At 41.5% G+C, this 72,089-nt stretch overlaps 1 long non-coding RNA gene across 1 annotated transcript; it reads left to right on the top strand.

The window, feature by feature from the left end:
- Window positions 1-20,855: 20,855 nt before the first annotated feature.
- Window positions 20,856-30,159, top strand: LOC109242557. The gene is made up of 2 exons (XR_002070416.1): window positions 20,856-21,608; window positions 29,892-30,159. It is a non-coding gene; the product is annotated as an uncharacterized LOC109242557 (long non-coding RNA).
- Window positions 30,160-72,089: the final 41,930 nt, after the last annotated feature.

Here is a 72,089-nt window from a genome sequence, read left to right as displayed (position 1 = left end):
GGAGCACTTCCGTTCTTGATTCCTCATCGTGCGGTTTGATTCCTTTGAGGCTTATGTCTTTGTTTTTCCTACTCAATCTTATGCGACGTGAAGTGCTTGCTATATCGATCGAGAATTGAGAAATTGTAATGGTACTACAGATATGGTGCGGGATGTTCCTCCCTACGTATTTTATTAGGCTATTGTCGTCGATTTGCGGAAGGCCATTCTGTTGTTTCTGCTCAGTATCCGTATTACCTAAGGTTTTGAGATTTGGCATTAATTGTTATGATGATTCGTGCGTTGCTATCGCACAGTATTGGTGTAATGGTAGGATGCTTGTCTATGCGTTGAAGTAGTGAATGACTTGGAAGGATGTTTACTCAATGCAAGATTCGGAGATTCAGAATTGTATTTCCGGCGGAAGAGAGGCAATCGGGCTATGAATGTTCAAGTTTGGTTTGATGGAGTAACAAGACTTGGTATTTTTGAGCGTGGTGGAATTTTCATATGTGATATGGTGTCATTTTCCTTGTTGAATACGTTAAGTTCGTTGGTGTTATGGTTTTCTTCAATTCGCCTTTGGGGCAGAGTAGCATATGTGTTCTGTGGTAGGATGACTACACTCCTTGAGAAAAGTTTAGAGTGATTTGGGATTCATGGTGGGCAGTGACTAGGTCTACGAGCTTAATTTGAAATATTGGCTAGCATAATGGTGGGAGATTTGATATGACGAAAAGGAGCTGCTTGATATGAAGAAGGATACAACATAACTTTGAATTGGAAGATATTGGCGCACATTTAGTTGATGTCCACGAGGAGTGAATGGACTGATGCTGCTGGTGAATGTGCATGGGCTCAGGTGGGTTATCTCCTACGGGTAGGTCAGCGGTCGCGTGGTTGGTGAAGCTACTGCAGAGGATTTTACTAGCTATCTAAGAGGTCTAATATGTTAATGTTGCTAGAGATTCAGAGTGTTCATGAAATGCTAAAGGAAGGATTTTGAGGAATCTGGCGGTTTAATTGCGCAAGGTCATGTCAATAAGAGATAAAGAATCTTGGTGGGTTCCAAAGTTGTGTAATAGTGGCTTCAAGCTAAGTGGGAGAGTCCCACCGCCTACGGTTGGACTGCCTGGTCGCCTATTTATGAGATTTCTAGTTATCGGCATATTGATGGGTTACTGCGACTAAGGAAAGAGAACATCAGTGATAATATGAGCAAAGGAATTGAAGAATGTGTTCTATAATTGGCATCATCGATTCATGTTCAGGCTTTGGGAAGACTCAGGAATTATGCTTCGCGTAGAAGTGAGTTGCAAGGAAGGTGATTTGGCCAGGCGCTTCTTTGAGAGGGTGGTCATGTTCTAGCGGAGCCTTGCAGTTGATTATATTCGGGACCAAGTCAGAGTGGGTGACTCTAAATAACGATCCTAGTGGGTTCAAAGGTTAAGGTGTGGTGCCTAAGGGTTTCGAGTCCATAGAATGGTTGAGTATCGAGCTTTTATGACAGATTATGGTAAGGAGCTTGGAGTGTTCTGTGTTATCTTCGGTCTGCAGTAAAAATTAAGAGGAATTATCATAATGGATGTACCGGTTGAGGATGTGAATATACGCATAAGGAGGGTATGAGATGGTTCGTGAGAATTGTGACAGCGTGGTCTCGTGAAGTAAGGTCACTCAGGATGAGTACAGATTTGGGTTCGTGATGTTTTGAATGGGGCTACTATTATTCCTAAGTCAAGCCCAGAGTAAATTGGAAGAAGTAAAGTCAGTCAGCAATGGTTGAATTGGTATAATGGTGGCAACGATTAGTTCCTTCAGCGTGTTAAGTTATACACATGATTATAGTAATGCGTGCGAGGTTTGACGGTCACCGTAATTGATTTTATTTGGAGGCTTTCGAGTATTATGGCCTATTATGTGCAGATGAATCCCGGAAGAGTTATGGTGGTTTAGACCACTTCTTGAGGTTGGTATTTTCTACGGTTATGAGAATTTAGTCACGGGTTGTAATGGTTCTCTTGAAATGAGTTAAGTAAAAGGCTTCTACATGATCAAGTGTTTACCCTATTAGTGGTTCAGGAGTTATGATGAAATTTTTGTACTCTTGCGCATTGTCATGATTAAGTTCCGTGAGTAGCGTGGGATTTGGAAGTTGAGAATCAAGGTTGCGGTTCGGTGTCGACAAGGAGGTCACGGGCTCGGATGAGCCGGAAAAGAATTTCGATGTTTAGAGTAAGCTAGTATTATCTTCAGCGTCACCTGAGATCAGTGTCATGAATAAGGGTTTTTGTGTATTGACTTGCGGATCCTTGATTCGCTTTGCAACATTTGTATGGCTGGTGGTATGGATGTGCAGACTTGTTACCTAGTGCAGAAGGCCATGGGAGCATATCCCACGGAAAGATTGTATAAGTGTGACGTGTAGTCACTTAATTGATTGAGGATTTAAACCAAGCATGGAGATTGTGGTACTATCGGTAATTGAGAATTTATGCCTGAAGGGCGCTCGGTTCATTTGGTTGTGGAATGTGGAAGGTTGTTCCGGATTGGATGACTGTTCTTGTGTGTTATGGGAAAAGGGGGTTATTATGGATCCAGGAAAGATTATTGGCCTAGTTCGGTACGATCATAATCGGCTTGAGGTATGTGAATGGATTTAAATATGAATATGGGCTCTATATCAGGCCGGATGTGTTCATTTCAGCATAGCGCTCCTTATGGAGGAGTATTCGGACGTTGGATGTTATTTCGTCGTCGGCTATTTTATGTAATGCTATATTGTGCCGTGTGAGTTGCGAAATGGCTTGATAAATTTCTTGTGTGTTGAGGTTCCGCGTAGCGATGGTGTTATGTGAGCAGGATGGCTCTTGAGATCATATATCGCACTTCAATTGTGCCTGAGTTTTGTAGCTTATGGCACTATCTGTCTCCCTAGGGATGGTATTATGCACTTAGCGTGCCTATGGCCGATATTCGGTATTTTGTAGTAATGAGCGATTTTGCTCGGTGTGTATCTTCTTATGTGAATTTTATGTGTGGATCGGGTGGCACGCCGCCACGGGTATGCTGTTTTGATCGGGTTGCATGCTGCGACAGTGTGATGTTGAGTACAGTTCCTTATATCTATTTTTGTGTGTTTTGTTTCCCATTTTCTGAGGAAAGTTCATATTAGTTGCGTGAGTTGAGTAGTCCCTTCCAGAGTTCGTTTTCCTTATGTATCACGTTCGAGCTTGTGGCCTATTGGCACGTTGTGGCATCATATAGGACTTTTGATCATGACCGGGGTGGCTTATTGCTTGAGCAGTTCGTACTGGGTGAGACGAGATTATTGGATCTAGGATCAGTGCAGTCGGATGATATGAAGTATATTAAAGAGCAAAGATCATTATTTGGTTCAAAATGAGGTAATGGTTCTTGTCAGAAGTATAGATCAATGATTTGTTGACTCGGCAGTTAGTTATGAATTTCTACACATCTCTTCCGTCATGGCAGTATTGCGAGAGTTGGAATAAGACTTATATTTATCATGACGTGCATTGTGAGCATCAGATTCGGGGAATGTCGGTTATTATGATCAGATAATGTTATTATGGTCCTGTGAATGATGTGGTGCATGGTGAGAATTCGGCAAAGGCATGCAGTCATGTTCTGGTACCTCCTGCAGTGATTGATACGGTGTTCATATATTGGAAGCAGGCCTGGCAGAGAATTCCGGATGTTAGAATTGGGCTCTAAGCTTATTTCCTTGAATAAAAGGGAGTATCTTCAGAATTGATCAAGCTAATGCGCTCAACTGGGTTGTAGTAGCACGGGTAGGTGCACGAGGTGTTAAACAGTGATTTCGGACAACTCCAGCGCAGTAGCACGTTCGAGGACGAACGTATGTTTAAGTGGGAGATAATGTAACGACCCACCGATCATTTTGAGCTCTAGCGCGTTGTTCAATAGCTTGAGGCCATGAGCAGTTTCACTTCAAGTATTATGACTTGTATGCGTGGTTGGAATTGAATTCCGGGAAGTTCGGAGTTGATTTGGAAAGAGAATTCCCTTTTCGAAAGCTTTAAGTTGGAAGAATTGACTAAGATTGGATTTTTCAGTAAACAACCTCAGAATCAGGATTCGAAGGTTCCAACAGGTTCGTATGATGATTTCGGACTTGGTCGTACGTCCGGATCGGGTTTTGGAAGACCCGGGAACGTTTCGGCATCTATTGTGGAAGTTATTATTTTTGAAAGAATTTCATAATTTTGGGTTGAAGTGCATATCAGTGTTATCGATGTCCGTTTGGGATTCCGAGTCTGGGAATAGCTCCGTATGGTGATTCTGGTGTTGGGACCGCAATCGGAAGTGAATTCGGAGGTCTGTGGGTCATTTTGGTGTCATTTGGCTAAAGATAGAAATTTAAAGGCTTTGAGGAGTTTGATCGGAAGTGGAATTTTTGATATCGGGGTCGGATTTTGATTCCGTTAGTTGGAGTAGGTTCGTAATGTCGAATATGACTTGTGTGCAAAATTTGAGGTCAATCGGACCTGATTTGATAGGTTTCGTCATCGAATATAGAAGTTTGAAATTCTAAAGTTCATTAAGCTTGGATTGGAGTGCAATTCATGGTTTTAGCGACGTTTGACGTGATTTAAGGCTTCGAGCAGGTCCGTGTTATGTTAGGGGACTGAGTTGTGTGATTGGACGGGGTCCGGGGGCCTCGGGTGTGTTTCAGGGTGGTTTCGGAGCATTTCGGGCTGTGTTGAAACTGCCGATGCTGGTGTCTAGTGTTGTTCTTCGCGTCCGCGAGGGTCCTCTCACGTTCGCGAAGAAGGATTTGGCTTCTGGAATTTTGTTCTCCGCGTTCGCGAAGGAAGTCCCCCGTTCGCGAAGAAGAAGAATTTCTGTTGTGCAGGTCTTACTTCGGAAGCTCATATCTCACAATTTACGAGGAATTTGGAGATGATCCAAAAACAAACATTGTAGCTCTTTGTGTCTAGTTTACAGAAAGGTAAACCATTTAGCATTTGGATTTGTGTACAAAAAGTTATGGCTGGTACACTACAGGCTATTCGGGAAGATGAAGAAGAAATTTGTGTTGCACAGGGCTGACTTTGGCAGCTTATATCTCAAAATTTTTAAGGAATTGGGAAATTTCCAAACATGAAAGTTGTAGATCTTGGTGTCTGATTTTCAGAAAATTAAACCATTTGTCATTTAGAGTTTTGTACTATAAGTTATGGCCATTGTACTAGAGGCTATCTGAGAAGAGTTTGAAAAATGGTTTTTGGGAATTTTCTTCTTCGTGAATGCGAAGGGTGTCTCGCGAACGCGAAGAAGAGTTGTTTGGGCAGTGTATAACTGTAAAGAAATGGGTTTGGCTCATTTCGTCTCATTTCCTCCATGGGAGCCGACCTAGGAGCGATTTTGGAGCTCCATTTTCATCATCCATGTCAAGGTAAGTGATTCCCACCTATTGCAAGTTAATTACTTGGATTATATCTAGATATTAACATGGAAAATCATGGGAAATTAATAAAAATTGGGGTTTTGAGGAAAAACCTAGAAATTTGGTATTCTTGGATTTTGACCACGATTTGGGCACGAAATTGGGAGTAAATTATGTATTTGAGTTCGTGAGGTTATGGGTAGACTTTATCTTCGAACAATTTCGGAATCCGGGCACGTGGGCCCGAGGAAAATTTAGTTAACTTTTCGATCGGGGTTAAGAATTATTATAAATTGGATTATAATGAGTAATTGATCATATATTAATGAGTTTACATAATTATTGGCTAGTTTTGGAGCAATGTGCATCGATTTGAGTTTTCGGAAGGGCATGGAATAACGGTTATGGAACTTCGGAATGAGGTGAGTCTCCTTTCTAACCTTGTAAGAGGAAATTGTCCCCATAGGTTAATTGGATATGTGCTTCTATTTGTGGGGGCTACGTACGCACGAGGTGACGAGAGTCCGTGCGTAGCTACTATTATGCTTAAGTCCGGGTAGTGTAGGACCCAAAAGCATGCTTTACTTGTAATATTTGCAAATCTTGTTGTCAATTTGAAATGCTTAAAACATATTGAACGTGTAAATGAATTCCCCAAAAACTAGACATCGTTTCTTGACCTTTAAAAGAGAAACTTGTTTTTTTTCTGAATAATTGCTCCTTGATGAATTCTTGATTTCACTGTTTGAATGTGTTTATTTATTGTGGAACGGGGCCGAACGCCTCGGTATATTAAATAGATGCATCCATGGTTCGCGTCATTCGACCCTCTGGCAGTGCACAGTTTAAATATTGTTGGATCGCACCGTACGAACTCGACATGATTTGCGCATGCTTGTATTGCTTGGCTTGAAATTTATTAAAGCTGATATGGTTTCTCCCTGGCTTGAGAATAAATGTATAAATGGTGAAAAGGAATTTGGGAATTTCCTACAAAAGAAAGAATTGTTTACTTGCTTCATTCTATTGAATTACAAATCCTGTATATAAAATCCTTGATTTATTACATTATTGGTGTATCATTATTGGACCACTAGTAAGTGGCGAAGTTGACCTCTCGTCTCTACTTCTTCGAGATTAGACGGGATACTTACTGAGTACACGTTGTTTTCGTACTCATGCTACACTTCCTGTGCATTTTTTTTGCACAGGCACATGTACGTCTAGTGACCCAATGGGCGTAGGAGAATGGATAATATGGAGACTTAGGTGAGCTGCATCTCTCGAGGCGACCCGCAGCCGACATAGTCTCTTTCAGTGTATAGTATTACCTTCTGTCCAAGTTGTATTCCGGACAGTTATTGTACTTCATTTGATTTTCCTAGAATTAGCACATGCACTTGTGACACCGGGTTCTGGGATGTCTAGGGTATTATTCGGTATTTTGAAATTGTTAAAGATATCATTGTTTATTAAGTGGAATTTATTCATTATTGTTTAAATGTATAAAAGAAGTGAATTCAGAAATATCAAAAGCAGAATTTACTAGTTATTTAGTGTTGGCTTACCTGACAATGGTGTCCAGCGCCATCATGACCATTAGTGGATTTTGGGCCGTGACATTAATTTTAGGAACCTTGCATTTAGGGTTGGAAAAGTACTTTGATAGTTAGAATATGAACTCTTGAGCATGTATTGACTAGTTCTGACCCCATTTGACTAGTTTTGGATCGTTCGGCTCCGATTTGAGGGTTTGAGCGCATTCTTGAATTTGGAAGTAAGCTTTGGAGCAAGATGAGTCTCCTTTTTAACCTCGTAAGGGGGAACTAACCCTATAGGTGAACTAAATAAATGTATGTGACTATTTATGGGGGATACGTACGTACGTGGTGACGAGAGTTCGTACGTAGCTACTATTATGCTAATTGTCCGGGTAGTTTAGGATCTGTATCATGTTATACTTGCAATCTTTGCATCCTTGCTTGCTACTAAGATCATTTAGGACATGCTAGAAACTTGTAAATAAATATAGATGGTTATACTCACTTACTTGAGAACTTGTATGAATTATTTGACTATAATTGAGCAATGTGTGCTTACTTGATAATGAATTGCTATCTCTGGATCGGGCCGATCGCCTTGGTAGAAAATAGATGCATCTATGGTTCGCGCTATTCGATCCTCTAGCAGTGCATAGTTTATTATTCTATTGGACAGGGCCGTACGACCTCGGCACAATATGCGCATGTCATTTATGTGGAATTTTTCCGTGTTTTATTCTGCTTAAATGCTTTGAAATGTGACTTATTACATGACATGACTGAAATTGATATATTGTTGAGAAATAACATCTTATTTCTCCTTGTTCTGGGACTGTCATTATATTCATGTTATCCATGCTTAGCGTAACCCTTAAATATTATTATTATTGACCTTAGTAGGAGTCAAGTCGAACCCTCGTCACTACTTCTTCAAGGTTAGACTAGATACTTGCTGGGTACATGTTGTCTATGTACTCATACTACGCTTCTGTACTTAACTGTACATGATCTGAGGCAGGTGCATCTAGTTACCCATCCGGCGCGCATTCCTGATACCTGATCGACATCCCACGGTGAGCTGCCCCTTCTGAGCCGTTCAGCAACATACTGGAGTTCACTTCTTTTGTTGTTGTTATGTACTGTCTATTCTGTTTCAGGCAGTGGGATAGTGGTATTTTTTGTACATTCTACTAGTTGCCTTAGTACTTGTAACACTAGTTCCTGGCACACACATTTGTAGATTATTATTTTGGGATGTATTTCTATTATCATGAACTTGCTATTTATCGATGGTTAAAAAGTTCAAGATTAAGAAAATGTTGGGATTGTTTTTGGTAAAGTAATGAGAATTCACTAGTTGACTAGGGTTGGCTTGTCTAACAACGGTGTTGGGCGCCATCACGACCTATAATGGAATTTGGGTCGTGACAACATGGTATCAGAGCACTAGGTTCTCGTAGGTCTCACAAGTCATTGGCAGACCAAATAGAGTCTTACGGATTAGTACGGAGACGTCTGTACTTAAATTCAAGAGGCTATAGGTTGTGATGAAACTACTCTTTATTCATCTTCTATCGTTCAGTTGATGGTATACTAAATTTCCTTCTTCTAATCTCTCACAGATGGTGAGGACGCACACGACAGACGTTCCAGAACTGGGAGGAGCTGCTCCCGCCGTTGCTAGAGGCCGAGGCAGAGGCCGGGGGAGGGCACCGGCCCGAGGTAGGGGACGGGGACATCCCATAGCTGCCCTAGTTGCACCACCGGTGGCTCCTATAGGGGATACTATTATTGAGGAGCAGGGCGAGGTGCCCGCAACAGAGCCTGCCCCGGTAACTTTATGACAACATCGGGTTTCTAGGAGGTCATGGGTCGTATGCTACGGTTCATGGATTCTATGACTTAGGCTGGTTTATTTCCAGCAGACCCAGCCACATCTCAGGCGGGATGGGGACCACAGACCCTTATTGCTCAGACTCATGGTCATGCAGCTGCAGTTTATCAGACTCCGGGTCCACTACCGGTGAATGGGGACCAGCCAGTTGCGGTATTAGTTTGAGCAGCTCGAGCAGGGTCAGATGTCAGTGACCGACTATGAGGTGAGGTTTTTTGAGTTGTCCCGCCATGCATTGATGATACTTCCTACTGACGCAGAGAGGGTGCGGAGGTTTGTTCTAGGGTTGCATTCTGGTATTAGGGCCAATATGGCCTGAGAGGTTGAGATGGGGATTGCTCATCAGCTAGTAGTGGAGATTGCCTGGAGGATTGAGGGCTACCGCCTGAGAGGTAGAGAGCAGATGCAGCAGGACAAGAGGGCTCGATTCTGTGGAGAGTTTAGAGGTGCCCCGGCCAAAGGCAGAGGTCAGTTTGGGAGGGGTCAGCCCAACAGGCCCCCATATTCAGCACCGCCACCTCCTCGAGGTGCTCCAGCGCGCCCCTATTTCAGCGCCATACCAGGGAGTTCTTACCGCTCGCCAGCTATCCAGGGTTCTTTCAGTGGGTATTCAGGTCCCCAGGATTCTTCTGGCTCCTACTTCAGTACTATACCGGGGAGTTCATATCGCCCACCGGCCATTCAGGCTTCTTCTAGTGGGTCTGCAGGCCATCAGGGTCATACATTAGGGCAGAAGGTCACCACACCGAGGGGTTGTTTCGAGTGCGGAGACCTTAGTCATAGAAGGAGATACTGCCCCAGACTTCGGGGCAAGGCAGTGCATCAGGGTCAGCAGCCCATGATTACAGCACCAGCTGTCCAGCCGCCCTGAGGTGGAGGGTAGACTGGTACGGGCTGTCCTAGAGGTAGAGACCAGGCAGGGAGAGGTCAGCCAGCTGCTGCTCAGACAGGTGGAGGCCAGCCAGCCGGCGCTCCATCCAGATTCTATGTTTTTCCGGCCAGAACAGATGCATTGGCCTCAGATGCCGTTATCACAGGTATTATTTCCGTCTGCGGTAGGGATGCTTCAGTGCTATTTTATCCAGGGTCTACCTATTCATATGTATCATCTCCATTTGCTCATTTTTTGGATATTCCTCGCGAGTCCTTGGGTACTCCTGTTCATGTGTCCACTCCTGTTCATGTGTCCACTCCTCGCGATTCTGTGGTTGTGGATCGGATCTATCGGTCCTGTGTGGTCACATTCTGTGGTTTTGAGACTTGAGAAGACCTCTTGTTGCTTGATATGACCGACTTTGAGGTCATCCTGGGCATGGATTGGTTATCCCCATACCACGCCATCCTAGATTGCCATGCCAAGACAGTTACTTTAGCGATGCCAAAGTTGCCATGGTTGGAGTGGAAGGGTTCCTTAGTTAGTACATCTAGTCGGGTTATTTCTTTTCTGAAGGCTCGACATATGGTCGAGAAGGGTTGTTTGGCTTATCTAGCTTATGTTCGGGATACCACTACAGAGTCTCCGACGATTGATTCAGTTCCAGTAGTCCGGGAGTTCGCCGATGTGTTCCCTTCTGACCTTCCAGGCATGCCACCGGATCGTGATATTGATTTCTGTATTGATTTGGCTCCAGGTACCTAGCCTATATCTATCCCACCGTACCGTATGGCTCCGAAATAGTTGAAGGAGCAGCTTGATGAGTTGTTAGCAAAGAGGTTTGTGACACCAAGTGTGTCACCTTGTGGTGCACCAATGCTGTTTGTGAAGAAGAAGGATGGGACTATGCGGATGTGCATTGATTACCGCCAGTTGAACAAGGCTACCATCAAGAACAAGTACCCGTTGCTGCGCATTGATGATTTATTCGACCAGTTGCAGGGTGCTAGGGTTTTCTCTAAGATCGACTTGAGGTCAACGTATCATCAACTGAAGATCCGGGACTCAGATGTCCCAAAGACTGCTTTCCGTACTAGATACAGCCATTATGAATTTCTAGTGATGTCCTTCGGCTTGACTAATGACCCAGTGGCACTTATGGACTTCATGAACAGGGTGTTCAGGCCTTATATTGATTCCTTTGTTATTGTCTTCGTTGATGACATCTTGATATACTCACGTAGCGTGGGGGAGCACGAGCAGCATTTGAGAGTAGTGTTTCAGACATTGCGAGAGCAGAAGCTATATGCTAAGTTCTCCAAGTGTGAGTTTTGGCTAGAGTCGGTGGCATTCTTGGGGCACATTGTATCAGGAGAGGGTATTAAGGTGGATCCCAAGAAGATTGAGGCAGTTCAGAGTTGGCCACGTCCTACTTCAGTGATTGAGATCAGGAATTTCCTGGGTTAGCAGGTTATTACCGCCGATTTGTGCAGGGCTTTTCATCCATTGCATCACCTTTGACTAGATTGACCTAGAAGGGTACTCCTTTCTGTTGGTCCGATGATTGTGAGGCGAGCTTTTGAGAAGCTCAAGACAGCCTTGACTACAACACCGGTTCTAGTGTTGCCTTCCGGTTTGGGGATGTATACGGTATATTGCAATGCTTCACGCATTTGCTTGGGATGTGTATTGATGCAGGAGGGGCGAGTTATTGCATATGCTTCATGTCAGCTGAAGATTCATGAGAAGAATTACCCTATGCACGACCTAGAGTTTGCAGCGATTGTTCATGCTCTTAAGATATGGAGGCTTTATTTGTATGGGGTGTTATGTGAGGTTTATACTGATCATCGCAACTTACATAATTTGTTCAAGCAAAGGGATCTCAATTTGAGGCAGCGTGGATGGCTTTAGTTACTGAAGGATTATGATATCATCATTCCTTATCATCCAGACAAGGCAAATGTGGTCGCGGATGCCTTAAGCAGGAAAGCAGAGAGTATGGGTAGCTTGGCATACATTTCAGCGAAGGAGAGGCCACTAGATTTGGACATTTAGTCCTTGGCTATCAAACTTGTGAGGTTGGACATTTCAGAGCCCAGCCAAGTCATTGCGTGTGTTATTGCTCAGTATTCATTATTGGGATAGATCAAGGCTCGGCAATTTGATGATTTGCATTTGGCAGTTCTTAGAGAGACGGTGCTACAGGGTAGTGCCAAGGAGGTTTCTATTGGCGAGGATAGCGTTCTGCAACTCCAGGGTCGCCTATGTGCTCCTAATTTGATGGCTCGAGGGAGAGGATTCTAGAGGAGGCACACAGTTCACGGTATTCTATTCATCCAGGTGGTACGACGATGTATCGTGACTTGAGTCAACATTATTGGTGGCGGCGGATGAAGAAAGACGTAGTTGAGTATGTGTCTAGGTGCTTGAATTGCTAGGAGGTTAAGTATGAGCACCAGAGGCCAGGTGGCCTACTTCAGCAGATGCATGTACCTGAGTGGAAGTGGGAGAGCATTACTATGGACTTCGTAGTTGGGTTTCCGCGGACATTGTTGAAGTTTGATGCAGTTTAGGTCATTATCGACAGGTTGACCAGATATCCACACTTATTTCGCACTTCAGGTATGAATCTAAACCCGTTCAAGGAGGAACGTTTATTTAAGAGGTGGAGAATATAACGAGCCGACTGGTCATTTTTTTTAGAACCCCGTTCCCCTAAATAAGACTTCCCGTACTTGCTTTTACTAATTTATGACTTGCGGGGATGGTTGGTTCGGGATTCGGAAGAGTTTGGGTTGAAATCGGGACACTTGGTTCCTTAAGGTTGGCTTAAAAGGCCAAGTTTGACTTCGGTCAATGTTTTGAGTAAACGACCTCGGAATCAGGATTTGAAGGTTCCAACAGGTTCGTATGATAATTTTGGACTTGGGCGTATATCCGGATCGGGTTTTGGATGATCCGGGAGCGTTTTGGCGCCTGATAGTGAAGGTTGATTGACTAAGGATTTTAAAGTTCTTTATATTTTTTTTGGAGTGGGTTTTTGTGTTATCGAGGTCCGAACGGAATTCCGAGACCGGGAATAGTTCCGTAATGTCATTTAAAACTTGCACGCAAAATTGGTGTCAATCCGAGTAGTATAAGTACGATTCGACACATTGGAGGTAGATTGAAGAACTTGAAGTTCATAAGTTTGACTCAATTGGTTTTAGGAGGTGATTCATAGATTTAGCGTTGTTTCTGGTGCTCTGAGGGTTCGAGCGAGTCCGTTTTATGATTTTAAACTTATCGGTATGTTTGGGCGGGGCCTCGGGGGCCACGAGCGTCAATCGGACGAGGCTCGAGCTAAGTTGGAAATTTGGGAAGCAGCTGAAGCTCCAGTTCTGTCATAACCGCACCTGCGGTTGGCCAGCCGCAGGTGCGAGACTGTAAAAGCGGCTTACCAATCGCAGATGCGGCCAAAGGGAGGAGCCCAGGTTTCGCAGATGCGGCTCCTCTTCCGCAGAAACGGAACCGCAGATATATATATATNTATATATATATATATATATATATATATATATATATATATATATATATATATATATAATGCACAAGGTTTTTATAATTTTTTTCCATTATTATTAAGGATTTAAATTGATTTATCTCCTTCCCTTTTATTCATTAAGTCCTCAATAATTATCCCTCAAATTATTGTTGTGATGATTTAGTCATTTAATTTCTATATTTATGACAAAATATGGTTAAAATATTCCACGCGCATTTTTATAATTGCATTTTTGTATTTTTAAAGCTAAATTGCAAATAATTGCAATATTAGCCCCATTAATGTATAATTATATTTATATGCATAAAATCAGTCTCCTATATTTATAAGAAGTTAAATATCTATTTTAAATCATTTTAGTACACAAAATTATTTTCCAGAAATTATTTATTATTTATTATAAATTATATGGGAAAAAATTGGCTATTTAAAATATAGCCAGATCTACATTTCAATCTTAGCCCAATTTAAGCCCAACCCCAGCCCAATTTCTAACCAAACTACCCAACCCAGACCTTAAACCCGCCTACCCGACCCAAGACCCGTCAAATCTTGGCCTTAGATCAACGGCCCTCGTCCGTTCATTCCTTTTTTATCCCAAACGACCTCTAACCCTACCTCATTCCTCAGAGACCGCCGCCTCTGTATTCTCTCATCTCCTCTCCTCTCTCAACCACTCAACCTAACCCTAGCCCTTCAACCGCCAACCTTCTTCTCCGATCTTCTCCGGTGATCTCCTGTCAACTGCTAAGCCTCCAATTGCCCCTCTAATGCTATGCTTGCCTTCTCTAAGTTCTTCAAGGGCCCCTGGGCCACGCCGACTTGCATCTAGGGTTTGCTATTTGGTTGTTCTTGGCTACTCCGTTGTGATTTCGAGCAAAATCACACTGTATTTGGCACGATCTTTGGGACTCTAGACAGGTTCTTTCACCTCTCCTTGGGTTTCTTTTGAAACCCTAATTTCTGCCTACATCTCTTAGATCTGTACATTTTTAAAACAATTTTAGTCTGTTTCTTTGATGTTTTACACTGCTCTTGAATCCCTTTTACAAGAATCATCGATTTCAAGGTGTTTTCCCCTTCTTCTAAAATTAGGGTTTTCGGAGCTTCTTCTAAAACTTTGTTTAAACTGATTCTTTATGTTTAAACTTCTATCTCTTTCATATTTTGACAGATTCTATGATCTTACTGCTTTTTCAACTCGCCTATGTTAAAAGCCCTAATTTTTCTAGATTTTCTTTGTTTGGTTCTGTGTGTTAGCATGACTACTCGATTATTGTTTAAGTTTCTGTGATTATCTTGCCTCGAATGTGTTCTTACTGAGCTTTTAGCCTAACTTATACTGCCTCTATGTGATTATGGTCATCTTGATTTTTCAGACTTGCCTCTTTCTATCAATATTGTTTAACCTGCATGTTTGGTGTGTCTGATTGCTCTTACTCTATTTATATGCTGAATACTGAATCGTGACTCCCTCTTGATTGATTCCGGATTTCCTATTTTTGGGTTTGATTGAAAGACCTTCCTTTAAACCCTCAATTTCGACGCCTTCTATTCAAATTAACTGATTCACCTACCTTGTCTGCTATGGTACTTTATTCTTACTGACTATTTCCTTAATTAGAGTGTTCTAAACTTAGCCTAATTGTTTACCCTATGCTTACTGAATTTGAATCTTTCCTTATTAGTCATACACTGATTTCTTTCCTTAATTATTACTTGTTCTTATCGATTGAATTAATTCCCTTAACTTAAGGGAGTACTGTTCCTGATTTTGATCTAATTGATTCTGAGTTCCTAAATTACTATGCTACTATGATTTTTACCTTATTTTTTTTTATCTAATTTCGAACTTTTTGGTTCAAAAGCTCTCTCTCTCACACTTAAACTTTCTGCTCTTTCTTTGTGCTACTTGCTCTTATTCTGAGTTAGCCGACTGCAAGCCAAGGCTAACTATTATGCTCTCCTGCTCCTTCACTTTTGCTTACTGTCTTCTTTACTGGTATGTTCTAATTTCAGTTTAATTTCCAAAAACAATATGGTTCTTTATTGCTTCGATTCATCCTGTTTCTAGTTTGCTTCTACTTATGGTTTTGCTGTAAAACTTGCAGTTAATATGATTACATGATTAGTATATTATGAACCCGCCTTCCTTAGGATCAATATTAGCATGTTACCCCCCTTTATGTAGTCTGTTCGCACTATCTATTTTCTGGTATGAATCCCCTCTAGGTAGTTTGCACTCCTGACTTGTATGTTTCTGGGATTGGTCCTAAATCATATGGACCCTATATTAAACTCCCTTAAGCATTGCTGGTTCTGTGACTATGTTTGATCAGTTGTGTCTGAGCATGTCTGTACCAATTCCTAAGACCTTTACCTATTATATGTTTACAATCATGCGTTCTATGTGTCCCCAATCCCCATCACCCTTGTGTGTAGGATCTTTCCTCCTGTTTTGGTCCTGTGAATATCGCTGATGTGGTTTTAGACGCCATGTTTGATTTACTGTTGTCTAATCCTGTAATTCTCTCCTTTCAAAGTTGTTTTACTGCATGACTCTCTCTTTTACTCTACAAAACTGTTTCAAACAAGTCTTTTTTTAACATTGTTTTCTTACTAAAACCCTTTCAAACTATGTCAAGCACTCCCACTCTACTCCTAAGTCAATAGGTTCTACCCTCTCCAGTATGTGTACTGCCTTGGGATCCTCTTGAGAACCCTCTGAACTCTGGCATACTGAGGCTGGCCCTTCCACACTGCACTTATTCGATTTGGTTACCAAGTCTAGGTGTAAGCACTGCCCGGGACCCTTGAGATCCTTAGGGAACTTTGATGCACCTGGACTATGACAATGTCTATGGAATTTGGCATTTGAGGCTATTGGAGGCTTTGGAAACCTGGGCCTAATTGAAGGCTCCCAATAGAATAACTTCTTATTTTCTTATTTATTTATGTAATTCATTCATATGGTCTGTAATAATTTGTAAACGAATATTGGGGTAATTAGTAAAAAGGGGTGGGTAGTTACATGCTTGTGGGGTAATGCGGGTAGAAACCATGCCTATAGGACTTCACATTTTATTATGTTTGCCTTACCATGTTAGAAACCATGCCTATGGGATTTTACTATGCTTGCCTTTCCATGTTAGAAATCATGTTTATAAGTCTTAAAATCAATTTCACAAGTAGATGTCATGCCTATAGGATATAATTTAACCCGGCTTCTGTTACGATAAGTATTGCATGTTTTATTATTTGACATAATGCTTGCAAAGTTTCTGAAATCAGTGTTTAACAACTAGATTTCTTGCCTATAAGGAATATCACCAGAAATTCCGCCTAAACTAGTTTAAATAAATCAATCTAGTCCGCGTTCAGTCACTTCGAAACTAGTTTAATTAATGGTTTATTTTTCCTGAAACGAATTCTTTCAAAAACTGCTTTAATCTATCATTAGACAGCATGCCTATAGGGATTAAAAGGTCCGTTTTAAAAACTTGCCTTGTTTCACTATATAAATTGAAGTCATCTGTATGCCGCATATAGGCAAGCCCATAGGACGTTTTTCGAATATTGCAACCCTGAAACCGTTTCTGTGACTTAATGTTCTTCGGGTTTAACAAGCTTTTAAAAGAAATCAGTAGGCAATTGACAGGGCTTTACTTCTGAGTTTATAAAAATAAACTACTTGTCTCCTGCATATTCATTTAGACATCCTGCCTCAGGATACGGTTTAACAAAAAGGCCTTTATTTGTGTTTGAGTCGTGCTGTTTATATGCTTTACTTGTGGAGGTAAACTGCGCCTCTTATTTGTTCCTTCCTATTCTTTTTTGCTAAGAGTCCTATGTGTTATTGCTTGTCGCCTTAGTATTTTCACCTTTTAAACCTTAGGGGTCTGTCTAGAACCACCTATAGGTAGAGGTCCTGAATCCCTCCAGGACCATTAAGAAGGAACTGGTAGCAGCATGCAATAGAGATCGCTGACCAACACTCGCTTTGCATGACCACTAAGGGGATAGGAAGGGTAGATATGGATATGATGACCGGTGCGCTAATGACACGCATAGCCCCTTTATAAGGAGTGATTATCGGGCATTGTATTGATGTGATCCTATAGGTTAACCAACCTAGTACCCCCCCCCCCCCCTCCCAAATTCTCTTTACTTGGAAACTTGACTTTCCCTTTTTACGTACACAACTTGCTTAAATTCTTGTCTTATTATTTGAGTTATACAATTCTCAACATGTTCTACTTGCAATTATTTGCTTCAACTGTTTGTTTAGTTAGTGGACTAATTCATAAGTATGAGTTCGGTCGGGACCCACAGTTGTGGACCAAGAGGGGTGCCTAACACCTTCCCCTCGAGGTTATTTCGAGCCCTTACCCTAATCTCTGGTAATGCAAACCAATCTAAGAGTTAATCGCTCTAGATGCCCTAACGCACCATAATCCGTTAGGTGGCGACTCTTCAAATACCCAATTCCCAAAAGGAAATGAGTTATTACCCCCATGAATGTCGAAACCCGGACTTTTCCTCGCGAGGAGGGAAAAAAGGGGGCGCGACAGCAGATGCGGCCCCAGCTAGCCCGACCCAGTTTTGATGATGCGGAAGATCCCTCGCAGAAGCGAGACCGCAGATGCGGTCCCCTAACCACAGGTGCGGAAATCGCAGAAGGCAGTGCCTTCATTTAATACGGGAATGTGTCATTTTTGACACATTTCATTCATTCCTTGGGAGATTTGGGAGCTTCCAAAGGGGGGATTTCAGCCTAGCATTTTGTGGTAAGATATTTCTACTTAATGTGAATTTAATACATAGTTTAGGGGTAGATTACACCATGTAAATTAGTAAAATTTGTGGGTTTAGAGTAAAACTTAGGGTTTTGATAAAAAAAATTAACCACGAAATTCGTTAGGAAATGAAGTAAAAATCATATATTATTGATACTTAGATTATGGGTAACAATTTTCTTCGAAAATTTCCGGAATCCGGGCACGTGGGTCTGGGAATGAATTTTAGGAACCTTGTATTTAGGGTTGGGAAAGTACTTTAATAGTTAGAATATGAACTCTTGAGCATGTATTCACTAGTTCTGACCCCAGTTGATTAGTTTTGGATCGTTCGGCTCCGATTTAAGGGTTTGAGCGCATTCTTGAATTTGGAAGTAACCTTTGGAGCAAGGTGAGTCTCCTTTCTAACCTCGTAAGAGGGAACTAACCCTATAGGTGAATTAAATAAATGTATGTGACTATCTGTGGGGGCTACGTATGTACGTGGTGACGAGAGTCCGTACGTAGCTACTATTATGCCAATTGTCCGGGTAGTTTAGGACCCGTATCATGTTATACTTGCAATGTTTGCGTCCTTGCTTGCTGCTAAGATCATTTACTACATGCTAGAAACTTGTAAATAAATATAGACGGTTATACTCACTTACTTGAGAACTTGTATGAATTATTTGACTATAACTGAGCAGTGTGTGCTTACTTGATAATGAATTGCTATTTGTGGATCGGGCCAATCGCCTTGGTAGAAAATAGATGCATCTATGGTTTGCGCCATTCGACCCTCTGGCAGTGCATAGTTTATTATTATATCGGACAGGGCCGTACGACCTCGGTACAATGTGCACATGTTATTCATGTGGAATTTTTCCGTGTTTTACTCCGCTTAAATATTTTGAAATGTAACTTATTACATGACATGACTGAAATTGATATATTGTTGAGAAATAACATCTTATTTCTCCTTGTTCTGGGACTGTAATTATATCATGCTATCCATGCTTAGTGTAACCCTTAAATATTATTGTTATTGACCTTAGTAGGTATCAAGTCGACACCTCGTCACTACTTCTTCGAGGTTAGACTGGGTACATATTGTTTATGTACTCATACTAAGCTTCTGTACTTAACTGTATAGGATCTGAGGCAGGTGCATCTAGTTACTCGTCTGGCCCGCGTTCCTGATACCTGATCGAGATCCCACGGTGAGTTGCCCCTTCTGAGTCGTTCAGCAGCATACCGGAGTTCTCTTCTTTTGTTGTTGTTATGTACTGTCTATTCTATTTCAGGCAGTAGGATAGTGGTATTTTTTTTTGTACATTCTACTAGTTGGCCTAATACTTGTGACTCTAGTTCCTGGCACGCACATTTGTAGACTATTATTTTGGGATGTATTTCTATTATCATGAACTTGCTATTTATTGATGGTTTAAAAGTATAAGATTAAGAAAATGTTGGGATTATTTTTGGTAAAGTAATAAGAACTCACTAGTTGACTAGGGTTGGCTTGTCTAACAACGGTGTTGGGCGCCTTCACGACCTATAATAGAATTTGGGTCGGGACAAACAGTGGCCACTACGGCTGTAGTGTCCAACGGTGAATTTAAGCAAAAGATAAAACTTTTTATATGCTACAACAGATTTTTGGCGACTAGTCTATACATTAACGAGTTGTTTGATAGGATATATTAGGTATAATAGATTTGGCATTATTAATCCCTTGTTTGATTGTATTTTTGAACCTATATAAGTATAACTAATAGTACTTATATTAATTAATTTTAATACAACAAATAAAAAAAGTCGATGAGAAATAATCACAACATAACAAACTTAGCATAACTAATCTCAACATTATTAATATATCATATTAAATACTACTATTCTTATGCACCCTACCAAAGATACAAGAGATTATCTTTTGAGTGAGCAAGTCTATGCAACACTTCTCCTGAAGAAAAATTGAAGTTCCATACCTATGCCATAAATTCCAACTTTAAGCAGTATAGGTTTTTATCATTAAGTCATAAACTATTGTTTCTGAAAAGTGAAGATTTTAAGTTTTAGTAAAGGGTTGGATGAAAATTTATTTTTTTCAAATTTCAGTGAAATTAAAATTAAAATAATAAAAAGTTAGCTAACGCATGGTGGGTGGCTCGGCTACACCCATTGTGGCCAGGTGGCTCGGTTTTTGCAGTCAGTGTTGTAGCAATGCTAACACACCCATGATGGGTGGTGTACTAAGCCTGAACTTGTCTTCATAATAAACTGATCCCTTTGTTTAATTAATATCAGTGTGGGATCAACTGGTTGTGAGTACCTAATTTTTTACCATACTTAAATTTTTAACCACATTTTAGTATGTGAATATCTTTTAAGTTTAATCTATATATTCTAGTGCCTTTATTTTACTTTTTAGTAGGTTTACTTAAGAAAATTAAAAACCACAAAAAGAGTCTTGCATTTAGACATTAGTTTTATTTTTTCAGTTACAAAAGATAGAAAAGTGTACTATTTTTAAGTTAGAAGCTTTAAGAAGTAAATATTGAGTGTAGTAATTTTATCTTCCTTTTTATTTACTTATTTAGAGGATTAGATTATTTTGCTTATTTATTATAAAGAAAAGAAAATACTACAAAAAGAACCAATTACCATTGGCCACTTGTAAAAGATTCTCCCCAACAAATTCCCATTTTTCTTGGTAGCTTCTCACAAACACTCACTTGTGATGGCCTCACAATTCACTCGTTTTTTGCCACTCACTAACATAGACTATCTGCACTATATATTCTAAACAAAATAGATAGACGGAGGGAGGGGGGATAGACGAGAAACAGAGAGAGAACGAGAGAAAAAGAATAAGGGACTGGGCATCTCCTTCCTCACAAAAAATCAGTTCCAATTTCCTCTCTTAGACCATGTAAATTACCACCAAAAGTCATCTCTTTTCTCTTCCTAAGATCTAGATCCAAGAGATAAAAGCAAAGTTGCTTACCTTCTTCTCCTTCCTAAAAAATACCATGGCTGAAACTTACCTTCCTCCTTCAAAATTCAGCAGTTAAAACCACCTGAAATACCTCAAAAACCAGCTGAAAAATAGTTCCAAAACAGCTACGAATCTACAAAAAAGCAGCTCGAAAAAGTCCCTAAACTCACCCAACAACGTCACTCAAAACCAGCTCCCAAAAGCCATAAAAATCAGCCTCAAATCCCACCCAATATAGTCCCACAAAGCCTTTATTAAAGCATCTCTAGAATAGCTGTAAAACCAGTTGTTTTCCTCCATGAAATCTAGCTGAAAATTCACAAAATCATGCTTAAATCAGTAGTAAATCACCTGTTTCAGCCATGAAAAACTAGTAACATTAGCTCCAAAAATATCATCCCCAAAGCTACCACTAAAACGAACAGCTCAGTACTTCCTCAATCAAAGTCTAGCCGAATTTCGAGGTCTAAGAGCTCGTTCGCGTCGAGTTAGCGAGGTTGCATGCTCCAAGTTCTGTCCGCGGTCTTTCCCGAGCATTAGGAGTTTGTTCTCGTTTAACTAAGGTCCATTTCTAGCCATCTCTCCCCTGTTTTGAAGAGTTGAATGTTTAAGTGATTTTGTTTCAGTTATATAAGTTTATGATGCTTAGCTTCTACCTAATTCGAATTTAGATTCTGTTTGATTAACATTTGTTAATGCCAAAGCACTATATCAATATGTTATTTAGGGACTTAAAACATCACTGCATAGTGAAGGTTAGTCATTTTCTCAATTTTCCTCGATGCTTATGCATTTTGGTACAAAGTTAGCCTAATTGCACGTTCCATCGTGTATTTAGCCAAGTTACTCGATATTGCCATTCCATTCGTTTAATCTGTAACTTTAGTATTTTTTTTAATTCCAAAATGATAGAATGCAACATTATAATTAGTGTCTTAGCTAAGCCTCTTCCGCAAATAATTCCATATTCATAAATCATGACCTCACAAAAACTCAAATTAGTCTCTGAGAAATGCTTATGAATATTAATAGCATGCTTTAGCCGCGCTCTTAATATATTATCGTGATAATGTATACATTCGCGTGACATAATTAAGATTTTCAAAATAAATCAAATTACGCATTTGTGCGATGGCAAGAACTGATCCCAAGAACCTCCAAACTCAATCACACACGCACGGAGCATATCCTTAAGAATCTGAATAGTGCGCTCGGACTGTACGTCCGTCTGAGGGTGAAATGCTGTGCTCAACTCTACCCGAGTACCTAACTCCTGCTGTACGGCTCTCCACAATCGCGATGTGAACTGAGTACCTCTGTCTGAACTGATGGAAACTGGAATACCATGTAGACGGACAATCTCCCGGATATAAATCTCCGCCAACCGCCCCGAAGAATAGGTAGTACATACAGGGATGAAATGCGCGGACTTGGTTAGCCGATCCACAATAACCCAAATAGCATCGAACTTCCTCAAAGTCCGTGGGAGCCCAGATACGAAGTCCATGGTGATCAGCTCCCACTTCCACTCCGGAATCTCTACCTGCTGACAATTAAGGCACCGAGCTACAAACCGAACTATATCTTTCTTCATCCGCCTCCACTAGTAGTGCTGCCTCAAATCCTGATACATCTTCGCGGCACCTGGATGAATGGAATACCGCGAACTATGGGCCTCCTCTAGAATCAACTCCCGAAGCCCATCAACATTGGGTACACAAACTCGACCCTGCATCCTCAATACTCCGTCATCACCAATAGTCACATCTCGAGCATCGCCATGCAACACTTTGTCCTTGAGGACAAGCAAATGAGGTTCATCAAACTGACGCTCCCGGATACGGTCAAACAAGGAATACCGAGAGACCACACAAGCTAGAACCCGACTGGGCTCCGAAAGATCCAATCTCACAAACTGGCTGGCTAAGGCCTGAACATCCATCGCCATAGGCCTCTCTGCTGCTGGTAAATAAGCCAAACTCCCCAAACTCTCTGCCCGGCTGCTCAAAGCATCGGCCACTACATTGGCCTTGCCCGGGTGATACAAGATAGTGATGTCATAATCCTTCAGCAGCTCTAGCCATCTCCTCTGATGCAAATTAAGGTCCTTCTGCTTGAACAAATGCTGCAAACTCCGGTGATCAGTATATATCTCACAAGGCACGCCGTACAAGTAATGACACCAGATCTTCAAGGCATGAATAATGGCAGCTAACTCAAGATCATGGACATGATAATTCTTCTCATGTATCTTCAACCGTCTGGACGTGTAGGCAATCACCCAACCATCCTGCATCAATACCGCTCCAAGGCCAACTCTCGAGGCATCACATAGACAGTAGAAGACCTCGAACCGGTAGGCAATATCAAACCTGGGGCTGTAGTCAAAGCTATCTTGAGCTTCTGTAAGCTCTCCTCGCACTCTTCTGTCCACTAGAACGGAGCACCCTTCTAGGTCTGTCTGGTCATAGGTGCTGCAATAGATAAAAACACCTGAACAAATCGATGGTAATAACCTGCCAAGACAATAAAGTTGCGGATCTCTGTAGCTGAGGATGGTCTGGGCCAACTCTGCACGGCTTCTACTTTCTTCGGATCCACCTGAATACCCTCTCCCGAGACCACATGACCCAAGAACATCACGGAATCCAACCAAAACTTACATTTCGAGAACTTAGCATACAGTTTCTTTTCTCTTAAGGTCTGGAGCACTATCCTCAGGTGCAGCTCATGATCCTCCCGACTCCGGGAGTATACCAGGATGTCATCAATAAAAACAATCACGAATGAATCAAGATATGGCCGGAAAATATTGTGCATCAGATGCTTGAAGGTTGCTAGGGCATTGGTCAGCCCAAATGACATAACAAGGAACTCGTAATGACCATACCGAGTCCTGAAGGCGGTCTTCGGGATGTTTGGCTCCCGAATCTTCAACTGATGATAGCCTGAATGCAAGTCAGTCTTAGAAAACACACAAGCACCCTGCAGCTGATCAAACAGGTCATCAATACGAGGCAAAGGATAACGGTTCTTCACTGTCACCTTGTTCAACTGGCGATAATCAATACACATACGCATAGAACCATCCTTCTTCTTCACAAATAAGACAGGAGCACCCCAAGGTGATACACTAGGCCGAATGAAACCCTTATCAAGTAATTCATGCAACTGCTCCTTCAACTCCTTCAACTCAGGAGGAGCCATACGGTACGGAGGGATAGAAATGGGTTGAGTGCCCGGCAACATATCAATACCAAAATTAATGTCTCTATCGGGCGGCATGCCCGGAAGATCAACTGGAAACACATCAGGGAAATCCCGTACTACTGGGACTGAATCAACAGAAGGAGTCTCCATACTGACATCTCTCACATATGCTAGATAAGCATCACAACCTTTCTCAACCATTCGCTGAGCCTTAAGGAAAGAAATAACTCTGCTAGGAGTGTGACCTAAAGCACCCCTCCACTCAACAAGCAGTATACCTGGCATGGCTAGTGTCACGGTTTTGGCGTGACAATCAAGAATAGAATAATGGGGTGACAACCAGTCCATGCCCAAGATAATATCAAAATCAACCATGCTGAGCAACAATAAATCGGTTCTGGTCTGAAAACCACCAAGAACAACCAAACATGACCGATAAACGTGGTCCACAACAAGAGAATCTCCCACATGAGTAGAAACATAAACTGGGGAACTCAAAGAATCCCGTGATACACCCAAATGCGGAGCAAAATAAGAAGACACATAGGAATAAGTGGAGCCTGGATCCAATAGAACCGATGCATCTCTCTGACAGACCAAGATAGTACCTGTGATGACAGAGTCGGAGGCGATAGCCTCAGTACGGGCAGGAAGAGCATAGTATCTGTCCTAGCCTCCCCCTCGAGGGCGACCTCTACCTCCCCCTAAACCTCCAAACCCTCTACGTTGGCTTGGGGCCGGGTTAGTGGTGGGTACCAAACGCTACGTAGGAGTCTGCAGAACCCCTCCNTCCCTCACCATATGGCGTGTGTCACCACACTCAAAAATAGCTCTGGGAGGATGTGGCGGATATGACTGGCTCGGGCCATGTTTGCTGGACTGACCACTGAAAGCACCCCGCACAGGAGGCACACTAGATACTGGAGGTGCATAATAAGGCTCCTGAGGCCTAGGTGGAGCTGGAATGCCACTGGCGGCTGGAAGAGCTGAACGAACAGGGTGACCCATATGACCCCTACCATGACGAGCTGCAGCTGGGGCGCGGGCACCAGAATAATAGCCCGACTCTCGAGACCTCTTGGCCTCCCTCTCCTCTCTGTCCCTAGCATGCATACCCTCAATCCTCCTAGCAATGCTCACCACCTGCTGATAAGATATATCCATCTCTAACTCACGAGCCATGCTAGATCTGATGCTGGGAATAAGCCCCTCAATGAACCGGAAAACCTTCTCGCATATCGTAGAAACCAAAGCTGGTGCATGTCTAGCCAAGTCAGTGTAACAGACAGCATACTCCGAGACAGTCATGGTACCCTGGCGCAAATGCTCAAACTCCGCGCACCAGGCGTCCTTAAGACTCTGGGGGACATACTCCCTCGTGAACATATCTGAAAACTGGGCCCAAGTCAGGGAAGCTGCCTCATCCGGACTGTCTAACTCATAAGCACGCCACCACTGATAGGCGGTTCCTCGAAGCTGGAAAGTAGTGAAAGAAACCCTGCTCGATCCTGATATGCCCATAATACGAAGGATACGATAGCACTCCTCAAGAAATCCAAGGGCATCCTCTGAGGCTAGTCCGATGAAAGTCGGAGGCTGATACTTCTTGAACCTCTCAAGCCTCTTCTGCTCCTCCTCTGAAGCTACTGCCCTCTCCTCGGGCTGAGCTGGGGCTACCGGCTGTACAGGAATAGCCTCTGGGACCTCATCGATATGCACTCGCTGCTCAGGAGTGCGGGCGGCGGGAGTCTGTTCTCCTCCCCCGACCTGGGATGTAGCTGCAGCAAGGGGAAGCAACCCTGCCTGAGCCAGAGTGGTGTACATAGTCATAAATTGTGCCAAAGTCTCCTGGAGTGTTGGGCTAGTAGTAGCAGATACATCAGGTGTCTGGACTCCGGCTGTACTGCTGGTGGTACCTCGGTGGCAGCTCGCGCGGGTGCTCTGGCCATACCACGAGTGCGTCCCCGGCCTCTACCCTGGCCCCGACCTCTAACGGCTCCAATAGGGGGCGCGGGTTCCTGGTCATCTCGAGTAGCACGTGTCCTCACCATCTGTGAGAGAATAGAAGACAGAAGTTTAGAATTGTGATATCAAAAATCTCGCACGACAAGGAAGTCAAACGAAACAGAATTTTTTCCTAACAGTTACATCGCCTCTCGTAGATAAGTACAGACGTCTCCGTACCGATCAGCGAGACTCTAATAAACCGACTTGTGATTCATGACTCCTATGAACCGAGAGCTCTGATACCAACTTGTCACGACCCCGGTTCACCCTCCATGAATCATCGTGACGACACCTAGTCTCTAAGACTAGGTAAGCCTAAATTTGCGGAAAGAAACCAAAATTTTGCAGAAGTAAAGCAATTTAAAACAGAAATAAAGGAAATAAATAACTTTTAAAGGTGCCGCTCAGCATACACAATATTTAACTCTCAAAACTAACACATAAATCCAAGACCCGCAAAACCATGAATCACAAGCTAAGAAATACTACATAGCTCTAACTCCGGAATATCTAACAAGAACTGAAATACAGAAGATCTAATACTAAACAGCAAGAATAGAAAGAGACTTCTCGGTCTGCGGACGCGGCAGATATACCTCGAAGTCGCTATAGTAGTCGCCTCGCCTCAGGGGTGGTAGGACTGAGTCGAAGTACCTGGATCTGCACATGAAAAACATGCGCAGGAAGGGCATGAGTACACCATAGCGGTACTCAATAAGTGCCAAGCCTAACCTCGGTTGGGTAGTGACGAGGAAGGACAGGGCCCTACTGAGGTTAAATAAGATATAAGGTTTAACAGTGTGAAATAAATAGTATAAATAAGTAACACAGGACATGAAGGACAGCAACAACTATTACAAAGGCAAGTAAAACACAGAAAGAGAGTACAGCACAGCTCCGAGATAACAACCGGTGATCTCCCAGGATACCGTCCTGTAGTCCCCAAACATAAATACCATATCCAGTGGATCTCCCGGGTGCAGGCCCGTAGTCCAACTCATAAATGCGCGGAGATCTACCGGAATACCACATCCGTAGTCCCAAATATAAATACTCAGTACTGGGGAATCTACCGGGTGCAATCCCATAGTTCCAATGTAAAAGTGCAAAGGGATCTCCTGGAATGCAATTCCGTAGTCCCAAAGTAAACATACAGGGGAGCTCCTGGGTTACTGTCCCGTAGTTGTGAGCACGTGATTTTTGCCTCGCTTAAATTACTCCTATAGAATTTATTAAAATTAGGATTTTTCTGTTATTATTTGAATTTTAGGGAATTAATTGCATGATTTTGTGATTATGTGTATTTTTGTGCATTTTTAATTGATATAATTCATGAAAAATACAAAAATAGCATACTTGCATTTAGAACCTCATTTTAATATTTTTCATTAGTTAACTAACATTACAAAAATAAAAGAAAATAACAAAATAGTCCTTTTGCATTGTTTTACTTTTAGTTTTTTAATTTTTCCTCAAATTTTCTTTTTAAACTAGGATTTGTTTAATTTTTGAGAATTAATTAGTTTTAATTTTATAGTTAAATCAGGTTTTGTCTATTTTAATTTTGTACTTAATAAAATCTAAAATTTGAATAAGAAAAGGAAGAAAAGAAGAAAACAAATAAAAAAATTAAAAAGAAAGAATTTTGAAGAATGAGTAGGCTGTTGTGTGTTTGGGCCATTTTTAATTCCAGCCCAAAGCCAAAATCCCCTTGGTCCGTTTCAAATTAGCCCACACCTACAACCCAACCCAGTCCGATCTAGCGGACGCCCCAAAACGGCGTCGTTTCAATGGCAATTGATCCTGGCTGTCGAGGATCTTTGATCCTATGGTCAGGAACTGAGGTTCGTTTGATATAATAATGTCGGCATCCTTACCCCACCCCCCCAATCCATCGTCTCAGAACACTCCCAATATCACCACCGCACCTCCGTCGCCATCCGCCGTCCGCCGCCGGCCGGAAATCGTCTCCACCGCCGGCAAGTCCCCATTGACCACCAAATTATACCAAAATACTCCCCTCCACCTCCTTATCCCGAATCCACAATTGGTTTCTTTCAAATCCCTAACAAAACCCTCGAATCAGTGAAACCCTAGCCGCCGCCGCCCACGACGGCGCCTCCACCCTTTCCCCACCAAATCAACACCCTAAACCCGTCTCACCCGCCTCTACCTAAACCCCAAACTAGTTCTCCCCAAATCTAGCTGCAATTCTCCAAATTTTGGATCTAGGGTTTTGGAAAAATTGGTGGAATTTTCGAATACAACCAAGTGTCGATTTGAGTTCCTACATAATATTATATGTTTTTTCTTACCAAGAACAAACATATAATATTATTTGGGGACTCGATTCGAGTTCAATCGACTAGAAGATTAAATCTCTAAGTTTTTCTTACTAGTTTGATTCCATCCTCATGAGTTTTCGATTTTTCTTTCTTGTTTAATCTTTGTTTTTGTTCATGGTTGATTCTGTTCTTGTAACTGTTTTTGATTTTTTTTTTAGTTTAATTTTGTTTTGATTTTGGTTAATCCTGTTTTAGTGATTTTTTATGTTAGTTTAATTTTTGTTTTGAATCGGTTTTGATATATGTTTTTGTTTCAACTCAGTGTTCGTCGCTATTAGTATAGTTTTTAATTCTTGTTTGTTTTAGTCAATCCTATTTAGTTAATCCTGTTTAGGCAGCGTTTGATTTTAATTTTTTATTATTTCAGTGTTTGATTTAATCAGTAATTCCTTATTGTTGTTGTTAGTTAGCTTTTAATTAGTTTTAGTCTGTTTGGATATAGCTGAATTAGATTTGTTGGTTTAACTATAGTCAAATTCTGACTAGGGTAAAAGAGGGTTGGGGTTTAGTTTGACTTAGGCTATGTAATTTAGGGGTAAGGACAAGGGTAGTATAGGCATTCCTAAATAGAAAACAATGTTGTAGTTGAAACTAGAACCTCCTAGAATCTTCTAGAGGAGGATTTTAATTAGATTCTCAGTAACTTAGGGCAGTAACTTGGGCAATAAGTCAGTAAATAAGGGACTAAATAGTTAAAACTGAAAATAAAAGAAGGACTAAAGATGTAAACTGAAAATTTGAGAGAAGCCTTTAGTTTTGCCTATAAAAGGCATATGCTGCCTTCCTTAAAAAAAAGTTTTTGGCATCTGAAAATTCCCCCCAAAGTTTCTACAAGTTTTATCATCTGAAAAATTTGAATTTCAAAATTCAAAAACCAAATCTGAAATCTTAGAATTAGAAAGCTTACTTTAGATCTTAGTTCTTCAAAAAAGATTCAAAAAAAATAGCAAAAACTCCAAAAATAGTACTTCATTCAAGTTTTCTTATGTTAAATTCGAGTTTCAGCTCTAGATCAAACTCTCAAATTTATAGAAGGTCCAAAAAATAGTTTGAGCATTTCCAGATTTCATTGGTCCAAGTTTAGGGAGTTTTAGGTTGATTTTGAGTGTGTTTTGATCCAATCAGATCTGTTTTTGTTTGCTCGTTGGTGTTTAATCTTCTGCGAGTTATTCCTGGGTTGCTGTGGCATTTTTGGGAATGAAATTGATCCAGTTGCTTTGATTTTTTGACGGCTGCTTACCGCTGCTGATTCCTCTCTTCTCTTACATTTCCTTCTACTTCCAGGTACATGCCTTGAGAATTGTCTGATGTAACTTCTCAAGTTGAAAGTGAAATGAAATTAGTGCCTGATTTCTGTTGTAGATTTTGCTGTTTCAACATCCTATTATACTTTGAGTAGTTCCATGATTTAGTTGATATATTCATTGTAATAGAACCTGGACTGTATTGGACTGTGGTAATTAAACTGCCTAGATTGCTTTTTGTTTTAGTTTGTATTACTGAAACCGTTTAAGACAGTTGTTTAGTATAGTTCAGTATAAATTCAATTTCATGTAGAATTTGATGCCATGTTAATAGACGCTGAATCATAGTTAAATCCATGTCCAAAGAGATTTGTCAATGACTCACGTAGGTTTAAACACATTTCTGGAATAAAGCTTTAATAGCAGCGTTTTTATTATTAAAGGTATACAAATCCAAACACAGGCATGAAATTCAGGTTTTTAAAATCAGCAGATGGATTGAAGCATTCAATAACTTGTCTTGACACATTGTATGATCCAATTTGGATTTAGTTGTTCAGGTGAATCATGAATAACCCAATGGTTGTTATAGCATAGTTATTTTGAATCATCTAGTTGCTATATTTGTCAACTCGTTAAAGCTAAATTGTTTCGAACTCTGAAAATAGTCACATATTCAATGGTTCAGGCGCTAAAAAATAGATATCAAATACATGAACACAAATAGTTATACTGGGCCCAGTCATATTAATAATAGGCCCAGTAGGCTATGAGGCCCTTAACATTGCTCTCCTCCATTTGGGCCTCTACAAAAGGCAAGGCCGGCCAGAGATCCTATTAAAACTCCCAGCTCTTGGGCCAATATTTGAGAACTTGAAATCTTTTTTTAAGGTGTAATTTGATTTANTCGCGTTGGACCCCTCTTTTAAAATACTTATATTTAAAAATACTTAGAATTTGGGACGTGCCATTTAGCAAATTTTCATGGCCTCCCGCAAAGTTAATAACACGTTAGTCGCTTTAGGCGTGTCCTTTAATAAATTTACCTTCCTAAATGCGGGTGTGCATTTCATGCGACCCAAATACAAATCCCAAAACGATGAATAAAATGTGTCGAGGATCCGGGTGCATTTCATGTGACGTGATCCAAAAATATGTTTTAAACGACGTTCAATTTCATAAAAAATTAATTAAAAGCGGTAAATAATTCTAAAATTTCACTATAGGATGACATGTATTAAAATCAGATTTTAGCCAATTATAATGGTTTAAGCGACCGTGCTAGAACCACGGGATTAGGGGATGCCTAACACCTTCCCTCGGGTCAACAGAATTCCTTATTCAGAATTTCTGGTTTGCAGACTCCATTCGGGAAGTCGAAATTTTCCTCGATTTGGGATTCAAGATAAACCGGTGACTTGGGACACCAAAAGCCAAACCTATCCCAAGTGGCGACTCTAGAAACCAAATAAATAATCCCATTTCGAATAATGTCACTTTAAATGGAAAAACTCCCTTATACATTATCCCTTCGGGGTAGATGTGTAAAACGGAGGTGTGACAGCTCTGGCGACTCTGCTGGGGACACGAACCCAGAATTCCGGTTCAGGGTTCAAGAATTCTAGCTTAGTATTACTGTTATATTTGGCTTTATCTTATTTTACTACATATTCTATGCTAAATGTGCTAAATGTTTTATCGCTTTGATATTTGTTGAATTGTATATATAAATTGTTACGAATCCCTTCCTCTTTCTGAGTCATCTACATCATGGAGAAGGGTGCACTTCGTGTAGCTTCTCTTCTGTTTAGAGTCTTTTCCCATTTAGAACGAGGTTTGGATAAGTTGCTAAGCCGGCGGAGCTTCTGTATCCCCGGTACGCTGCCTCCCCTCGGCTCGAGTTGTCCGCTCGGGTAAGCCAAGTCTAGACGAATAAACCTAGGTTTTAACCCTAGAAGAACAAAACCTCATACCGGATCCCTAGTAGGAACGTTTGTTTGCATCATGTGCATTTGACTTAGGGGACTCAACACAGGGGTTGGGTCCGTCTAGGACAGGTGACCTGAAATGAAAAAGACCATCCTGATGCATCTTACGTGCTACTTGTGCATTTATTTGCTCGGCTTTGCATGTTGACCGGCTTGTATACAATAAGAGGAAATTGAGAAAAATAGAAGTGTTAGGACTAAGTGAGGGTAACCACTTGCTTTGAAAAACCAATGCCCAGATAGTACCGAAATGCTGCCGAATTTTTGAATAAAAAAAGAAAAGGAAAATAGAAAAGAACAAGAAAAAGAAAAAGGGATGTTGTAACAAATATTTGGTTTTGACAAAACATTTTGACCGAACTACGCTGGTTTGATTCTCACCGGATGTGAGATACGTAGCCAACCCTCATCGGGTCCAACCTCCCTTTTGCAAAAATAGCCCAAAAATACCAAAATAAGTCGGGTGATGCCATTCTTGTTTTAAAATAAGCCGAATGTCTCCAAAAGGACGGCGGAAGGCTGTTTTTGCAAGAACAACCACCCTGAGTCATTTTAAATGGTTTGCGGGCACAGCCTTAAAATCTTCCTCCCAGAAGTGCTGAAAGGCCGTATCTGCAAAACCGAGTCTTTGTTTGCTTAAATAAATTTTTTGAACAATAGCCACAACTTCCTTTTAGGTCAAAATAAATCATTAAAATACTCCTTAGATGTCTCTCTTTCATAAATAAAAAACATAAAAAATACAAATTTTGAAAAATTGAGTCCGAAAATATTTTTGCTCAAAAATCCAAAACATTTTTCGTAAAAGTCCCTTTTCCGAAATTAAGAGTCAACTTTCAAAATCAAAAAAAAGAAAAAAAATAAAAATATTTCTTTTTACTTCTAAAAATTCCCAAAGTTCCAATAAAAAGAAAAGAAATTTTTAGAAGTCTTTCTTTCAAAAATCAAAAGAAAAATCAAAATCAAAAATCAAAAAATAAATATTTCCCTTTTTCTTCCAAAAAAAAAGAGAGTTAGTTTATTTACCTTATTTTCAAGAACTACGCTTGGTCTGATTCTTGCGGGGTCATGATACGTAGGCAATCTCCATAGGATTCGACCGTAACCCTAAGAGAAAAGGAAAAAGGGAGGAAAGAAAATAAAAGAAAAAACAAGAGAAGAAAAGAAAACAAAAAAAGAAAGAAAATAAGAAAATCGAGAGAAAGAAACCATAGCAAAAAAGCAAAGGCAAGAATGAAAGAAAAGAAAAGAGGAAGAGAAAAGAAAAATGAGAAAGATGAGAGAAAAATCAAAAAAAGCAAGGAAAAGAGGGTCAAAATAAAAAGAAAAGAATTTGGAAAGGAAAAGCCGGGATGACGCATGCAACCGTTGCGAAACATATAGAAACACATTTAACTGTATAGGTGCATCACGCCTCAACGTGCGATTACCTATCTGTTATTTGCCTCAAACTAACCGTTTGCTGCTGTCACTTCTAGTCCAAATTTTATAGAAACGGTGGTTGGTTTTTCATGGTAAACTGGCATCACATCCGTACTTTACCAGATCAAAGGGGAGCATAGAAATGTCTTCGGAAATGACCTTGCCAGCAATTCCCATCCCAGAAGATAGCCCCATCTCAGGGATCCCGGCCTCCGAGTCTGCCACAGCTGAAGAAAATCGGATATTACGTCTCCGAATGATGGAGATGTTGGACGCATGGACTAATGGCAGGGAGCCTCCAAGTAGTATCCCTGGCTTTCCTGAATTGTTCCCGAGAACCGGGGGTACTTCTAACATCCCCATCAGTCACCCGAATACCCCGTCTGCTCACTTCATAGGAACACCTTCTGAGGTACGCCCCCAGGTGTTCACATCAGGAGCAACTCCCAATATTTTTACTGCTCCACCATGCTCCGCCACCACACAACCTTCACTACCTAGGCCCGCTTTTGATCCCTCGGCCTTCACTTTCCAAAATCCCATATTTCAAGCAGATCCTCCTCAATATCCCACATGCCCTTACCCTCAGCCATCGCCATTTGAGCTTACACCAGGGCAAGATAAAACTCCCAAAGCTCCTGAACAAGATGAGATGGCAAAGAGAATGAGGAGCCTTGAGCAGAGCTTAAAGAACATGCAAGGTTTAAGCGAGCAGGAGAGTGTTTCCTGTACTGATCTGTGCATGTTCCCTCACGTGCACCTGCCCATGGGGTGCAAAATGCCGAAGTTCGAGAAGTATGACGGGCATGGCAATGCCATTGCTCACCATAAAAAGTATTGCAACCAGTTGAGCGGGGCTGGCGGAAAAGAGGAGTTGTTAATGGCTTACTTTGGAGAAAGCTTGGTAGGCATCGCCTCAGAATGGTATATGGATCAAGACGTCTCCCGATGGCACATTTGGGATGACCTCGCCAGAGATTTTGTGAGACAGTTTCAATACAACATCGACATCGCGCCGGACAGGAACTCTTTGGCGAATTTGAAGAAGAAGCCCTCAGAAAGTTTCAGGGAATATGCTATTAAGTGGCGTGAGCAAGCGTCGAGGGTGAAACCTCCAATGGATCAAGTGAAAATGGTCACCGTATTTCTTCAGGCCCAGGAAGCGGATTATTTCCAGAACATGATGTCAGCTATGGGCAAACCTTTTGCAGAGGCTATTAAGATCGGTGAGATGGTGGAAAATGGTATGAAAATGGGCAGAATTTTGAGCCAGTCAGCCATTAGAGCAACCTCCCAAGCCATTCAAGGCGGGTCTGGAGGGATGGCCAAGGGTAAACAGAAAGAAGAAACGGTTATGGCAGCATCAGGGGCAAGAAGACACTGGGCCCCTAGACCCATCTTCTCTGAAAGAACCCCTCAACATTATTACCTCACCAGGACATGGCCTATGCTCCTCAACCGTACGCGGTCATGAATGCTCAACCTTTTGCACGACCGCAACAATAAGCCAATAGAAACCAAACTCCATTTCAAAGAAACCAGCCTCCTCACTAAAACCACAATAATCCCCGTCCTCCACAAAATAACTTCCGTCCTCGTGAACCACCCAGGAGGCCAAATTTTACACCAATCGGTGAACCCTACTCCAGTCTATTTCCGAAGCTTGTTCAAATGGGTCTGCTGCAGCCCATACCTCCAAACAGGCAAAACCCAGAATCACCTTCCTATCATCGGGGTGTCTGATGCGCTTATCACTCAGGAGCTGAGGGGCATGATACAGAAAACTGCTGGACTTTGAAAAGAGCCGTGGAAGACTTGATAGAACAAGGAAAGATAGTGCTAAGGGATGAGGATGTCCCAAACGTGACTAATAACCCACTGCCAGCCCACAACAATGGGCCAGTAATTGGAATGATTTGTGAAGATAAAGAATTTAATCCGGCACTAAAGGCCATAATTGCCATTGCTGATGCGGAAAGAAAGCCAAAGGTTGCCCCGAAGCAAGATAAAGGGGAAAAGAAGGGCAAAGTCTCCAAGTCAGAACCATAAAAGAAAGCTGAAACAGGAACGGAGGCAATGCCTCCCAAAGATGGTGTTCTTTATGTTCCACGAGGCCGCAAAGAAAAACAGTTGATTTTGAGCCCTCCAAAGAGATTTGAATTGAAAAAGGGAGCGCAGATGTACGTACCCAAGAGAGCCTATGTGGTGCGGGGGACAATTATACCATCAAGGCTGGATGAGCCCGTGGTTATTGGACGCACACCACAGAAGCCTATGACCAATCCTGCCGCGGTGCCTTGGAATTACCATAAAACGTTGGTTACGTATAAGGGTAAAGAAATCTTGGGGGAACTTCCCGAAAATCACCCCGTTGAGAAATACTCCAACATAGAAGAAGTGAACAACGCCACCAGAAGGCGTTTCCCATCCAAAAAACCTGTAAGTACCAAGGAAGCGGAAGCTTTCTTTCAGAAAATGAAGATGGCCGACTATGAGGTGGTTGATCAATTGCGAAAGTATCCTGAACAAAAATCCTTGCTGTCATTGCTGATGAAATCCCCTGAGAACCAAAAGGTTTTAATGAAGACCCTGAATGAAGCATACGTGCCTGCTGAAACTTCGGTAGAACAGTTGGAAAGAATGGCAGAAAGATTTTTCGCCATCAATCATATTTCATTCAGCAAAAATGACTTGCCTCCAGAAGGAGTCGCTCACAACAAAGCCTTGCACTTAACCGTCAAATGTGAGGGATACTATGTGAAGAGGGTCATGGTAGACGGAGGTTCTGAGGTGGAATTTGCCCACTCTCCACACTACAGCGTATGGAAATCGGGACTGGAAGGATTCGTCCCAACAATGTCTGTGTGAGAGCCTTTGACGGTATCAAAAGAGACACCATTGGAGAAATTGACCTAATCTTGACCATCCCGGTGGACTTCGAGGTGACTTTCCAAGTGCTAGACATGGACACGTCCTACAATTTTCTTCTGGAAAGACCTTGGATCCATGCTGCAGGAGCTGTACCCTCTACCCTCCATCAAATGGTGAAATTTGAACACGAGGATCAGGAGATCCTGGTTCATGGAGAGGATGAACAGTCAATCTATCGGGACCCATCTGTCCCATGCCTAGAAGCGAGGGAAGGCAGTGAACACATAGTCTACCAAGCATTCGAAGTTGTGGTGGCGGACCAGCATGAAGAAGGAAACCCGTGTCCCCAACCCTTCCTATCCAATGCCTCGATTATGGTGGCCAAAGAAATGATCAGACATGGTTTCAAGCTAGGGAAGGGACTTGGAAAAGCTCTGCAAGGAATATCTGAACCAGTGACTCTAGCAACAACTGAAAAGTTCTTCGGGATAGGTTTTCATCCCACCCCAGATGATGTAGAGAGGGCGGATGAGAGAAAGAAAGAGGGATGGGTCTTGCCACAGCCACTGCCACATCTGTACGAGACCTTTGTTAAGCCAAAATACAATGAAGAAGAAGAAGATGAGTCCTTTACGGCCGAAGAGATTTATGAGATATGTGGGGCAATGAGAAAGATATTATACGAAACCCACATGGTTCAGTCGGGAGAGGGCACTAGCACCGCTTAGGTGTTATACATGGGACCAAGCGCCAAGCTTCAGAATTGGAAGGCTACGCCATTTCCAATCAGGCGGGAGTCCCGGTAGACCTGTCCTGCCACTTTTTCTGCGTCGCGAGTTATTCCAGGGTGTAACTCGGGTGTTTTCTTTAGTTTCTTGTCTTTAAATTTCCCAATGTAAACCCTGTTATCTTCCCAATTCCAAGAAATGACATCAATATTTCATCGTTCATTTTTTCTGATTTTGCTATTATTTCTTCTTTTCAGTTCTAATACTGCGACTTTAAATAACATGACATGCTTGCGAACTTCATGCCCAGATCCAAACACGCTGTCTAACTGTGAAATAATGAACCAAGAACCAGAATATGATAAAGAAGAGGTTTCTAGGGAAATAAATCGAGAGTTGGAACAATTTGGGAATAAACCTAAAGCCAATGGTGCTGTTGAAGCAGCAAACAAGAACATCAAAAAGATTTTGAGAAGGATGATTCAAAGCTCCAGACAATGGCATGAAAAGTTGCCTTTTGCATTACTGGGATATCGCACCACAGTGCGCACATCGGTAGGAGCTACCCCATATCTTTTGGTCTATGGAACCGAGGCTGTCATACTCGCAGAGGTAGAAATCCCTTCTCTCCGGACCATTGTTGAAGCAGAGATTGAGGACAGTGAGTGGGTCAGGACTCGTCTGGAACAGTTGTCTTTAATTGATGAAAAATGGATGGCCAATGTCTGTCACGGGCAGTTGTACCAACAAAGAATGGCCCGCGCCTATAACAAGAAAGTACGACCCAAGAATTTTGAAGTGGGACAACTTGTGTTAAGGCGCATTCTTCGACATCATCAGGAAGCAAAAGGAAAATTTGCTCCTAATTGGAAAGGTTCATACATCATCAGAAAGATATTACCGAAAGGAGCATTGTATCTGGGAAGCATCGAAGGAAACGATCCCGAAGCCGCTGTGAATGCGGACGCAGTAAAAAGGTACTATGTCTAGGTTTGCTGCGGTGATAACTTTTGTGCAATTGAGATGACGAAGGCTTTCCTTCCCGCTATCCAAACACTATCAATCTTTCGCAAACCCTTTGAGCGAGTTACCCTTCCTTGGTTACCCTCTTTGGGACCCGAAAGTACTATTGCAAAGAAAACAAAAAAAAGAAAAAGAAAAAGAAAAAAAAGAAAAAAAAAACAAACAAAAAAAAGAAGAAAACAAAACAAAACAAAAAACAAAAACAACCAAAAACAAATTTTCCCTGAACTACGTCTGACTTGATTCCAAAAGGACACGTAGGCAGCCTCTCTCTGGGGTTCAGTCACACCAAAACAAAAACCCAAAAGTTGAAACTGGGGCAGATGATATAATGGTTCGACCGTGAGTCCACCAAAATGGTTCCAAAGTTGTACTTCCGTCCAAAATTCTTTTTACCCAAAAACCTTATCTAAGTCTTTCTGATCAATTGGCAAAGGCGGGGGAAGTGAAAAACAACATGGTTTGAATCTGATATAGTCCAAATTGAGAGAAATAAAATGAGAGAGTCTTATCGGTGAAAACCTTCGGGCACCATAAGGCGACGGTGAGCAGAGAATTTGAAAATGAGAGAGTCCGTTTGGTGAAAACTCGTAAAGAGCATTATCGGGCGACGGTGAGAAGAGAAATGAGAGAGGTCGATTGGTGAAAACCTGCAAAGGGCGTCGTCGGCCGAACAGAGGACATCTCCCACCATTAAAAGAGTCTTGGCAAGGTTCCCTGGTTTTGAAGTACGGCTCGAGAAGTTGGGAAAGTTTGTGCGGGTCGGGCATCCAGTCCAAGAAGCATGTCATGTCCATTTGAAGCCGGCATGCACCCCCAGATAAGTCCTTCTTTTCCCACGAAAGGGACGCTTCTCTTTAAACTCATATGCTTGCCTTTTGTATACTTCTTCTTTGAATCCCTTTCGGTTTAACTGTGATTTCGGGACTATTACAAATAAAAGGTGGCAGGACTGTTTTTATAGGGCTTCGCCTGGCAAAAGCCAAAGAAAATACCCAGCCTCAGCGGGTGCGTCAGACATTCCGACTGGCCATGGTGGTTGATGCTTTCAAAGCAAAGACATTGGAAAGGAAAGAAAGTCAAAGACAAAGGTCCTAAGAGCAGAATAAAGTGAAAAGGCCAGAGCCCACACGGGCGAGTCATCATGAAATCCTAAAAGTTGAGTCCTGTCGGTTTGAAAAGAGATTCACCCTCAAAGCCAGCAAGCAGCAAAGTTCTCAACGGAAATTGGGCCGGGATCAAGTAATTGAGATGGTCAAGGCCACAAAACCAACCACCGTTTCAAACTAACAAATTGTTCTTTGTTTGAAAGTTAGAACATGTGTAGTTCAAAGCAACCACGCAAGAAGCAGGTGCAACCCAAAAGAGAAAAGAAATGCGCAAGCGCTGAAACAGCTTTGCAGCACGGAACCGACCAAAAAGGGAAGTTTCCCCCCAAATTCTTTCATGCGTTTTACTAAATAAGGAGAAAAATAGGGCCCCATTCCCTAGATATCCCGGCATAACCCGTGGACCTCCCTGGCATAACCCGTGGATCTCCCCGGCATAACCCAAGGAGCCTTTTTCTTTCCATCCCAGCATAACCCGTGGATCTCCCTGGCATAACCCAAGGAGCTTTTTCCTTCCATCCCGGCATAACCCGTGGACCTCCCTGGCATAACCCAAGGAGCTTTTTTCTTTCCATCCCGGCACAACCCGCGGACCTCCCTGGCATAACCCAAGGAGCTTTTTTCTCTCAATCCCAGCATAACCCGTGGACCTCCCTAGCATAACCCAAGGAGCCTTTTTCTTTCAATCCTGGCATAACCCGCGGACCTCCCTGGCATAACCCAAGGAGCTTTTTTCTTTCAATCCCGGCATAACCCGTGGACCTCCCTGGCATATCCCAAGGAGCCTTTTTCTTTCAATCCCGGCATAACCCGTGGATCTCCCTGGCATAAACCAAGGAGCTTTTTTCTTTCAATCCCGGCATAACCCGTAGACCTCCCTGGCATAACCCAAGGAGCCCTTTTTCTTTCAATCCCGGCATAACCTGTGGACCTCCCTAGCATAACCCAAGGAGCCTTTTTCTTTCAAATCCCGGCATAACCCGTGGATCTCCCTGGCATAACCCAAGGAGCCTTTTTGTTTCAGTCCCGGCATAACCCGTGGACCTCCCAGGCATAACCCAAGGAGCCTTTTTTTCCTTCTTATCCCAGCATAACCCGCGGATCTCCCCGGCATAACCCGAGGACCTTTTTCTTTTCCGGCATAACCCGGTCATTTCCCAGCATAACCTGGCTTCGTTCCCAAGGATACACAATCCTGATTTGATCGCTTAGATATGTGTCACAACTAACTCACGAAATTTTCCTAGTGAAAACTGGGGCAGAATAATTTCGTTCGTTTGTTTGTTTTGGTGTCTTAAGCAGGTTTGATATCGAGGCACAGGGGTTCGAGATGACCTGCGGAATGAGTCTCAATCCAGAATAAAGAAAAGAAGAAAAGAACAAAAATAAATGAACTCAAATGTTGAAAGCAAACAAAGGTGCGGATTGCTCAAAACTTGATTGAAGTCACAAGCTCCGCCGATCCCGTTTTGACCCAATGCTGCAGAAAGAAACAACAACTACAATTTGCGAGCATCAAGATTCAGATCGGAGTCCACAGTAAAATCAGCTAAGACTCAAGATCAAGCTTCAAGAAATTTATAGATAGGAATCTTGTAACACATAGTTGATAGGCATAGCTAGCTTTGCTTTGATTTTCCTTTTGGTGTAATAAGGAGGTCAGCAAGCAGTAGCAGCAGTAACAGCAGTGAAATCACAGCTTCTGGTAGTCCCAGCTACCAACCCTTCCAGAACTACACTGACCTGATTCCTTTATAGCCAAGGATATGTAGACAACCTTTGAAGCAGGGTTCAGTCAGACAGTTTTCAAAAATGCTTCTCATGGAATACCAAGCAGGCAAAAATCTCTCATAAGTGCTCATTTATCTTTGCCCGAAAACCCTTCGTGTCTCCGAGCAAAGAGGGACAGCTGTGAGCACGTGATTTTTGCCTCGCTTAAATTACTCCTATAGAATTCATTAAAATTAGGGTTTTTCTGTTATTATTTGAATTTTAGGGAATTAATTGCATGATTTTGTGATTATGTGCATTTTTGTGCATTTTTAATTGATATAATTCATGAAAAATACAAAAATAGCATACTTACATTTAGAACCTCATTTTAACATTTTTCATTAGTTAACTAACATTACAAAAATAAAAGAAAATAACAAAATAGTCCTTTTGCATTGTTTTACTTTTAGTTTTTTGATTTTTCCTTAAATTTTCTTTTTAAACTAGGATTTGTTTAATTTTTGAGAATTAATTAGCTTTAATTTTAGAGTTAAATCAGGTTTTGTCTATTTTAATTTTGTACTTAATAAAATCTAAAATTTGAATAAGAAAAGGAAGAAAAGAAGAAAATAAATAAAGAAATTAAAAAGAAAGAATTTTGAAGAATGAGTAGGCTGTTGTGTGTTTGGGCCATTTTTTATTCCAGCTCAAAGCCAAAATTCCCATGGTCCGTTTCAAATTAGTCCAAACCTACAACCCAAATCAGTCTGGTCCAGCAGACGCCCCAAAACGGTGTCGTTTCAAAGGCAATTGATCCTGGCCGTCGAGGATCTTTGATCCTACGGTCAGGAACTGAGGTTCGTTTGATATAATAATGTCGGAATCCTTACCCCCCCCCCCCAATCCATCGTCTCAGAACACTCCCAATATCACCACCGCACCTCCGTCGCCATCCGCCGTCCGCCGCCGGCCGGAAATCGTCTCCGCCGGCGGCAAGTCCCCAATGACCACCAAATTATACCAAAATACTCCGCTCCACCTCCTTATCCCGAATCCACAATTGGTTTCTTTCAAATCCCTACCAAAACCCTCGAATCAGTGAAACCCTAGCCGCCGCCGCCGCCGCAGCCCACGGCGGCGCCTCCACCCTTTCCCCACCAAATCAACACCCTAAACCCGTCTCACCCTCCTCTACCTTAACCCCAAACTAGTTCTCCCCAAATCTAACTACAATTCTCCAAATTTTGGATCTAGGGTTTTGGAAAAACTGGTGAAATTTTCGAATACTACCAAGTGTCGATTTGAGTTCCTACATAACATTATATGTTTTTTCTTACCAAGAACAAACATATAATATTATTTAGGGACTCGATTCGAGTTCAATCGACTAGAAGATTAAATCTGTAAGTTTTTCTTCCTAGTTTGATTCCATCCTCATGAGTTTTCGATTTTTCTTTCTAGTTTAATCTTTGTTTTTGTTCATGGTTCATTCTGTTCTTGTAACTGTTTTTGATTTTTTTTAGTTTAATTTTGTTTAATCCTGTTTTAGTGATTTTTGATGTTAGTTTAATTTTTGTTTTGAATCGGTTTTGATATATGTTTTTGTTTCAATTCAGTGTTGTCGTTATTAGTATAGTTTTTAATTCTTGTTTGTTTTAGTCAATCTTGTTTAGTTAATCCTGTTTAGGTAGTGTTTGATTTTAATTTTTTATTATTTTAGTGTTTGATTTGATCAGTAATTCCTTATTGTTGTTGTTAGTTAGCTTTTAATTAGTTTTAGTCTGTTTGGATATAGCTGAATTAGATTTGTTGGTTTAACTATAGTCAAATTCTAACTAGGATAAAAGAGGGTTGGGGTTTAGTTTGACTTAGGCTATGTAATTTAGGGGTAAGGACAAGGGTAGTATAGGCATTCCTAAATAAAAAACAATGATGTAGTTGAAACTAGAACCTCCTAGAATCTTCTAGAGGAGGGTTTTAATTAGATTCTCAGTAACTTAGGGCAGTAACTTGGGCAATAAGTCAGTAAATAAGGGACTAAATAGTTAAAACTGAAAATAAAAGAAGGACTAAAGATGTAAACTGAAAATCTGAGAGAAGCCTTTAGTTTTGCCTATAAAAGGCATATGCTGCCTTCCTTAAAAAAAGTTTTTGGCATCTGAAAATTTCCTCCCAAAGTTTCTACAAGTTTTATCATCTGAAAAATTTGAATTTCAAAATTCAAAAACCAAATCTGAAATCTTAGAGTTAGAAAGCTTACTTTAGATCTTAGTTCTTCAAAAAAATCCAAAAAAAATAGCAAAAACTCCAAAACTACTACTTCATTCAAGTTTTCTTAGGTTAAATTCGAGTTTCAGCTCTAGATCAAACTCTCAAATTCATAGAAGGTCCAAAAAATAGTTTGAGTATTTCCAGATTTCATTGGTTCAAGTTCAGGGAGTTTTAGGTTGATTTTGAGTGTGTTTTGATCCAATCAGATCTGTTTTTGTTTGTTCGTTGGTGTTTAATCTTCTGCGAGTTATTCCTGGGTTGCTGTGGCATTTTTGGGATTGAAATTGATCCAGTTGCTTTGATTCTTTTGACTGCTACTTACCGCTGTTGATTCCTCTCTTCTCTTACATTTCCTTCTACTTCCAGGTACATGCCTTGAGACTGGTCTAATGTAACTTCTCAAGTTGAAATTGAAATGAAATTAGTGCCTGATTTCTGTTGTAGATTTTGCTGTTTTAACATCCTATTATACTTTGCGTAGTTCCATGATTTAGTTGATATATTCATTGTAATAGAACCTGGACTGTATTGGACTGTGGTAATTAGACTGCCTAGATTCCTTTTTGTTTTAGTTTGTATTAATGAGACCGTCTAAGACAGTTGTTTAGTATAGTTCAGTATAAATTCAATTTCATGTAGAATTTGATGCCATGTTAATAGACGCTGAATCATAGTTAAATCCATGTCCAAAGGGATTTGTCAATGACTCGCGTAGGTTCAAACACATTTCTGGAATTAAGCTTTAATAGCAGTGTTTTTATTATTAAAGGTATACAAATCCAAACACAGGCATGAAATTCAGGTTTTTAAAATCAGCATATGGATTGAAGCATTCAATAACTTGTCTTGACACATTGTATGATCCAATTTGGGTTTAGTTGTTCAGGTGAATCATGAATAACCCAATGGTTGTTATAGCATAGTTATTTTGAATCATCTAGTTATTGTATTTGTCAACTCGTTAAAGCTAAATTGTTTCGAACTCTGAAAATAGTCACCTATTCAATGGTTCAGGCGCTAAAAAACAGATATCAAATACATGAACACAAATAGTTATACTGGGCCCAGTCATATTAATAATAGGCCCAGTAGGCTATGAGGCCCTTAACATTGCTCTCCTCCATTTGGGCCTCTACAAAAGGCCAAGGCCGGCCAGAGATCCTATTAAAACTCCTAGCTCTTGGGCCAATATTTGAGAACTTGAAATCTTTTTTTAAGGTGTAATTTGATTTAGTAGTATATTTCCAGGCTCTCCAAGTTAGGTAGCAAATTTAAATTAAGAGGTTCTCCTCTTGTTTAAGTTCGGACTTGAACTTGAGGCCCAAATTTTATAATATTAATTAATTAGGCCTTTTAGAGACAATCATTAATAGAAAAAATAATAGTTCATTTAGGACGGCTTTTAAAATAAAAATGAGGTGCGTCGCGCCAAATAAGAACTCATAAATTTTGTGGCCCTCTTTAAATACTTATATTAAAATACTTAGAATTTGGGACGTGCCATTTAGCGAATTTTCATGGCCTCCCTCAAAGTTAATAACACGTTAGTCGCTTTAGGCGCGTCCTTTAATAAATTTACCTTCCTAAATGCGGGTTTGCATTTCATGCGACCCAAGTCCAAATCCCAAAACGTTGAATAAAATGTGTCGAGGATCCGGGTGCATTTCATGTGACGTGATCCAAAAACATGTTTTAAACAACGTTCAATTTCTTAAAAAATTAATTAAAAGCGGTAAATAATTCTAAAATTGCACTATAGGATGACATGTATTAAAATCAGATTTTAGCCAATTATAATGGTTTAAGAGACCGTGCTAGATCCACGGGATCCGGGGGTGCCTAACACCTTCCCTCGGGTTAACAGAATTCCATATTCAGAATTTCTGGTTCGCAGACTCCATTCGGGAAGTCGAAATTTTCCTCGATTTGGGATTCAAGACAAACCGGTGACTTGGGACACCAAAAGCCAAACCTATCCCATGTGGCAACTCTAAAAACCAAATAAATAATTCCATTACGAATAATGTCACTTTAAATGGAAAAATTCCCTTATACATTATCCCTTCGGGATAGATGTGTAAAACGGAGGTGTGACAGTAGTCCCAAAGTAAATACACAGCAGCAACAAGAACTCAATTCAATACACAGCAGCAACAAGAACTCAATTCGATACAAATAAGGCAGTTAAGTCAATTAGAACAATTTAATCAAGTACACATGCCTCTCCAGACTAACAACTGGCTAAATTTCCAATTAGTGTAAGCAGGAAAAGAAGAACACAATTCAAGACTATTTTTAATTAAATAAAAACCGGATTTCCAACAATTAGCACAAGTATGCGCTCGTCACCTCACGTACAAGGCATTTCAATTATCACAATATCAATCCTAAGGGGAAAGGTCCCTCACACAACATTAGACAAGCCACTTACCTCGAACCGGCTCAAATGTCAACCCGAAACCACGTTCTTGTCACGAGTATCCGACTCCAAATGGCCCAAATCTATTCAATTAAATTTCATAATATAAATAACACTTCAAGTAACTGATTCTACAATTAAATTCTAAGCTAATACGCGAAATTAGGTAAAATGACCAAAACACCCCTCGGGCCCACGTCTCGGAATCGAGTGAAATTTATAGTTCCCGAATTCTCACACTCTCACGAGTTGATACATACCAAGAACACTGAAATCGGAGCCCAAATGACCCCTCAAATTCTCATTTCAAAGTCTCTTAATCCCAAGCTCTAAATCCCACAATTACCACTGATTTTCCTTAATTTTTTATGCTTAAATTGATAAAAGTCATTCCAATAACGAGTTTATGGACCAAAGACCTTACCCCAATGAACTCCTCTGAAAATCCCTCTTGAAAAGTGCTTCCCAAGCTTCTTCCGTTCTTAAAAACATCAAAAATGGCTAAATTTTGCGAAGGCAAGGATTTTTATGATCTGCCCAGCGATTACCGCATCTGCGGCCCTGGGACCACTTCTGCGGTCCTGCATCTGCGAAACCCGGTCGCACCTGCAACATTTCATTAAATGGGGACTTTTTGCACCTGCGACTACATCACCGCAGATGCGGTGCCACTTCTGCGGTTACCTGACCGCATCTGCGGTCGATTCCCTTTTGCCTCAAAACCACTTCTACGACCACTGAGCCACTTCTGCGGTGCCGCACCTGCGGAACCCAAACCTCAGGTGCGGTTATGATAGAACCAGCAGCTGAAGCTGCAACTTAAACTCCAAAATTTCCTCCATCAACCACCCGAAATCATCCCGAGGCCCCCGGGACCTCAACCAAAGGCACCAACAAGTCTAATACCACTGTCCAAACTTTTACCAATCCTTAAAACACCTAAAACAACTTCGAAACCTCACATTAACCATGGATTCAAGACTAAGAACTCCAAATTTTCCCAAAATACGCTTTCGATCAAAAAGTCTATCAAACCTCGTCCGAATGACCTGAAATTTTGCACACACATCACATTCAACACTACGGAGCTACTCCAATTTTCGGAATTCCATTCCGACCCTCGGATCAAAATCTCACTATCGAACCGGAAACTTCAAAAATCCATCTTTCGGCATTTCAAGCCTAAATTAGCCACGGGCCTCCAAAACACAATCCGACCACGCCCCTAAGCCCGAAATCACCCAAAGGAGCTAACGGAACCATCGAATTTCCATTCCGAGGCCGTCTTCACATTGTTCCGACTACGGTCAACTTTCCAACACTTAAGCTCTCATTTAGGGACTAAGTGTCCGAAAACTCTCCGAAATTCAAGACCGACCATCCCGGCAATTCAAAATAGAATAAATGAACATGGGGAAAGTATTAAATAGGGGATCGAGCGTAAATTCTAAAAACGACCGGCCGGGTCATTACAGCATCGGTAGAAATAGATGCATCTATTGTTCGCGCCATTCGACCCTCTGGTAGTGCACATTTCCTTTTTATGTTGGACTGGGCCGTACGACCTCGGCATGATGTGCACATGACATTTATGTGAAATCTTATTCATGACTTACTCTGATAAATGCCTTGAATTGAAATCATATAAGACATGACTGGAATTGATATATACCGATCTCTGTAAACTCTGAGCTTGTTATTTTGCCTATATTATCCATGCTTAGTGAGACCTTATATCATGATTGGTATTGACCTTAGTAAGTTCATGTCGACCCCTCGTCACTACTTCTTCGAGGTTAGACTGGATACTTACTGGGTACATGTTGTTTATGTACTTATACTACGCTTCTGTACTTAATTGTACAGGATCTAAGGTAGGTACATCTGGCTATCAGTCTGGTGCGCATTCTTGATAGAGTCTCGAGATTCCATGGTGATCTGCCCTTCTCCCACACCGTTCAGCAGCGTGATAGAGTCTCTCTGTACTTTTGGCTGTCTATTCTAGTTCAGACAGTAGGATAGAGTTATTCTTTTTTGTATTCTACTAAATGCCCATATACTTATGACACCAGGTCTTGGCACACACATTAGTAGACTATTCTTTTGGTTTGTATGATTATTATCTTACATCGCTGATTATCACTTATTTATGATTCAAATAAACAAATTGTCGGAACTGTTTCGGGAAAGTAAAACGAGAATTCACTAATATGTAGAGTTGGCTTGCCTAACAACGGTGTTGGGCGCCATCACAAACTGTAGCTAAATTGGGTCGTGACAACATGGTACCAGACCAGCTGCGGATGGTGATCCGCAGAAGTTGTTGGACAGATGGACCAGGCTACACCCTCCTGTCTTCGGGGGTGAGCGTCATGAGGATGCCCAGGATTTCATTGATAGGTGCAGGGACAGACTACACAACATGAGGATATTAGAGTCGCATGGGGTTGACTTCACTACTTTTCAGCTGGATGGCAAGGCCCGTAGATGGTGGCAGTCGTATGTTCTTGGCAGGCCGGCGGGTTCTCCTCCCATCACTTGGAGTCAGTTCATACAGTTATTTCTGTACAGGTATATCCCGCCCTCTAAGAGGGAAGAGCTACGATATCAGTTTGTGCAGCTTGAGCAGGGTTAGATGTCTGTGACCGACTATAAGGCGATGTTTTCTAAGTTATCCCGCCATGCATAGATGATACTTCCTACTGATGCAGAAAGGGTGCGGAGGTTCGTTGTAGGGTTGCATTATGGCATTAAGGCCAACATGGCCCGAGAGGTGGAGATGAGGACTCCTTATCAATTAGTGGTGGAGATTGCTCAGAGGATTGAGGGCTACCGTCTGAGAGGTAGGGAGCAGATGCAGCAGGATAAGAGGGCTAGATTCTCCGGAGAGTTCAGAGGTGCCCCGGCTAGGGGTAGAGGTCAGTTTGGGAGGGGTCAGCCCAGCAGGCCCCCATATTCAACACCACCACCTGCTCGGGGTGCTCCAGCATTTCCCTATTTTAGCGCCATGCCAGAGAGTTCTTATCGCCCACCGGCTATTCAGGGTTCCTCCGATGGGTATTCAGGCCCCCAAGGTTCTTCTGGTTCTTATTTCAGTGCTATGCCGGAGGGTTCATACCGTCCACCGGCTATTCAGGCTTCTTCCAGCAGGTCTACAGGCCATCATGGTCATCCATCGGGGCAGCAGGCCGCCGCACCGCGAGGTTATTTTGAGTGTGGAGACCTTGGTCATTTGAGGAGATATTGCCCCAGGCTTTGGGGCAAGGCAGTGCAGCAGGGTCAGTAGCCCATGATCACAGCACCGGTTGCCCAGCCGCCTAGAGGCACGGGACATATAGGTAGAGGTCGTCCTAGAGGTGGAGGCCAGATGGGAGAGGTCAGCCAGCTACTGCTCAGTCAGGTGGAGGCTAGCTAGCTGGCGCTCCAGCCAGATTCTATGCTCTTCCGGCTAGACTAGATGCATTGGCCTCAGATGCCGTTATCACAGGTATTATTTCCGTCTGTGGTAGGGATGCTTCAGTGCTATTTGATATAGGGTCTACCTATTCATATATGTCATCTCTATTTGCTCATTTCCTGGTTATTCCTTGTGAGCCTTTGGGCACTCATGTTCATCTGTCCACCCCTGTGGGCGATTCTGTGGTTGTGCATCGAATCTACCGGTCCTATGTGGACACTTTCTGTGATTTCGAGACTAGAGCAGATCTCCTGTTACTCGATATAATCGACTTTGAGGTCATCCTGGGAATGGATTGGTTATCTCCATATCACGCTGTCCTAGATTGCCATGCCAAGACTGTTACATTAGCAATGCCAGGGTTGCCAAGGTTGGAGTGGAAGGGTTCCATAGTTGATACATCTAGTCGGGTTATTTCTTTCCTGAAGGCTCGACGTATGGTCGAGAAGTGGTGTTTGGTTTATCTAGCTTATGTTCGAGACACCACCGCAGAGTCTCCGAAGATTGATTCAGTTCCAGTAGTCTGGGAGTTCGCCAACGTGTTTCCTTCTAACCTTCCTGGCATGCCACCGGATCGTGATATTGATTTATGTATTGATTTGGCTCCAGATACCCAGCCTATATCTATCTTAACGTACCGTATGGCTCCGAAAGAGCCGAAAGAGTTGAAGGAGCAGCTTGAGGAGTTGTTAGAAAAGGGGTTTATTAGACCGAGTATGTCACTTTGGGGTGCACCAGTGTTGTTTGTAAAGAAGAAGGATGGGACCATGCGGATGTGCATTGATTACCGCCAATTGAACAAGGTTACCATCAAGAACAAGTACCCGTTGCCGCGCATTGATGATTTGTTCGATCAGTTGCAGGGTGCTAGGGTGTTCTCTAAGATCAACTTGAGATCGGGGTACCATCAGTTGAGGATTCGGGACTCAGATGTTCCAAAGACTGCCTTCCGTACTAGATATGGTCATTATGAGTTTTTGGTGATGTCCTTTGGCTTGACTTATGCCCCAGCAGCATTTATGGACTTGATGAACCGGGTGTTCAGACCTTATATTGATTCCTTTGTCATCATCTTTGTTGACGACATCTTGATATACTCACGTAGCCTGGGGGAGCATGAGCAGCGTTTGAGAGTAGTGCTTCAGACCTTGCGGGAGCAGAAGCTATATGCTAAGTTCTCCAAGTGTGAGTTTTGGATATAGTCAGTGGCATCCTTGGGGCATATTATGTTATGAGAGGGTATTAAGGTGGATCCCAATAAGATTGAGACAGTTCAGAGTTGGCCACGTCCTACTTCAGTGACCGAGATCAGGAGTTTCCTGGTGTTGGCAGGTTATTATCGGCGATTCGTGCAGGGCTTTTTATCTATTGTATCACCTCTGACTAGATTGACCCAGAAGGGTGCTCCCTTCCGCTGGTCCGATGATTGTGAGACGAGCTTTCAGAAGCTCAAGACGGCTTTGACTACAGCACCAGTTCTTGTGTTGCCTTCCGGTTCAGGGATGTATACGGTATATTGCGACACTTCACGCGTTGGCTTGGGTTGTGTATTGATGCAGGAGGGGCGAGTTATTGCATATGCTTTGCGTCAGCTGAAGATTCACGAGAAGAATTATCCTGTGCACGACCTAGAGTTGGCTGCGATTGTTCATGCTCTTAAGATATGGAGGCTTACTTGTATGGGGCGTCATGTGAGGTTTACACTGATCATCGCAGCTTACAGCACTTGTTCATGCAGAGGGATCTCAACTTGAGGCAGCATAGATGGCTTGAGCTACTGAAGGACTATGACATCACCATTCTTTACCATCTGGGCAAGGTAAATGTGGTCGCGGATGCCTTAAGCAGGAAAGCAAAGAGTATAGGTAGCTTGGCATTCATTCCAGCAGAGGAGAGGCCACTAGCCTTGGACATTCAGTCCTTGGCTAACAGACTTGTGAGGTTGGATATTTCAGAGCCCAGCCGAGTCATTGCGTGTGTTGTTGCTCAGTCTTCATTATTGGGGGAGATCAAGGCCCGGCAGTTCGAGGATCCGCATTTGGCAGTTCTCAGAGAGACGATGCTACAGGGTAGTGCCAAGGAGGTTTTTATTGGCGAGTATGGCATTTTGTGACTCCAGGGTGGCCTATGTGTTCCTAATGTTGACGGTCTAAGGGAGAGGATTCTGGAGGAGGCACACAGTTCGCGGTATTCCATTTATCCGGGTGCCACGAAGATTTATCGTGACTTGAGGCAGCATTTTTGGTGGCGGAGGATGAAGACATAGTAGAGTATTTAGCCAGATGTTTGAATTGCCAGCAGGTTAAGTATGAACACCAGAGGCCAGGTGGCCTACTTCAGCAGATGCCTATCCCTGAGTGGAAGTGGGAGCGCATTACTATGGACTTCGTAGTTGGGTTGCCCCGGACCTTACGAAAGTTTGATGCAGTGTGGGTCATTGTTGAAAGGTTGACCAAGTCGGCACATTTTATTCCAATTGTGACTAATTATTCTTCAGAGAGGTTGGCTCAGATTTACATTCGAGAGATTGTCCGGCTGCACGGTGTTCCTGTTTCCATCATATCAGATAGAGGCCCTCAGTTCACTTCCCATTTCTGGAGAGCCGTTCAGAGTGAGTTGGGAACCCGCGTGGAGCTCAGTACGGCATTTCACCCTCAGACGGACGGACAATCGGAGCGGACAGTTCAGATTTTGGAGGACATGCTTAGAGCATGTGGGAACTGACTTTGGAGAGCAGTGGGATCAGTTCTTGCCCTTGGCAGAGTTTGCTTACAACAACATCTATCAGTCCAGCATCGAGATGGCTCCATTTGAGGCTTTATACGATCGGCGACGTCGTTCTCCCATTGGATTTATGGTACAGACTTGGTGAAAGATGCCTTGGAAAAGGTAAAGTTGATTCAGGAAAGGCTTCGCACAGCACAGTCCACGCAGAAGAGTTACGCGGATCGGAAGGCGCGTGATTTGTCATTCATGGTCGGCGAGAAGGTTCTCTTGAAAGTCTCACCGATGAAGGGTATCATGAGGTTCGGGAGGAAGGGCAAGTTGAGCCCAAGGTTTATTGGCCCATTTGAGGTGCTGAAGCGAGTTGGAGAAGTTGCATATGAGCTTGCTTTACCTCCCAGCTTATCAGGAATCCATCCTGTTTTTCATGTGTCTATGCTTCGGAGGTATCACGCCGACTGGTCTCACGTGCTAGACTTCAGCACTATTCAGCTAGACGAGAGATTGGGCTACGAGGAGGAGCTAGTTGCCATTATCCATAGGCAAGAGCGACAGTTGAGATCCAAGAGGGTTTCTGCGGTAAAAGGTCCAGTGGGGGGGGCCAACCACTCGATCCGAGGAGGACATACGGAGCAGATATCCACTCTTATTCGGCACTTCAGGTATGAATCTAAACCCGTTCGAGGACGAACGTTTGCTTAAGAGGTGGAGAACCTGACTAGTCGTTTTTCTTTTTAGAACCTCGTTCCCCTAAATAAGACTTCCCTGTACTTGCTTTTACTGATTTATGACTTGCGGGAATGGTTGGTTCAGGATTTGAAAGAGTTTGGGTTGAAATCGGAACACTTGGTTCCTTAAGGTTGGCTTAAAAGGCCAATTTTGACTTCGGTCAATATTTTGAGTAAACGACCTCGGAATCCGGATTCAAAGATTCCAACAGGTTCGTATGATGATTTCGAACTTGGGCATACGTCCGAATCGGGTTTTAGATGACCCGGGAGCGTTTTGGTGCCTAATAGTGAAAGTTAATTCCTTAAGGATTTTGAAGTTCTTAAATATTTGGTTTGGAGAGTGTTTTTTGTGTTACCGAGGTCTGAACGGAGTTTCGAGACCGGGAATAGTTCCGTATGGCCATTTAAGACTTGCTCGCAAAATTTGGTGTCAATCCGAGTAGTATAAGCACGTTTCGTTGCATTGGAAGTAATTTGAAGAACTTGAAGTTCATAAGTTTGATTCAATTGGTTTTAGGGGGTTATTCTTAGATTTAGCATTTTTTGGGCGTTTCGAGGGTTCGAGGGAGCCCGTTTTATGATTTCAAAGTTGTCGGTATGTTCGGGCGGGGCCCGGGGGCCCCGAGCGTCAATCTGACGAGGCTCGAGTGAAGTTGGAAAATTGGAAAGGAGTTGAAGCTAAAGTTATCTGTCATAACCGCACTTGCGGTTGGTCAGCCGCAGGTGCGAGACCGCAAAAGCAGTCGTCCTCTCGCAGAAGCGGCCAAGGCAGACCAAGCCCAAAGCCGCAGAAGCGGCTAATATTCTGCAGAAGCGGAGCTGCAGAAGCGGCTTTTCCCTCGCAGAAGTGGCCCAACGGCCCAGTTTAAATTCCTCAAAAGCGGACACCTTTCCGCAGATGCGGTGGGCGCAGGTGCGGCCCAGGACCGTAGATGCGGAAATCACTGAAGTAGTGACCTTCATTTATTGTGGGTGTTAGTTATTTTTGACACATTTCCACCATTGTTTGGACAATTTGGGAGCTTCAAAAGAGAGAGATTCCACCTAGCATCTTGAGGTAAGTTCATCCTACTTAATATGAGTTTAATACTTGAGTCTTGGGTAGATTGACACACAAAGATTAGGTAAAAATCATGGGGTTAGAGAAAAACCTAGGGTTTTGATAAAAATTAGATTTAACCACGAAATTTGTTATGGAATGAAGTAGAAATCATATATTATTGATCCTTAGGTTATAATGAACAAATTTCTTCGAAAAATTTCGGAATCTGAGCACGTGGGCCCAGGGTCGGATTTTAAACTTGTGTTTAAGGTTGGGAAATTACGTTAGTAGTTAAAATGCGAACTCTTGAGCTTGTATTGACTAGTTCCTACCTCGTTTAATTAGTTTTGGATCGTTCGGCTCCAAATTGAGGGTTTGAGCACGTTCTTGATATTGGGAGTACGCTTTGGAGCGAGGTGAGTCTCCTTTCTAACCTTGTAAGAGGGAATTGTCCCATAGGTGAGTTAATTAATCATGTGTTGCTAATTGTGGGGGCTACGTACGCACGAGGTGACGAGAGTCCGTGCATAGCTACTATTATGTTAATTGTCCGGGTAGTTTAGGACCTGTATCATGCTATATTTGCAAATGTCTATATCCTTTTATGTTAATGAGATCACTTAGGACATGTTAGGGGTTGGAAAAAAATGTATAAGAACGTATGCACTTACTTGACAACTTGTATGAATTTATGTGACTATGAATGCGCCTTATGTCCTTCTTGATGATAATTGATATTTGTGGATCGGGCCGATCGCCTCGGTAGAAATAGATGCATCTATGGTTCGCGCCATTCGATCCTCTGGCAGTGCACATTTCCTTTTTATGTTGGACCGGGCCGTACGACCTCGGCATGATGTGCGCATGCCATTTATGTGAAATCTTATTCATGACTTACTCTGATAAATGGCCTTGAATTGAAATCATATAAGACATGACTGGAATTGATATATATTGATTTCTGTAAACTCTGAGCTTGTTATTTTGCCTATATTATCCATGCCTAGTGAGACCTTAAATCATTATTGGTATTGACCTTAGTAAGTGTCATGTCGAGCCCTCGTCACTACTTCTTCGAGGTTAGACTGGATACTTACTGGGTACTTGTTGTTTATGTACTCATACTACACTTCTGTACTTAATTTTACAGGATCTAAGGCAGGTACATCTGGCTATCATTCTGGTGCGCATTCTTGATAGAGTCCCGAGATTCCACGGTGAGCTACCCTTCTCCCACACCGTTCAGCAGCGTGATGGAGTCTCTCTGTACTTTTGGCTGTCTATTCTAGTCCAGACGGTAGGATAGAGTTATTCTTTTGTGTATTCTACTAGATGCCCATATACCTGTGACACCAGGTCTTGGCACACACATTAGTAGACTATTATTTTGGTTTGTATAATTATTATCTTACATTGCTGATTATCACTTATTTATGATTCAAATGAACAAATTGTTGGAACTGTTTCGGAAAAGTAAAACGAGAATTCACTAATATGTAGAGTTGGCTTGCCTGACAACGGTTTTGGGCGTCATCACGACCTGTAGCTAAATTGGGTCGTGACAGGCTCTAAATTAAATAAATAATCCCATTTTGAATAATGTTACTTTAATTGGAAAAACTCCCTGTTCCTCGGAAAAAGGAGGTGTGACAGCTCTGAAAACTCTGCTGGGGAATAAGAACTCAAAATCTCTGGTTCAGGGTTCAGAATTCGAGCTTGTAATGTGATCTATACTTTTCTTTATTGTTGATATTACTGTGTTTTTGGGCCTAATGTGCTAATTTTCGCTCATTTACCACTTTGATATTATTTGAACTGTATAAACTGCCTTCTTACGCCTCCTTTCTGAGTCTTTTGAACTATTGGTGCACACGTGCGCGTGGCCCACTTTTCTGTTAGAGGTCATATCAATTAGAAGGAGTCTGGGTTAGTATCTAGGCCGGGTAGACTTTCGTGCTCCCGGTACGTTGCCCCCAACCCAGCTCGAGTTGTCCGCTTGGGTAAGCCAGGTCTAAAATACTCCCCCAAGGATTTAAACCTAGAATAACACAGCCTCATGCTGGATCCCTAGTAGGAACGTTTGTTTGCATCACGTGCATTTGACTTTGGGGACTCAACACTAGGATTGAGTCCGTCTAGGACAGGTGTACCCGAAATTAAAAGACCATCCTAATGCATCTTATGTGTTGCTACCTGTGTATTTTGTTTGATTTCGTCTTGCATATTGACTAGCTTCTAGAATAAAAGAAATAAATGAGAAAAACCAAGAGGAGAGAATATAAGAGAGTTTACTCCAAAAGATTTTGAAAAATAGACTGAAATTTCAAACTATTCCCCGCTTCTGGACGACCTACGCGAGTCTGATTCTCACCGGATATGAGATACGCAAGCCTCATATGTTCCGGCTCATAATATTTAAAAATCCAAAAATATTTTCCTTTACTTCCTTCTTTGGAAAAGTCTATCTTTGAGACCCAAATTTTAAAAATCCAAAAATATTTTCATTTAACTTCTTCTAAAAATCAAAAAATATTTTCATTCTTCTTCAGAAGTCTTTCTTTCGAAAATTGAAAAATTCAAGATCCAAATATATATATATTTTTTTAGAAGTCTTTATTTCATAAATTCAAAATAAAAGTCCAAAATCAAAAAATATTTCCTTTCTTCTTTAGAAGTTTTTCTTTCAAATTTACCCAAAAAAACGAAATTCCAAACAAAAATATTTTCTTTCTTCTTTAGAGATCTTTCTTTTCAAAAATTCTCAAAAAAAATTAATCAATCAAAATCCAAAAATATTTTCTTTCTTCTTTATAAGTCTTTCTTTCGAATACTAAAAAATATATCGAAAAAACATATATCAAAATCCAAAAAAAAAATCCTGTCCTAGACGGACTCAATCCCGAACTACACAAGATCTGATTCATGTTCCCACATGATACGTAGGCAACCCACATCAGGTTCGATCGACCATTTTAGAAAAAATAATAATTAAAAAAATAATGATGATAATAATAAGGATTGACTAAGTCCATTCTAACGTGTTCTGTATTTTGAATGGTGAAGAAAGTTTGAGATCCAAGGGGAAAATGCCAATGACAAGTGACATCGAAGCTGTTACGAGTGCTCAAGAGACTCAGGGTCAGAAGGTTCAACAAGAGTCTATTACGGTTGAGGAAAATAGAATACTGAAACAGCAAATGACTGAAATGAGTCAAGCATGGTTCAATGGCCAAGGACAGCACTTTTCTATTCATGGTTTCCCAGAGTTTACATCCATCTTGATTACTACCACTCCGGTCTCATTGTCTGCTCAGACCTATCCGCCTGGGTTCAGTCTTTATCCCAACTGTACAACTGCAGCTGGAACTTCTGTTGCACGCTCCCAAAGTATGCCATTGACAACCAATCAGACAACCAATATTGTTATGCCTGTCTTCACCATCCCACAGCTGATAGTGGTACAGAAGAAAAGTCATGAGTCACAACTTGCTACCCAGCAAGAACAGTACCACTCTCTTGAGTACCACTCATACCTATTTGATCTTCCTGCAAAGATTGAGAAGCCTGCCCGAAAGTTGGCATAGGAAGAAATGGCCAAAAAATAAAAAGCTTAGAACAACAACTGAAAAACATGCAAGGGTTGGCAGGTCAGAAGAGTATTGCCTTCAAGGATCTATGTATGTTCCCTTGTGTTTGTTTGCCACTTGATTTAAAGACCCCCAAATTTGAAAAGTATGATGGACACAGCGACCCCATATCCCACTTGAAAAGGTATTGCAATCAGCTAAGAGGTGCGGAAGGAATAGAAGAACTAGTAATGGCTTATTTCGAGGAAAGCCTGACAAGGGTAGCCTCTGAATGGTTTGTGGATCAAGACACCTCTCACTGGCATCTATAGGATGACATGGACCAGGCCTTTGTCTAACAGTTCTAATATAACATCGACATTGCCCTGGACCGTAATTCCTTTTCTAACCTGAAGAAGAAACCAACTGAAAGTTTCAGGGAATATGCCATTAAATGGAGAGAGCAAGTGGCTAGAGTTAAGCCATCCACGGATGACCACGAGCTAATCACTGTCTTCCTTCAGGATCAAGAGCCAGATTATTTTCAAAACATGATGTCCGCAGTTGGAAAATCCTTCTCGAAAGCAATCAAAATTGGGGAAATGGTTGAGAATGGCCTTATGACAGGCAAAAATATAAGTCAAGCAGTTCTCAAAGTCGCAACTCAGGCTGTCCAGATTGAATCTGGTAATTTTAGTGACACGAAAGAGAAGGATGAAGAAACCATGATGACATCAGGGTCGAGATGAGGTCCTAGGAGAACATCTCAAAGGTATGAGCAACCTATTCTGGTTTCCGATGTTTCCTCTGAGCACTACTATCCACTTCAAAACCCACAATACTCTGTTGCTCCACCCCAGTATGTTGTCCAGCCACCAAGACACCCAAGAAGGCGAGCACCAGCACCGCAAAATCTCCACCGATCTCCATTAAATTTTCAAGTGCCCTATAACCCACATCCAAGCCAGAGGTATAGAGGGGAACAAAGGTTGAAAGATAATTTTACATCAATAGGAGAGTCCTATGCAAGCTTGTTTGAGAAATTAAAGCATTATGACATGATTGCACATATTCCTCCATATTATGTGGACCCACGTGCAAGAAGCTTTGAACCTTCTAAAAGGTGTGAATACCATTCCAATGCCCAGGGGCACAATGTTGAAAGCTGTCAGGATTTGAAAAGAGAAATAGAAAGGATGATCCAGGAAATACTGATTGTGATCCAAGACAGTGACACCCAGAATATCGTGCAGAATCCTTTACTTGCACATGATCATGCACACTTTGTGGGAATGATACGTGGTGACATGGAGCATGAGAATCCTCTCGGGAACTTGCTGACTGAAATGATATTGAAATTGGAGAAGGCCCTAGTGATTCTGATGAGCAAATTTGTGGCTAAATGTCAAGCTTAGCAATTGAAAAGTCATTCTCTCCTCACTAGGAAGGAATCTTGGTAGTTTGTTTTGATTTTATTCTATTATCTGGGTTATTTTAGGGTTGTGATCCAGATTTTATATGTTTTATTGAGTCAAATCCTTCCATCCCTCTATTTTGTCTGTGTGAGTCTTATGTGTTTATTCTGTTACTATTTTCATTATCTGGGTTATTTTAGGGTTGTAACTCGGATTTTAGATTTTTTGTCTTGTTGTCCAACCTTTCCATTCTTTACTCAATAAAATATAGTTTGTCCCTTTGTGTGATTCTGTGCTTAATCTTTTTTCCTGCCAGTTCTAGTGACATGACATGCATGCGGAAGTTTTGGCCAGATCCTAGAAAGCGAATTTAAACTTGAATTGGATAACTGAGAAAAAGATATTTTTGAGGATGAATAAAGAGTCGAAACACTTTGGAATTAAGCTCGAGTAAAATTCATGTGGAACTAGAATAGTCATACCATGGAGGTTATTGATCTTTACCTTCAAATCATTGTGAAGATCGAGTTTGAGAAAGAATCAAAAGAAGTTTGTTAGAAAGTTTGACATTAATGGATGGAAAGTGTCTTTCGACCACGACACACCAAGAAGATAGAGATGTTCATCAATGCTGTGATCGCGAAAGGATACTACGTTTGGTGTTCTCCAGGCTGGGAGGCCCTTTTTCTGCTATCTAAACACTTTATACCCTTCGTTAACCCTTTTGAGCTTGTGTTATTTTTTTTGACTACCCTCTTTTGGAATCAAGTTTCGAGCTAAAAGTCAAAAAAAAGAATGAAATAAAAAAATGAATAGAAAAGCTCATGCCCCAAGAGTACAAACTGGAGAAACTCTTAGAAAGTTCAAGAAAAGAAATAATAAAAGGTCCATGCCCCCAGAAAATAAAAGTTGGGGCAAGATGTTTTGAAAACAAAAGAAAAAAAATAAGAAAAGGAAAAAAAAAAAAGAAAAATAGAGAAACAGAAAGAAAGATGAAAAAAATAGTTAGGTCAGATGTTTGAACTACGTTTGACCTGATTCCTTTAAAAATTGATACGTAGGCAGTCTCACACAGTTCGGTCTAACAAATAAAAAAAAGAGAAAAAATTCCAATAAACCCCAAGTATCTAAAACTGGGGCAAAGATTTTATTTTACTTTCGAAAGAGTCGATTCCAAGAGTTGTAAGTCTACAACTCCCTCATTTTGAATCTACTTTGAGCCTTATGCCGTCCCTTCTTTCTAACCCTATCCAAAAACCTTCCAAATAAAGACCTCCTGATCAGCTTTCAAGAATGCCAAGAGACGGATGCAATGAGCAACAGTTGTCACACGACATAGAACACTGTCAAGTTACTCACAAAAGAAAGCAAAAAAAAAAAAAGAAAAAAAGAAAAATGAGAGAGGCTTACTAGTGAAAACCCTCACGGGCATTGTAAGACGACGATAAGTAGAGATAAATAAATGAGAGAGACTTGTTGGTGAAAATCCCTCGGGGCACCACTAGTCGAAAGTGAGTCGTGAAGCTGATATAAAGAATCATCATGAACAAACCCGGCTTCAAAGGTCATAATAATGGTAATAGGGAAGATTGGATCAGTTTGAAAATTCAGGCCATTGAGTCCAAAATGCATGTCATCATCATTAAGGCTAGTTACCGAAAAGAAAAAAAAATCAACTCCTCTTTTTTATTTCCTTCCCGATAGGAGATTTTTTGTTATTTCTTTGCATCATTGTATCCTTTGTATTTGAGTCAGTCCTCGTCAAAACAGGCAAGAAAAGATTTCAAAATCTACTACCAGCTTTTCAGTTGCATAAAGCAAATTATGGCCAACATTGTCTAGGGAGCAACATGCACTCAACTGCTATAATCGACATATCTTGAGGATTCGTGCAATACAAACGTTGCCCCAAAGATACTTTTGTCGGTCTACTCGTCTAAAACAAGCAAAGAAAAGATTGCGAGGTTAATCATGAATTTCCTGCAATACTGAACAAAGACTATGGAATGTGCACATCACACAAACTACACATATCCGGTTGTGTTTCTCTCTGGCAAATAAATTGCTCCAAAAGCAAAAAAGCCATCCAAGATATCAGAAAAGGTCACCTAATCAAAGATTTCCTTTTGGGATGAGGTTGATAGAGCCACAAACACAAATAGTATTGAGTGCAAAACAATCAGGGTTGACATGGACAAATAAAGATCCTTTGAAAGCAACAATAGAGTCTCCCAGTTGTGCAGCCAACTAGCAATACAGTCAATTTTTTGAAAGCGAATGTGCACACAGCAAAGCTGCCAAAGACATCAAGGCCACAAACCGACCACCACCTTTTAAAATTGATAATATTTTTTGTTTGAAACAGGAAAAAAGCAGTGCAGAGAAAGTGGTTCCAAAAAAAAGGATGAAAAATGAAAAAAAAAAGAAAAGAAGAGAAGAGCCGACAAAGGGAAGTTTCTCAAATCTTTGCATTTATTTGTCTTGCTAGTACGCATAAAATCTTGCCATTGCTCTACACATTTTCCTCCTATGATAATACATCCTAGTCCGTTGGATTTGCCTCCCAATGAGAAGACTTAGTCCGATGAATCTTTCACCTAAGATAAGAAAACATAGTCTGAAGAATTTTCTCCTAGGATAGAAATCTTAGTCTGATGAATCTTTCTCCTAAGATAATAAGATTAAAAAAAACTAGTCTGATGAATTTTCTCTTTGGATACAAAGTCTTAGTCCGATGAAATTTTTCTCCTAAGATAAGAAAACCTAGTCTGATAAACTTTCTCCTAGGATAGAAATCTAAGTCTGATGAATCTTTCTCCTAAGATAAGAAAGCCTAGTCTGAGACCCTTTCTCCTAGGATAAAAGTCTTAGTCTGATAAATCTTCACTTAAGATAAAAAGCCATAGTATGATGAATTTTCTCCTAGGATAAATGTCTTAGTCTGATAAATCATTCTCCAAGGATAAATTACCCCAGCCTGATGAATTTTCTCCTAGGATAGACGACTTAGTCTGATGGATCTTTCTCCTAAGATAAGAAAACCTAGTCTGATAAACTTTCTCCAAGGACAAGAAATCTTAGTCTGATGAATCTTTCTCCTGAGATAAAAATAATTAAAAAAAGAAAAGAAAAACCTAGTTTGATGAATTTTCTCCTAGGATACATAGTCTTAGTCAGATGAACTTTCTCCTAGGATGTACGTCTTAGTCTGATGAGTCTTTCTCCTAAGATAAGAAAACCTAGTCTAATGAATTTTCTCCTAGGATAATTAAAAAAAAGTCTGGATTTTACAAAAGAAAAAAAAGAGTAAAAGAAGAAGGTCAATTGTTCAAGATCGCAGAAAATAAGCGTTGGGGAAATTTATTTATAAAAAAATCAGTTCGCATGTTAGCATAGGGTACACCATTCGCTATCTGCATTTTCCAACATAGGGTACACCACCCCCTAGTTGATGTTATAGACATAGGGTCTCCAACCCCTAGTCTTCTTTCCTAACATAGGGTCTTCACTCCCTAGTTGATGTTATTTTGGACACAGGGTCTCCACTCCTAGTCTTCTTTTCCAACATAGGGCCTCCACTCCCTAATTGATGTTATTTTAGACATAGGGTCTCCACTCACTAGTCTTTTTCCAACATAGAGTCTTCACTCCCTAGTTGATTTTATTTTAGACATAGGGTCTAAACTCCCTAGTTCTCCTTCCAATATTGTAATGACCGACCGGTCATTTAGAGCTCTAGCGTGTCGTTCGGCGGTTTGAGGCCTTAAGCAGCTTCACTTTAGGTATTATGACTTGTGCGCGTGGTCGGAACTGGAATTTTGGAAGTTCGGAGTTGATTTGGAAAGAGAATTCTCATTTCGAAAGCTTTAAGTTGGAAGAATTTACTAAGGTTGGATTTTTAAGTAAACGACCTAGGAATCCGAATTTGAAGGTTCCAGCAGGTTCGTATGATGATTTTGGACTTGGGCGTATATTCGGATCCAATTTTGGATGACCTGGGAGCGTTCGGCACCTCTTCTGGAAGTTAGAAATTTGGAAGAATTTCATGAATTTGGGGTGGAGGTGTATTTTTATGTTATCGATGTCCGTTTGGGACTCCGAGCCTAGAAATAGCTCCGTATGGTGATTCTATTATTGGGAGCACGTCCGAAAGTGGATTTGGAGGTCCGTAGGTCACTTTTTGGAGTCATTTGGCTAAAGTTAGAAATTTGAAGGTCTTTTGAGAAATTTGACCGGAAGTGGACTTTTTGATATCGGGGTCGGAATCCGATTCCGGAAGTTGGAGTAGGTCCGTAATGTCGAATGTGACTTGTGTGCAAAATTTGAGGTCAATCGGACGTGATTTGATAGGTTTTGGCATCGAATGTAGAAGTTTGAAGTGCTAAAGTTCATTAAGCTTGAATTAAGGTGTGATTCATGCTTTCGACGTTGGTTGATGTAATTTAAGGCCTCGAGCAAGTTAGTGGTATGTTTTTATACTTGTGTGGGTGTTTGGTTTGGAGCCACGGGGGCTCAGGTGAGTTTCGGAGTAGCTTCAGAGTATTTTGTGAAGAAATTAGATTGTTGGTTCCGGTGTGATCGCATTTGCGATGCATGGGTCGCAAATGCGACCACCGCATTTGCGACGGAAGGCTCGCATTTCCGAACCTGGGGCTGCTGAGGGAAGATCGCATTTGTGAGGGAGATATCGCTCTTGCGATGCTGTCCTCTTCGCATTTGTGAGGATTTTTATCGCAAATGCGACCATGGCAGGGGGCAGCTGGACTTTGCATTTGCGATGCCTTTGTCGCAAATGCGACCATCCAATTCAAGCTCTGCCTTTAGCTTGACCCCATCTGCTATCAACTATTCACCTATTTTTCAGTATGAATCGAAATCGAGCCTAACTCTGCTCATCCAAACTGGGATTTTAAGCGAAAGTTGGGTCTTCCGGTACGCTTTCCCGAAGGTGTAAAAGACTTTTTCAAGTTTAAGTAGTGAAAACATCGTCAACTCGTAAGCGGGGAATATAAGTCGTGCTGCTAGGTGAAGCAGCCCGAATGCTGCACCCTAGATAGCGAAAGTCCAGTAGCCGAAAGCATCACTAGCTTATGCTCTGACCCGAGTAGCATGGGGCACGTGGAATCCCGTGTGAATCAGCAAGGACCACCTTGCAAGGCTAAATACTCCTGGGTGACCGATAGCGAAGTAGTACCGTGAGACGGGCGCGGGAGGAAGAAACCTAAGAGGTCGCAAATGCGACTTCTGCGTCTGGTTTATTCTGAGACTTAGCCTATTTCCCATTGGTCTTAGGCGATTTTGAGAGCATTCTGAGAGGGGTTCCATCATCATCAAGAGGTAAGTGATTTCTACTAGTTTTGAGTTAAATACAACATTTATATATGGATTTAGACATGAACAATTGTAGAAAATTTAGGATTTTTAAGAAAAACCTAGAAATTGGTATTTTTGGATTTTGACCACGAATTTGGGTATGGAATTGGAAACAAATTTTATATTTGAGTTCGTGGGGTTATGGGAAAAGTTTATCTTCAAAAAAATTTGGAATCCGGGCACGTGGGCCCGAGGGTGATTTTATCGACTTTTCAAGCGGAGTTGGTAATTGTTGTAAATAGGATTAGAATGAGTATTTGAGTATACAATTAATGGGTTTGCATAATCATTGAATAGTTTCAAGTCGTTTGGCATCGAATTTGGAGGTTTGGGCGCATTCTTGAATTGGGAAGTAGGCCTCGAGATAAGGTAAGTCTCCTTTCTAACCTTGTAAGAGGGAATTAACCCCATAGGTGAATTAAATAAATGTGTGTACCTATTTGTGGGGGACTACGTACGTACGAGGTGACGAGAGTCCATACGTAGCTACTAACATACTATTGTTCGTGTAGTTTAGGACCTATATTATGCTTTATTTGAAATGTTTGCGCGCTTACTTGCTAATTTAATTGTTTGCGTCAAATTGGAAATTTCATAAAAGAAGAGTAAAAGGTTCAGTTATTTGAAGATTTAATGGAATACTTGACTGTAAATGTGAAATTCGTGCTTTCTTTGAAAATAATTGCTATTTGTGTATCGGGGCGAGCGCCTCGGTAGTAAATAGATGCATCTATGGTTCACGTCATTCGACCCTCCGGTAGTGCACAGTTTAATATTATGCTGGATCGGATCGTACGACCTCCGGCATGATTTGCGCATGATTGAATTATTTTTTGGACCTTGATCATAAATGATATTGCCTCATGGGCCTGTGGTAAGTTGATAAATGATGAAAACAATGTTGGAAACCTCCTATTAACAAAAGAATTGTTTACTTGTTTCATGCTATTGAGTTTACTGTCGTTTTATAAAACTCATAATTTATCATATTATAGCTATATTATTGTTGGCCATAGTAAGTGCCGGAGTCGACCTCTCGTCACTCTTTCTTCGAGATTAGAGTGGAACTTACTGGGTACGCGTTGTTTTTGTACTCATACTACACTTGATGTTGTACAGGCACATTTAGGTCTAGTGGCCTTGTAGGTGCAGCGGTGCGGTTGACACGGGGACATTGGTGAGCTACATCTTATTAGATGATCCGCAGCCAGCAGAGTCTCCTTCACAATACTTGTATTTTCTTTTCTGTCCAAATTTGTATTCCGGACAGTTATTGTATTGTATTTTAATTCCTAGTGAATGCTCATGCACTTGTGACACCGGGTTCTGGGATGATCATGGGATATTCCGTAATAAAATTGAAAATGTTATTAATTATTATCTAAAGTTCTTCTTTTTATTTGTTAAATTGAAGAAAAATTTATTATTTCAAAAATATTAAAACGAGAATTTAATTAACTTGCTTGACAGTGGTGTCCGGCGCCATCACGACTTTTAACGGATTTTGGGTCGTGACAACATGGTATCAGAGCACTAGGTTCACTTAGGTCTCACGAGTCATGAGAAAGTCTAGTAGAGTCTTGCGGATCGGTATGGAGACGTCTGTACTTATCTTCGAGAGGCTACAGGGATGTTAGGAGCACTTCCCTTCTTGATTCCTCATTGTGCGGTTTGATTCCTTTGAGGCTTATGCCTTTGATTCTTTCATACTCAATCTTATGCGATATGAAGCGCTTATTATAAATTGGAAATCGAGGAATTGTAATGGTACAACAGATGTAGTGTAGGATGTTTCTCCATGCGTATTTGCTTGGGCTATTGTCGTCGCCTTGCGGAAGGTCGTTCTGTCGTTTCAGCTCAGTATCAGTATTACCTAAGGTTTTGAGGTTCAGCATTAATTGTTATGATGATTCGTGCGTTGCTATCACACAATATTGGTGTAATGGTAGGATGCTTGTCTATGCGTAGAAGCAGTGAGTGACTTGGAAGGATGTTTACTCAATGCAAGATTCAAAGATTCAGAATTTTATTTCTAGCGGAGGAAATGCAGTCGGACTAAGAATGTTCAAGCTTGGGTTGATGAGGTAACGAGAACTTGGTATTTTCGGGCGTGGTAGAACTTTCATCAGTAATGTGGTATCGTCGCCCTTGATCGAATGTGTTAAGTTCGCTGGTGTTATGGTTCTCTTCAATTCGCCTTTGGGGCAGATTATTGTGAATGGTACCGGGAAGTGGCTGTCTGAGGTCGCAGTGTGCAGTGGTTCATGGTTAAATCGGCGTTCCAAGTGTTGACGGCTCGAGAAAGATAGTCTTCAGAAAGGTTAAAGTTGGTAGCGATCTATTGGTCCAAGTGCTACCGAGATGGATTTTTTATTTAAGGCAACAACTGGGTAGCGAAGGATGAGGAAGGACATGTAGGAAGTGTCATGCGGTGGTTAAATTTCTAGAAGACCAGGTGTAAGAAGCAGAAGTTGAGTAGTTGCTTAAAAGAGAGGATTTGGCCAAAGTGGTAGAGTGGTAGAGTCGTAGAGTGGCAAAGTAGCATATGGGTTCACTGGTAGGATAACTACATGCCTTGAGGAAATTTTAGGGTGATTTGAGATTTATGGTGGACAGTGACTGGGTCTACAGACTTAATTTGAAATATTGTCTATTATACGGCAGGAGGTTGGATACAATAGAAAGGAGTTGCATGATATGAAGAAGGATACAACATGACTATGGATTTGAAGGTATTTTGCACCTTTAGTTGATGCCCATGAGGAGTGAACGGACTAGTACAGGTAGTAAATGGGCACGGGCTCAGGGTGGGTTACTAATTTCGTAGTAATTGTACCCAGTGCAGCAACATCGGAAGACGTCGGCATGTAATATCCATAGGTGGGTTATCTCCTGTGAGCAGGCTAACGGTCGTGTGATGCTAGCGAAGCTTCTACGAAGAATTCTACTGGCCATCCAATAAGAGGTCGAATATGTAAATGTGGCTACTGATTCAGAGTGTTCGTGAAATGTTAACAGAAGGAATTTCGAGGAATTTGGTGGACTATTGTGGAAGATCATGTCAACTCTAAAGGAAGAATCTTGGTGGGTTCCAGGTTATGCAAGGGTAGCTTCAGTCTAAGTGGGAGAACCCCACCGCCTACGATTGGATTATATGGTTATCTACTTATGAGGTTTCTAGTTATTAGCGTATTGGTGGGTTATTGCGACTAAGGGAAGAGAACATCAGTAGTGATTTGATCAAAGGATTTGAGGAATGTGTGCTATAATTGGCCTCATCAATTGTGTTCAGGCTTTGGGAAGACTCAGGATTTATGCTTCGTGTAGAGGTGATTTACAAGAAAGGTGATTCAGCCGGGCGTTTCCTTAAGAGGGTGTTCATGTGCCAGCATAGCCTTGGAGTTGAGTATATTCGGGACGAAGTCAGAGTGGGTGACTCTCAACAACGGTCCTAGTCGATTCAAAAGTTAAAGTGCGGTGCTTAAGAATTTCGAGTCTCTAGTATGGTTGAGTATCGAGCTTTTGCAGTGGATTATGAAAAGGGTGTTGGAGTGTCCTGTGTCATCTTTGGTCTGCGGTGTAGTATAAGAGGAAAGGGAGGAAATAACATTGGATTTACAGAAGAATTTTCAGAATGGGTGTACCAGTTGAAGACGCGGTTAGGCGCACAAGAAGGGTATGAAATGGTTCGTGGGTTTTGAGACAATGTGGTCTCATGGAATGGGGTCACTCAGAACGAGTGCGAATTGAGTTTGCTATGTTTGAATGGAACCATTATTGTTCCTAAGGCAAGTCCAGGGCAAATTAGAAAAGGCCGGATCGTTTAGCACTGATTGAATCGGCATAATGATGGCATTCATTAGCTCCTTCAGCGTGTTGAGCTACTCATGTGATTTGTGACGGTACGTGCGAGGTTGGGTTTGACGGCCACCGTAATTGATCTTTTTTGGAGGCTTTCGAGTATTATGGCCAGTTATGTACAGATGGATTCCAGAAGAGTTATGGTGGTTTAGACCACTGCTTGAGGTTAGTATTTTCTACGGATATGAGAATTTAGTTGCGTGTTTCAATGGGTCTCTTGAAATGATTTAAGTAGAAGGTTTCTATATAATGAAGTGTATAACCCATTGGTAGTTCAGAAGTTAAGATGAAATTCTAGTACTCTTGCGCATTGGCATGGTTAACTGCAATGAACGGCATGGAATTCGAAAGTTAAGGATCAAGTTTGCAGTTTGGTATCGACAAGAATGTCAAGAGCTCGGATGAGCGGGAAGGGATTCAGATGGTTAAAGTAAGAAGGTATTGTCTTTAGCATCACCCGAGATCGATGATATATGTAAGAGGCTTTGAGTACTGATTTCGGATTCTTGATTTGCTTCACAGCATTTGTGCAGCCGGTGGTATGGATGTGCAGACTTGTTATCTGGTGCGGAAGGTCGTGGGAGCTTGTCCCACGGGAATATTGTATAAGTGTGACATATAGTCACTTGATTGATCGAAGATTAGAACCAAGTATGGAGATAGTGGTAATATCGTTCATTTGAGAATTTATGCCTGGAGAGCGCTCGGTTCATTTGGTTATGGACTGTGGAGGTTTGTTCCGAATATGATGGTTGTTCTTTTGTCTTATAGGAAAAAGGGGTTATTATGAACCCTTGAAAGGTTATTAGACTAGTACGGTGCGATCAAAATCAGCTTGAGGACCGTGGATGGATCTAGATATGAATGTGGGCTCTATATTGGGCCGGAGGTGTCCATTTCAGCATAGCGCTCCTTGTGGAGGAGCTTTCGGACGCTGGATGTTACTTCATCGCCGGCTATTTCATGTAATACTATACTGTGTCGTGTGAGTTGTGAAACGGCTTGATAAATTTCATATGTGTTGAGATTCCGCGTAGCGATGTGTGAGCAGAATGGCTCTCGAGATTCAGACCTTATATCGCACCTTAGTTGTGTTTGAGTTTTGTAGCATATGGCGCTATCTGTCTCCCCAGGGATGGTATTATGCACTTGGCGTGCTTGTGGCCGATATTTAGGTATTTCGTAGACATGTGCATTTTTGCTCGGTAAAGTATTTCCTTATACGGGTATGTTGTTTGGATCGGGTTGCACGCCGCAATGGTGTAATGTTGAGTACAATCCCCTATATCTATTCTTGCATGCTTTGTTTCCCATTTTCTAAGGGGGGTTCATGACATCCTTTCAGTTGTTCAATTAGGTATGTGGGTCGAGGGGTTCTTTGAGTTCGTTCTCCTTATGTATCACATACGAGTTTGTAGCTTGTTGGCACATTGTAGCGTCATATGAGACTTTTGGCAATGTCTGAGGTGGCTTATTGCATGAGCAGCTTGTATTGGGTGAGACGAGATTATTGGACACGCGATCGAATTTATGTGAAGTATATTAAAGAGCAAATATAGTAATTTGGTTCATAATGAGGCAATGGTTCTTGTCAAGAGAAGGAACTCTATGAATTATTGACTCAGCAGTTGGTCATGAATTTCTCCATATCTCTTCCGTCGTGGCAGTATTGGAAAAGTTGGAACATGACTTATATGAGTCATGAGGTGTGTGTGAGCATCATATACGTGGAGTGTTAGCTATTATTATCAGAGGAAATTATTATGGTCATGTGAATTATGCGGTGTATGGTGTTAATTCAGCAAAGGCATGCAATCAAGTTTTGGTACAACGTGTGGTGATTGATACAGTGTTCGTATGTTGTAAACAGGCCTGGTAAAAAATTTCGGGTGTTGCAATTTGGCTCTAAGGCTTATTTGGCTAAGTAAGAAAGAGAGAATCTTCAGATTTGTTCGAGAAAATGTGCTCAACTGAGTTCTGGTAGCACGGGTAGGTGCACGAGGTGTTAAACAGTGATTTCAAACAACTCCAGTGCAGTTCTTAGCACGTTCAAGGACGAACGTATGTTTAAGTGGGAGAGAATGTAACGACCCGACCGGTCGTTTTGAGCTCTAGCATGTCGTTCGGCGGTTTGAGGCCTTGTGCAGCTTCACTTCAGGTATTATGACTTGTACCCGTGATCGGAACTGGAATTTCGCAAGTTCAGAGTTGATTTGGAAAGAGAATTCTCATTTCAGAATCTTTAAGTTGGAAGAATTGACTAAGGTTGGATTTTTGAGTAAACGACCTCGGAATCGGGATTTGAAGGTTCCAGCAGGTTCGTATGATGATTTCATACTTGGGTGTGTCTTCGGATCGGGTTTTGGATGACCCGGGAGCATTTCAACGCCTATTGTGGAAGTTAGCATTTTGGAAGAATTTCAAGAATTTGGGGGGGGAGGTGTATTTTTATGTTATCGATGTCCGTTTGGGACTTCGAGCCTGGGAATAGCTATGTATGGTGATTCTGGTATTGGGAGCATGTCCGAAAGTGGATTCGGAGGTCCGTAGGTCACTTTGGAGTCATTTGGCTAAAATTAGAAATTTGAAGGTTTTTGAGAAGTTTGACCGGAAGTGGACTTTTTGATATCGGGGTCGGAATCCGATTCCGAAAGTTGGAGTAGGTCCGTAATGTCGAATATGACTTGTGTGCAAAATTTGAGGTCAATCGGACGTGATTTGATAGGTTTCGGCGTCGAATGTAGGAGTTTGAAGTTCTAAAGTTCATTAAGCTTGAATTGAGGTGTGATTCATGGTTTTGACGTTGTTTGATGTGATTTAAGGCCTCGAGAAAGTCCGTGGTATGTTTATAGACTTGTGTGGGTGTTTGGTTTGGAGCCCCGAGGGCTCGAGTGAGTTTCGGAGTAGGTTCGGAGTATTTTGTGAAGAAATTAGATTGTTGGTTCTACTGTGATCGCATTTGCGATGCACGGGGTCGCAAATGCGACCACTGCATTTGCGAAGGAAGGCTCGCATTTGTGAACCTGGGGCTACTGAGAGAAGATCGCATTTGCGAGGGAGATATCGCTTTCGCTATGCTGTCCTCATCGCATTTGCGAGGATTTTTGTCGCAAATGAGACCATAGCAGGGGGCCGCTGGGCTTTGTATTTGCGAATCCTTTGTCGCAAATGCGACCATCGCACGAGCCAGAGGTCGCAAATGCAACTTCTGCCTCTGGTGCAAAGGCTTTTTATTCCATGACTTAGCCCATTTCCCTCATTTCCCCCTTGGTCTTAGGCAATTTTGAGAGCATTATGAGAGGGGTTCCGTCATTATCAAGAGGTAAGTGATTTCTACCAGTTTTGGGTTAAATACAAGGTTTATATATAGATTTAGACATGAAAAATTGTAGAAAAATTGGGATTTTGAAGAAAAACCTAGAAATTGGTATTTTTGGATTTTGACCACAAATTTGGGCATGGGATTGGAAACAAATTGTATATTTGAGTTTGTGGGGTTATGGGTAAAGTTTATCTTCAAAATATTTCGGAATCCGGGCATGTGGACCCGAGGGTGATTTTATCGACTTTTCAAGCGGAGTTGGGAATTATTGTAAATAGGATTATAATGAGTATTTGAGTATATAATTAATAGGTTTGCATAATCATTGAATAGTTTCAAGTTGTTTAGCATCGAATTTGGAAGTTTGAGCGCATTCTTGAATTGGGAAGTAGGCATTGAGACAAGGTAAGTCTCTTTTCTAACCATGTAAGAGGGAATTAACACCATAAGTGAATTAAATAAATGGGTGTACCTATTTGTAGGGGGCTACATACATACGAGGTGACAAGAGTCCGTACATAGCTACTAACATGCAATTGTCCGGGTAGTTTAAGACCCGTATCATGATTTAATTGAAATGTTTGCGCCCTTACTTTCTAATCTAATTGTTTGAGTCAAATTGGAAATTTCATAAAAGAAGAGTATAAGGTTAAATTCACTTACTTGAAGATTTAATGGAATACTTGACTATAAATGTGAAATTCGTGCTTTCTGTGAAAATAATTGCTATTTGTAGATCGGACCGAGCACCTCGGTTGTAAATAGATGCATATATGGTTCGCGTCATTCGATCCTCGGGCAGAGCACAGTTTAATATTATGTTGGATCAGGCCGTACGACCTCGGCATGATTTGCGCATGATTGAATTGATTGCTTGGACCTTGATAATAAATGATATTGCCTCATGGGCATGTTGTAAGTTGATAAATGATGAAAACAAAGTTGGAAACCTCCTATTAACAAAAGAATTATTTACTTGTTTCATACTATTGAATTTACAGTCGTCTTACTAAACTTACAATTTATCATATTATCGGTATATTATTGTTGGCCATAGTAAGTGTCGGAGTCGACCTCTCATCACTACTTCTTCGAGATTAGACTGGATACTTACTGGGTATGTATTATTTTCGTACTCATACTACACTTGTTGTACATTTTGTTGCATATATGTTTAGTGGCCTTGTAGGTGCAGTGGCGTGG

Source organism: Nicotiana attenuata, unplaced genomic scaffold (genome assembly GCF_001879085.1).
Source record: "Nicotiana attenuata strain UT unplaced genomic scaffold, NIATTr2, whole genome shotgun sequence".
Classification (NCBI taxonomy): Eukaryota; Viridiplantae; Streptophyta; class Magnoliopsida; order Solanales; family Solanaceae; genus Nicotiana; species Nicotiana attenuata.
The sequence above is the reverse complement of the archived record's forward strand: the minus strand, read 5'-3'. Positions and strand labels throughout refer to the sequence as shown.